Here is a 72,089-nt window from a genome sequence, read left to right as displayed (position 1 = left end):
GGTTTGCCAGGGGGGCATTGATACATATGGTAATCGTGGCATCCTTCTCAACTGAACCATTGTATATTATGAAAGTTAAATCTTATTTATATATATAAAATAATGATAATATAGATATACTCTCAAAATTGGCTTAATGCGAATATGATTGTTGTCTGAAACATATACAACAAATTAATCTTTAAAGAATTATTGTTAAGAAATAGTTTTTAAAGTGTATATATGTGTGTCTGTGCATGTATACTCACTCTATTATCAGTCTAGATATGTTACCATGCACATATACATTTATGTCAGTGCGTGCTTCATAGACTTGAATAATTTTTATTCATAAAAAATTAAGGTACAAAAGAAAATATACCTTCACTCAATTCTTTCTTGTACAGATATTCCTTGTACATCTGCATCATTATCTGCGTCTCTCCCAACTTATGAGGAGGAAAACAAAGAAAGTAAGTACATTTTCTTACATAATGTATTAAGAACCAGACACTAGCCTCTGAAGACTATTGAAGAATGATATATAGTAAAAAATAAATAAAAATCCATAAAATATATTTTATTAGCAACTGTATGTTATAATAGTTAAAACTTATTATTTCCAAAAGTTAAGTACATGTAATTCATATCATGGATAAGGGTAGGAACCATTATTAACTTAATGTACTATAGCTGTGTTAATTACGGGTATAAAACATTTTCGATCTTTTTGTCGAATACCTTATGAATAAGATTTCTTCATTAAAATCACATGCTTTGAATTCTCCATTAACCAGAACAATATCTTGTCTGGACGTAAATATGTAAATATTGCATATAAAACATACATTAGTACATACATTAAAGTAATGCATGGACTTGTAAATGAGATGGCTTGTGTTTGTATGTACATGTATATACTTATACATCACAGTATAGTTTTATAGGCAAGCCAGCTGCCAAATCCCGTATCATTGTTAAGAAATATATCTTATGTATGAATTGGCTCGGGAAAACACAACTGTGTGACTCAAAACATGAAAAAAATGTTTCACTTAGGTAATATACCGTACTTCTTTTTCAGCCAATTCAGAAAGATTATATGCACCTCAATGCCCTGACATAACAGAAGAACAGAAAACCACAAAAAGTATGTTGTAAAATAAGTGTATTTATTATACATGTACAGGATTTTAGTGGCAAATTGAATCTACGCAGAACAAAAGGGAAGGAGGCAGTGACAATTTTGCTCTTAGGGCTCACAGATGCACGGAGCTACTAGAGGATTTTTGTAAATGTACATGTTCTCATTAATATATATTTTTTGATGGCTGCTGAGATTATATACAACATACTGAAGGAAAGATGGGCAAATTATTCTCAATAAGAACATGCAATTGCAGTACATGTACAACTTTAAAGCTATAGACTTAATAAGAAAATAGTTGAGGAATATCACACAAGTCTTTTCAAACCATTGATTTTACAAAAAGACAGAATGAAAAACATAAAATCTTAAATTATACAATTTCACACAATTTTCTCTATTTAAGAAAATTAAGGGTTTTAAAATCCTTTTTCTGTTCATTTTAATGATTGAAATAATTGCTTTATATGAAACTGAATGAAAATATGTAAAAACAGTATTCAGTGAAAATATGAGTGTGATACATGGACTTTTTCCTTTGCTGTAATTTGAAATGAATGTAAAGGATAAGGTGGTATTGGACACTTCCGTTGTGTGAGGTACTTCTTGTAGTAATAAACAATGAAATCGGATATAATTTTTTACCTTTTTATTACGATTCTGAAAGTCTTGAGTACGAACCGTGCTGAAGCTTTTATAATTTAATTATTTCCTCTCCTAAATTTTTTTAAACAAATTTAAACAAATTGTTGATGAACTAATTTAAATTCTAACCATACGCATGTGAAAGTACATGCATTTTAATATGAATGTACTTTTATCTAGATTAATTCAAAAGGTGTCCCATATCACCTTAAATCATTTTGTATTTTGTTTACTGATAATATGCCGTTATCTAAGATTGATTACTTTGGAAGCAGCATAGAGTGAAAGCAACATTTCTGGATCTTTACAAAGACACCAATCGCAAATTGATGTAGACCAGGATGCTTACAACAGCCTAAGGTGCTCTTTCATCTCTCCTCTAAGAGTGATGTCAAAAAATAAAACACCAAGGTACCAAAAAATCAATTGCGTCAAATTCTGGCAGATATTGCCAAATACGATGAACAGCTAGGTGCAAATGAGTTTTATTTGAAAAGTGTATCTCCATAAGCTGAGGACATAATTGAGCAACTAGGAATTACACAAACAATCAATTGCATTGACTGTAAATACACAATATCAATACAGAATCACGTGTTAACTCATTTGCTCTGACAATTCCGAATGATGAGGTAGATGTATCTATTACATCATTATTGAGAAGTTATTTTGAGCACGAAGTTCGTGAAAAATGTCAACAATGCTCAGGACTGCTGTATTTACAACAAAACTTAACCAAACTTCCATCAGCTCATTACCGTTAATAGGTTTCAGTTCAATCACCTTACTTCACGCACATCAAAGCTGCATAGATGCATTAAAATTAATCGTGATATAGACCAATCCAATTTTGTCAATGATATTCCAAAATACCAACATGTTCAAGAGTGTTGTTTGTCACCATGGAAGGTCTGTGCTTGGCCATTACACGATAAATTTAATCAGAGATAACTCCGTTTTAACGGTAAGTTATGCAAATATTTCTGTAGGTACAAATGGAAAAAAAATGCCACGTCTTGTTTTATGACAGACAGGTTATTATGCCGCCTACAATAAAGCCAACGTTGGAATGCCTTAGTACAACATTAGCAAACACTGTTGCAGCATCATCTCTGAACCGGAGCACTGTCCCAGACGTGTATATTCCCACTCTTTTGAAAAATGGAGACATTGGCAAAGCATTGTCTTTGCTAGAAAAACATGTCGATCTCTATAATTCAAACAAATACATATCTGAAAAGTCATGCACACGGTTTCTTGTTTTCCAAAGTCCAGGTTAACATTTGCCAGATCTGTACAAATAAAGTGATTAAAATGGAAAACACATATTGTATCTTAAAACCTTTAAACCTATCGCTATCGGATATCCCATTGCTTCACTGCGTCTAGTATTGTGTGTAGAAATTGCCAAGGGCCAGACCTAATCTCAACTGACTATTTTTGTAGTCTACCAAAAACTATTATACTGTGTCCCAAGAAATCGTTAATAGAAAATACAATGCCCCCCTTCAGAAAATTTAATCTTGAAATTTGGGTACAGACTGCCTTTCCCCTGGTAAGTAAAGAGTACCGACTTGTAGTACTAATGGTTCAAGACAAAAAAGGGAATGTAAGAATAGTAAGAAAGGATTTCAGCAATGTTACGATCATGGCTGCAATTTACAACATCAAACAGAAATCCGCCTCAATTACAATAATGCAAAAAAGCAAACTTAACAGACTTCACTCAACACCTTTACGCATTCCACACAAGTCGTTCAAAGATTCTTTGCACAACAAAAAAATCTGGCCATGAAGGATCGATACCTTTGGAGATGGCCATGTCCATTGCAAAAGAATCATATTGGTTGTCCAATGACGGTATCAACAATTACACGAGAATGGTTTGTTTGATGGCGCCAGACGACGTCCATTATGTGGACGCCGGATGGTTCAGTCACCAGTTTTTAGTTTAAAAAACAGCAGGTATAGTTGGTTTACCAATTCAAAAGTGATCATACCAGTGACTCTAAGAAATACGCATTGGGTGTTAACTGTTACTGACATAAAAGGGAAAGTCTTATATTTCTGTGACTCAAAGGGAGGATCACCTGAATTGATATAATTGCAAATATCTCGATATCTTTCATTTGAGTACCTTATGAAGTACGGTATGAAACTAGATCTGTCAGTTTGGAAATATGTCGAATACTGTAAGGAACTTGATTTTCCTCTGCAGATTGACGACAGCAGTTGCGGGATTTACATATGCGAGATGCAATTATCTACAGGAAAAGGATATATTGTCGTTACAAATTATCGACACACATGAGAGCCAAAGTGGTCAGGGAAATGTTCACCGGTTCTGTAGAATTTTAGGAATTTTCAATCGTTAAGTAAAAGAAAGAGAAACAGAGATTAAAAAAACCTAACTGATGAATCAAAAGTGGGTGATTCACTTTTTGGTTTGATTGGTTGAGGTTGTAGTTTACTGCTCTATTTTGGAACTTTTTAAAGCTTACTGGCTAGGTTATTACGGATTAGAAAAAACATATTCATGTACCTCTTCACCTCACTTCAGAAGCAGAACATGAGTTTGAATTTGAGTGAGTCAAACTTGTTTTTGTTGTCTATTCATCACATAGTTCGTGGTACAAGATATCGTTATTTCCTATCCTCGCACCACCAACTTAAACTAGCAATGATACTACCAAAACCAAATGTAGAGATCTTCCCATATATTTGGTAAAAATACACAAAACACAGCTACAAAAGAAGCTAATAGCCAATAAGGGAAGAAGAAGTATTCCTTACTTTTTCAAGAATTAAACAAATCGGAAGGGGAAAACAGGAATACATATCTTTATTTACAAAATTTTTCGATTTTAAATTTTACAATGCTTTAGTACGGCATTTTTATTAGGCAACCAAAATTTGAGTGTCATTTGATGAGTTATAAGCGAGTTACAGAGCTTAAAATTCTTCGCTATGTAAACAATTCATTTCCACACTCATTCACATCTCCAATGCTGAAGAGTTCCAGTCAAGGTCACAAATAGCCTGTTTCAGAATATGTCGTACTCAACGGTTTCAACCTTATCAATTTATGAATATTACATTATAAAATTAAAAGGTTTAGTTATATATACCGGATATTTCCTTTTAATTTATTATAAATTCCATATTTTATTTTTTTGGCAAAAAACTTGACATCTAAATGCATTTATAAAGTTTCTGTTTGCCCATTATAGTTTTCTATGTAAAACTACGAATACGACATATTTTGAAACAGTCTATTTATGACCTTGACTGGAACTCTTCAGCATTGGAGATGTGAATGAGTGTGGAAATGAATTGAAAAATAAACAAGTTCATATTTTGTGGGATATAAATCTTTTAACGGTAGGAACCTAACATTTTATGTTGATAGGGAGTTAAAGGGATGTTCAAATTAAAAAGTTGAAGCGAGCAGAAGATTTCATTCAGCGTATTTCTAACATAACAACCGACCGAAGTTGGGGCAAATTTTCCCGAATCACTTTGTGTGGCACTGGTCTGAGATTCGGAAGAGACGTCCGTCAAAAAAATTTCAGTCTCGACGAATCTCGCTGAGATTAGTAAAGGAGTTGCACGTTTGCATTTTAATTTTCAAGTCAAAATCCTAATACATGTACATACACCTCTGACTGTTACCCCTGTTTTTTTATTTGATGTTTGCGTGCATCAGCATCAGCATCTCGGGGGAATTTTGGATTATCTGTATCCTATATTCCGTGTTAATCTTTGGTAAACAGAGACCCATGGGCCTTTAAGGCTCATTTCTCATCTAGTGTCTTTTTATTTCATTTATTCAACTTTTTTCAATTCTGAAAATATATCTGTTATCTAAGTAAGTTTCTAGTTAATATATTCACTGATTACGTAATCATTCAATATTATGTCATTGCAAGCATATATTGTAATACTAACTCCCACTGCCAAAAAATAAAAGGTTTTAATCAATATTACAAAAATTACTTATCAGGCAAAATTCAACTATAGCTAATGAACATCTAATTTAATACGTGATGAAATACAAAAGTTGTAAGCATTTACTCTGGCAAAAATCTTAAATTATAGGTTTAGATAACTCACCGTTTGACATGTAATTAAATCATATTGAGAAATGGTGTACAATAATTTGAATGTATATAGAAATGAACTTCAATATATATGATTAAAACAAAAATGATGGATACCACTCGCCACATCTTGGCCGATATGTATCTTATCTACCCTTGGTTGTTTAACAGGAAGCGGAATCGGGACTACTTTTCCCAGCCGTATAAACCAAATGCTTAACTTTTCTTCAGATATTCAAGCTTTTGTTTTGTGTGGAAAGAAATTGACTACAAATTTACACTGCTGTAGCAAAATTTAAATTAACAAAAAAAAAATTTTGTCAAAATTATTGAGCAATTCACAGGACTTGAACTTGATCGGTATTCATTATGTGAATTGTATATGTATGCGAAACAAATGTAGTAAGTGTCAAGTTTCATTGACCTTAAGCGAACGTGTGTTGACAGTAGCGATATATTCGAAAATGCAAACAAACGACTTAAGCGGTTACCCAAGACTCCGCGTTCGTCATTAAAACATTCAGTAGCTGAGCAGATCGAAAGCTCTGTCGAGAAATTGAAAAATAAGAGTTAGGTGGGACAAAAAAATCCCCAAAAACTGTTAATTGAATCATGCGGGGACACTTAAGAATCATTTTTAGACCCTAATATTACAACTGCATGCACAAGACCATTTGTCTTACTGCAAGTTCCAGCCAGTGCAGAATAAAGAAGACGATGCGGATAATGAAACGAACCTTCTTCTCGATTTGATGGAACACTTTAAAAGCCAGGCAATTTTGTCATCATATTTGTGCAGCATGGCATCAACAATTACAAAGTCTATCAAAAATGTGTTCAAAGAAAGAAAAAGTCTCCAACAGCCAGGCAACTTTGTCATCATATTTGTGAAGCATGGCTTCAACAACAACACTTATCTCTCGAAACAACACTTATCGAAATTGTGTTCAAGGGAAGAAAAAGCCTTAAAAAACCAGATATGCAACTTTGTCATCATATTTGTGCAGCATGGCATCAACCATTACAAAGTCCATCGAAAATGTGTTCAAGGGAAGAAATAGTCTTCTTTTCGTGAAGACCCATTTCAGTTCATGAACAAAAAACTGGATGAGAGAAGTTTCCACAAAGATGAGCGAGAAGTGTTCGGATCGTTTGCAGATATTTGGACGTTTTGTTTATTATAAAGTATATTAAATGTAAATGTTAAAATATCAAGCATACTGACTTTGTGGTACAAATTCAATTGGGGATTTAGTGGATTATTGGGTACACTTTAATGTATTCACAATTTATATACTAAAAAAAATAAAAATGAACTGTCTTCCTTTCTTATATTGTGAAATTTATATGTCCCCTATCAATTATGAACGTGTCAATTGAAAATATTAGCAGTCCATTATAATTGGACCTAAAAAAAATTTATAATTTGTAGGTCATATAAAGACGTGTTTAGAATTATATTTATAATCAATATTTCAGAAATAGATATACTCAGTAAAAATATATTTGTTTTGTAGGTGACGGAGTTTCTCCAGGATAAAAACAAGCAAAGTTATCCACAATTTATGGAATGATTCTACACTGCAAAAATGTTGAAGCCTTCGCCATACAGCGTATATTTATGCTTTATGCACGAGAAACCATGCATACGCTACTTTTTATAAAGTCTAGTGGGCTAACTGTATTCGGCGCGCTCGCGCAACAGATTTTGTTTGTAAATTAGATTATCGATTATACTATTTTATTTTCATCGGGCACGATGTTTTAATCTGCGAAAATGAGTAGTGAATAACGATCATGGTAATTGATGCACAAAGTAATAATTATAATTCTGATATCAATGAGTTTGATTTAAAGTAGGCACTTGGTGTCTTTTTCAATAGAAATCTACACATGTATTAGAAACATTGAGTATATGAGATTGCAGATATGATAAATGAATGAGAGAAAAATCTATAAATGTTTTAATACTGCCGGTGAATTCTGTTTGTTTGATGTGTTCGTTATAAGACAATTTTACGTTGTTAGTCATCAAACTTTATGTTGTTTTCATATAATGCTAAATACCACTAGAAATCAGCTTTATTTTTTCTCGAGAGCATTGGGGAAAGGGAAGCACAAGCAGCTGGATGATGTTAAAATACTACTTGCGATAATGAGAAAATTCTACGTACTGTAATAATTATTTCTAAAATAAATATTACAACGTCAGACATCTGTGCCCTGGACCACCATCCATGCGGTGAAATCGTACCCTGGATAAGTATATTCATTGTTCATGTAATGAGGTACGGGTTCAAGGCTGAGAGGAAAACATAATATATACCCTGTGCGCATATGTATAGTAGTGCCTTGTATTATTATTTAAATTGGAAAGAAGTTCTCACTTGATAAATAACAATGTATCGGTATAAGTGCGGGAGAAAATTTGAAGTTATAGAAAATGTCTGTACAAGCCATGGGCCTTCTTGTCATTCACCTTGCGATATTATTGCTCAGACGACGATTAGCCTTGTGTAAACATGTATTTGATATATCAATCACACTGAAGACAGTATGGACAAATCATGCGACTAAATCACTTAGCAAAACATGTAAATTTATATGACAGGACGGTCCCATACCCCGATTTATAATGTTTAGGCCAGTTGGGCTATTGACTCAACAAGTCCAATTTCTAGACGTTTATATATTCCAAGTTGGTATTAATAAATACGGATAGTATGTATTTGTAAAACACTGATCGATACCCTTTTGGAATCAGAGACATAAAAACATGAGTGTTAAATGTTATTTATGTCTCTGTTGGCATTAAATGCCAAGATTAGTCTTACAAAAGTAGACTGGACTCCAGGATCAATGTCGTATTAAAGATTGAAGAAAAATGTCAGGTGATTTCCAAAGAAAATAAAAGCAAAAGCTCTAACCCCTCAAAGTTATAGCAAAATAGACAATATCAATTGTTAAATCAAGAATTAAAAATGAAATGCAAAGAACTTTGGTTTGTGTCACTATAGAATAAAGGAGAGATTTATAAAAGCTCTACCGCCTACCGTTATAAAAGTGAATCAAAACTATATATTTGTCAAGGTAATTTCTATCGGGTTCGAAATTTCTTGACATGAATGTAAGCGGTAATGCTTTAAAATAAAGAAAAATCGACGTCATTTGAGTGTTTTACTGCAGGAAGATTTTACTTGGAATAAAAGAGATGAGATGGGCGCGCCGACGCGCTGAATTCAATTAGCCGTCTAGTGTATGTTCATCATGCTAGTACCCCTTACTTTATTCGCTCAATTGAGCCTATATATGGCCATCCCAACATGCTAGACCCATTCCTGCCATCTGGTTTTTAATACTAAAAACATTGAAGATTTTTGTCCAGTCAAGCTTTGACATTTCCACAACATTCATCATGTTAATTCTGTCTGATTTTATATTTATATTATGTTTTTATTTCAAAAGCTTGATGTAGGTTACGGAATTAGCCGAAGTTTGCCGAGTGTGGATACGTTTTAGGTTTTCTATCTATATCTATAACTTACATATTAGATTGGATAGACTTGGGGCTTTTTAAACAATAGACTGTCTTCATGTATATAAACTAATGTTTTTTAATTGCAAAACTAAAAGGGACTAGAGAATTATAATTGGTTTTTTGGATAATACTTCACTTTAAGTAGTATGGGACACCTTACTATTATGACGCACAGTTTCCTATTGAAATTAAGGTAAAAATTAATAAATTTGTTAACTTAAACCCCAACCGGCGGTGTTTGATTATGAAATTTGATTATGAATTTATGCAAAACAAGAGGCCAATTGGCCTTAACGGTCACCTGAGTAGCATACAACCCATACACAAACTTGTCGAGGAGTCTCATATATGCATTTAATTAATTAGGTTTCATTCTGGAGTAAAAAAAATTATAAATTTGTAATGACAACCACCTCCCTGCCTGTAATCTTTCAAAAAGAACTATGAAACCTATAATTTTTGCAAAAAACTTAAAGACCGGGGTTGGGGTATAAATAGCAGCCAATGAGTAAAATGGAGGAAATTTCAATTTTCTTGCCACCTTTCACTTCAGGGAAGAAATTTCTGAATTTAAAAATTTATCAACAAAAATTTTAAAATAATTTTTGTTCCGTAACTCAAGTCAACTGCAAGGCTTTTTCAGATAATAACAGATTAATTATAGATGCTTTATTTCTCTTGAAATTTTCATTTAAAGTTTTGAAGTGAACCAGAAATTCAAATTTCCTCTGATTTGATTGACAGTTGCTTATTGTTTACATTTCTACCGGAAATGCCTATTGCTATAGACGCACTCACAATAAATGGCGGGCAGCTTGTCTTACCTCAAAACTGAATAACACAAAGTAATCCTTGTAATTGTTTTATTACTTCGTTATCACTTTGCTAATCATATACAAATAGAAAGAACACACATGTTTACAGCCTAGTGTCCGTCCTGCTGCTTTACTCTCCGTATCAAGTTCCTTATCAATGAATGCATGGGGCCTTTAATTCGTGGATGGATTAATTACAGTCAGACTTCGAGATTATAAAATGTTATCAATGATATACAGCACATTGATTGAAAACATTACCAATTATCATTAAAAATGTATGAGGGGTTTACTCCCAGCGATGTCCCATATATGGCACATTTTTTAGATTTGGAAGCCACCTTCTCACTGTCTCTAAAACACATGAAGGTAAAACATCCCTACGATGACAAACTACGCCACGCAGCCTCGGATTTTGGTGCATAATCTCAAGTTTTCGGCTTTTGTATCTTGGGTCTTGAAATACACCTCTGTGGAACAGCATAGTCCAGAAAAATTTATATTTTTCTTTTCTTAGTGAACTATTCCGTCTGCTTGGTGGTTCACATTCCGATTTCCACCACATCTGATGGTTTCTTTCATTGGTTATACAGGGTCTGCATAAGCAATGGGGACATTCCTCAACATTGTTGTCCTGGGGAATGTGAAATGTCCGTTCAAAATTTCCCAGCACGTCACCATTCTCATCTGTCTCATCAGCATTGCTCTGAATTCCTTCACTTGTTGCTTCTTCCAAATCCCAATTATTAAAGTTAAAGAACTGTATAATTGCTTCTCTTTGCTCTGAATTTATCCTCAGTGAAATTACACTTGTGTCTTCTTTTTCCGCCATTATTTTGTTTCTGAGTATTTTGGAGGGAATTTTATTAGGGCAGATGTAAAACAAAAGGATATTTTAGTACTGGTATATTCTAAAATACTTCACATCACAGTTATATTGTAAAACAAAATTTGAATGTATTGGGAAAAATGCTTTTTTCTAATACAAAGATAGTTCAGAAGTAAGGTTACTGCTAATAATTTCATGGTAAATATCTCATTATTATGAAAACACCTCTGTGGAACCTCACACAAGTTTGCTGATTTGGAGGCTGATTTATTGACATTTGGCGGGAGGGATTCCCCACTGAGCCAGGCCTCAGTGCATTAGACTTTTCCAACAGAGCGCCCATGGGGGTGGATCATCTTTATTTTTATCACATTTTTAAAGTTTTACACGTATCATAAATTGAGACTTTTGGTCTTTATTCAAAACTACATTTAATAAATAAATTTCATAAGTATATTCAGAGTTACTGGATATACCATTAATTGTGGAAAGTACATTTTAACAGCAAGACTTTCACAACTCTAATAATGGCACAGCCCAGTGAAATATGATACTTAGGGTATATATGTATATACATATCTATTTTCATTTGTTGCCATCCATAGCAAAAAGTACATACATACTGTTATTATATATACTGAGTCTTTAATTTTAATCATGGAAGAAAGCAAACGAAAACGTCCCCCAACTTTTAAGTTGGAAATTCCAGCAAGTGGTGAAAAGAAGCAGGAAATGTTGCACAATCTCCAAAGTATAAGAGAAGTTCTTGTAAGAAAATTGGGAAGACCTGTCAACAATACAGATATAATGGATGCTTTGTTGAATTCTTGGAAGTTATCTGCTGAAGATGAAGAACAAAGTCCTAAAACACCAGAAACCTTTATCAATGTAAAGAGAGGACAGGTTAACCAAGACTTTTTTGTGATATCACTATCTTCTATCAAGAAGCTTATGGATATAACTGCTACTCATGGAAGGTATTGTCATGGAAAATTAGAAGTTAAAAAAGTGACAAAACGTGGGCATGTTGTCTTTTTGAAGTTATGCTGTACAAAACCAGGACATGCTCCACATAAGTACATTTGGGCATCATCTCCCTATCTGCCAAATGGAAAATATTTAATTAACCAAAGAATAAACCATGCTTTCCTGTGTAGTGGCATGCTTCCTTCCCATTACTCCCGATTTTCCACTTCTGCAGGACTTGGAGTGCTGTCGAAAGAAAAAAGAACTTCTTTTTTTAAAATGTACAAAACGTTTGTACAACAGGAGTATGAGGATTCCATAAGTACTGCGCTGTTGGAAGAAATCGGTATGTACGGAGATTTAGATGGAATTGATATCATCACAGATGCTCGGCACGGGTGGCGGAAAAATGCCAAGGACACCAGTGTAGTAGCAGTTGGCGAAAAAAGTCACAAGATTTTTAATTGCGTGCACATTACCACTGCTGATGATCCTGTAACACAGCGACATGAAAAAATCGGGACTGAAAAAATTTACCGTGAATTAGAAGCAGAACAAGTCACTGTTCAAATTCACACCCATGACCGCAACCTTTCCATCAATAAAATGGTGAAGGAAACAGTGAGTACAACAAACCAAAATGATATCTGGCATGGGATTAAAAGTGTATAAAAGGCAATGTCATTAGTTTCTAGCGGGCCTAGATACAAAGAGGGGAAAACCTGGTCCGAGGAGTTGTATGACAAACCTGAACCTGTAGCAACTCATTTTTATTGGGCGATAAAGAATTGCAATGGAGATTCCAGCACTTTAAGATCAATGTTAGAAAACTGTGTGGAACACTACAAAGGGAATCACAAGCAGTGTCATTTGGAATCAAGATGTAAAAAGGACCCTAACTATGAACCATCTAAAATTGTTATACAGAACCCAGTGGCTGAAAAATTATTGAGAAATGTCATTATCAATTCACTGATTTATAAATACCCTGAAGATTTTAAATTAGGACGTGACACTTACTATGTTGAAAGTTTTAAATACACTTTAAATATTTATGAAGACAAAAGGATTGCTTTTGGTAGTGACCAGTATAAAGTGCGGACATTTTTAGGTACATGTCACTGGAATGAAAATGTTGGGAGGGATTTCACTTCAGTTTCTTACAAAAGTGACCCTAAAGCCCCAAGAAGAAAAGTGGGTAAAAAGAACTACAAGAAACAAACATATCAGTTCAGAAATAACATTTGGAAAAGGTACATTAAATCTGTGTTTTCAAAACGAAGGAAATAATAAAAATTAATCAGGTTCCTTGTGATCTTTTAATTCTCTTATCAGCACGTGCTTGTGGTATGCAGCTATCTATAAATAACTTCACTCTGCAGTGTTATCAGTGCGGAGGTGTGGCCTGCCTCCTTATATGCTTAATTGCCGTCCGTGTGGATATTTTACTAGGTCAACCCCGGTCTTTAAAGATCTGGTCTACAAAATCATGAATTCAGTTTTCCTTTCAGGTGTGTGGGAGTAAAGAAGATAATTTTTTAACATTATATGCATTAACACCTATCCATTTTGGCCCTGCCCTAGAGTCAAAACCCATATTCCAAGGGAAATGAAAATTAAAATTGCAGTAGAGGACTTCCTGGTAAACATAATTATAACCCCCGCAAACAAAGTTTGGGGGGGGGGGGGGTATATAGGAATCACCTTGTCTGTCCGTCCGTCCGTCTGTCTGTGCAATCGTGTCCGGTCCATATCTTTCTTATGGAGAAACATTGGAAGTTATTAACACACACAAACATTGCTTATGACCTAAGGGTGTGTCATGACCTTGACCAAGGTCATTCGGTCAAGGTCATTGGCAGAAAATATGCAAAATTCGTGTCCGGTCCATATCTTTCTTATGGAGAAACATTGGAAGTTCTTTCTTCATACAAAGATTGATTATGACCTAAGGGTGTGCCATGACCTTGACCCAAGGTCCTTTGGGAAAGGTCAAGGTCACTGGCAGAAAAAATGCAAAATTCGTGTCCGGTCCATATCTTTCTTATGGGGAAACATTGGAAGTTTTTACTTCACACAATGATAGCTTATGACCGAATGGTGCGTCATGACCTTGACCCAAGGTCATTTGGACAAGGCCAAGGTCACTGGCAGAAAATATGCAAAATTCGTGTCCGGTCCATATCATTCTTATGGAGAAACATTGGAAGTTCTTTCTTCACACAAAGATTGATGATCACCTAAGGGTGTGTCATGACCTCGACTTAAGGTCATTTGGGAAAGGTCAAGGTCTATGGCAGAAAAACTGCAAAATTCGTTTCCGGTCCATATCTTTCTTTTGGGGAAACATTGAAAGTTTTTACTTCACACAATCATTGCTTATGACCGAAGGGTGTGTCATGACCTTGACCCAAAGTCATTCGGGCAAGGCCAAGGTCACTGACAGAAAAAGTGCAAAATTCGTGTCCGGTCCATATCTTCCTTATGGAAAAGCATTTAATGTTCTCACTTCACACAATGATTGCTTATGACCTAAGGGTGTGTCATGACCTTGACCAAAGATCATTTGGGAAAGGTCAAGGTCATTATCAGAAAAAAATGCAAAATTCGTTTCCGGTCCATATCTTTCTTATGGGGAAACATTGGAAGTTTTTACTTCACACAAAGATTGCTTATACCCTAAGGGTGTGCCATGACCTTGACCCAAGGTCAATTGAGGAAGTTCAAGGTCATTGTTTCAAAATTGCTAAATTCTGTCTGTGTTATGTCATGTATTAATGGAAGTATTAGAAGCTAAAATTTGACACAAAGCTTGCTTGTCTCAGGCCACATAAAACTTTTTTTAGATTCTCATCCCAGTCTCTCTGAAAATGGCCTGCCCCGTTGAATTTTTATTAGGATAAAAAAATGTGTGGAAAATTTCGAAAATAATCGGGCTCAGTATACCAATCATTCAAAATGTTTAAATATTAATTTTTTTTTAGCGGGGGTATCAATTGTGAGCTTGCTCACAGAACTTCTAGTTATAAGTCAGTTTTTAATACAGATGTGTGAGAATAGAGAGGAAAATTTTTAAAAATTATATGCATTAACACTATATTGCCCCCCCCCCCCCCACCTCATGTCCTGAACCCCTGACTCAGAGGCTATGAATTACAAGAACATTTTTTAAGATTTAAAACATTTCTACCATATGGCCATATTGGCCCCACCCTAGAGCCTAAACCCCTAACAAAGGGGTCCAGAATTTTACAATTTTGGTAGAGGGCTTCATGGACATTATAAACAGCATTTAGGTTTAACAAATATATATATGGAAGTAGAGAAGATTTTCTAAGATTTAATACACTTTTACTATATGGCCATATTGCCCCCACCCTAGAGCCTGATCCCCCTCAATTAGGAAAATTATCGACATTTTTTGTCAAATTGGGAAAATTTGAAATACTTTGATATATCATCAAACTGACTTTTGTATGAAATAGAACAATCTGTCGTTCACTTCTTAAAATTAAAGTTTTACAGCTCACATGTTCTCAGGAACTAACCAAGAGTAAAATGAAGACACAAAAAAATTTAAATTTTCAGAACTATGAAGAGTTTTTATTTATAATGTTGATTTACAAATTTAAATTTTGATTAGAATTTTACAGTGGTCAGAAAAATAAGACATTTTTTTGTCCACATGATAAAAGTTGATTTACAATTTTTTAAATCAAGGTAAATCACAAAGATTTTTAAAAAAAAACATTTTTTTTAAATAGTAACTAAAAAAGGTTAAAGTCAAATTTGGAAAAGGGAACCAAATCTATATAATGTGGAATTATTATATTTTATTTCATAGATTGAATATTTGCGATATTTTATAAGCAAAATATTGTGTAATATATGTTACTGACATCTTGTGTATTAACGGGTATTAGTAAAACCCTGTGACCAAATTACAGTCGTAATGCAGGAGGTCTGTCTACGAAGTCTACAAAGATTTCCTGATAATCTAAGCATTTACTTGGAAGGCTTATTTTCTAATTACAAAATATCAACCAATGCTACTGTCATCAAAATAATTATAACCATCATTAGTAAATTTCTGAGCACTTTAACATGCATCAATCATAATGCCCTGCCGTATAACCCTATAACCTAATTGGTATAACCAACCCGAAAGATGACCCTGCTAGTTGGGCTTGTTAGGTCACCACAGGGGTTAAGTCCAGTTGTGAGAACCTTTCAATTAATATAATCATCAGTGTAGCCACATTACTTGATCATTCAGAATATAATTAAGCCATCTTTAATCAATTACGGGAAATCTACTGACCAAAAAGCAAACTGCTCCTGCAAATCGCAAGTTGTAAATAATTAATGCTTTTGGGAATTTTTATTCTGAAATTGGGAAAATCTGTGGCTTTTTGGCATTGGGAATGGGTCCGATATTCGATTCAAATTTGAGGGGAGTGACGGCCCTGCATGAATTTCACAATTTTGGTAGAAGTCCTCATGGACATCATAATCATGCATTTAGTTTTTAACAAATATATATGGGAGTAGAGAAGAAGATTTTCTAAGATTTAATTCATTTTAACTATATGGCCATATTGGCCCCACCCTAGAGCCTGACCCAGGGGTCATGAATTTCACAATTTAGGTTGAGGGCCTCATGGACTTCATACTCATGCATTTAGTTTTTAACAAATTTAAATGGGAGTAGAGAAGAAGATTTTCTAAGATTTAATACATTTTTACTATATGGCCATATTGGCCCCACCTTAGAGCCTGACCCAGGGGTCATGAATTTCACAATTTTGGTAGAGGGCCTCATGACATCATAATTATGCATTTAGTTTTTAACAAATATGAATGGGAGTGAGAAGAAGATTTTCTAAGATTTAATACATTTTTACTATATGGCCATATTGGCCCCACCCCAGAGCCTGAACCCCTGAACCAGAGGCCACGAATTTCACAATTTTGGTAGAAGGCTTCATGGACATCATAACAATGCATTCAGTTTTTTCCTCACATGTGTGGAAGTAGAGAAGAAGATTTTTGAAATTTGGCTTTTTTTTGCATATTTGGCCCCGCCCGTGGCACTCCAGGGGTGGTAGAGCCATGAATTTCACAATTTAGATTCTTCTTACCATAGAGATACTTTACACTAAAAAAGGTTACGATTAGCCTGGTAGTTTTCAAGATGAAGTTAAAAATGTAAAATTGTTAACGCACGACGACGGACGAAGACCAATTGCAATAGGTCACTTAAGTGACTCAGGTGACCTAAAAATTAGATAATTCGGGCGACAGTCGGCTGTTTATATGCGCCGATATCGACTTTTATCCGTCGGCCGTCCAAATTTGTCTGTCGGGTCAAATTATAATTTGTTTTAGCGTCGGTGGCTGATTTCTTTAGTTTAAGCAGCCGTTAAGTAGTCCGTCGAGCAACTCTCCATCGGCGGACAGTTTATTATGTCCGTCGTCAGTCGATCAACATTTAGGCATTTAGAACTTAAACGACGGTCGGCAGACACCGATTGACGACCGAAAATCAACCGACCGACGGTCGGCTGGTCTATCGGGCTATTTTGAAACATCAACCGTCTATCGATCGAAAAGCGGCGGCTAGGCAGACAACGCAATGCTTAAGACTTTCTTCGTCATAACTGAAAGAAATGTCCATGATCGTAATCGGTCGACCGTTAATACCACTGTGGTTCAACGTCCAATGTTCCAGTGACAACTCACCGTCTTAAAGATATCGGTGTTCCTAGACTGCACTGCGTCATTCAATGGTCCGCAAAAAATATAATTGGTGTAAGAATAGTTCATTTATTATTCCCCCCGCAAAAAAAGTTTGGGGGGTAGATAGGAATCACCTTGTCTGTCCGTCCGTCTGTCTGTGCAATCGAGTCCGGTCCATATCTTTCTTATGGAGAAACATTGGAAGTTCTTACTTCACACAAAGATTGCTTATGACCTAAGGGTGTGTCATGACCTTGACCAAAGGTCATCCGGTCAAGGTCACTGGCAGAAAAAATGCAAAACTCATGTCCGGTCCATATCTTTTTTATGGAGAAACATTTGAAGTTTTTACTTCACACAAAGATTGCTTATGACCTTAGGGTGTGTCATGATCTTAACCCAAGGTCATACGGACAAGGTCAAGGTCAATGGCAAAAACAATGCAAAATTCGTGTCCGGCCCATATTTTTCTCATGAAGAAACATGGGAAGTTCTTACTTCACACAAAGATTGTTTATGACCTAAGGGTTATTAAAATATAAATAAGGTTAGTTGAAATTTTGAGGTCAATTCAAATTTTCAGTTCTTTCATATTTTAACGTAAATAATTGATATGGATGTCATCTCATAATATTTTTCTACTACATTTCACATGAAAATATAGAAAGTTACACACACAAAGTCGTTTTATTTGACACAGCGCATAGAAATTCAAATATATCATTTATATTAATAAACTTAATTTTACTCAGGTCTTTATAATTTCAGGTCTTAGTATGCCCCGTATACCGATCCGAAACATTGTTTGAAAAGAATTAAGAATTCCGAAATTTTTCGAATAGATTATAGTCTCGATAAAAACGCGCCAAAGAAGACAGTCTACTAAGTATGACTTACTTTACATTTACGAGCAAAACCAAAACTATGTAAAAATCTTTAAAAAGGCATAAAACATATTTCTACATGCAAATTTACTTTTAATTCACAAAAAGCGGCATAATATTAATATTTATTTTTTTTAAACTATCCTGCAGAAATGCAGTTACAATATTAAAATGTATATCAAATAACGTACCGCCTCCTGGCGGCCCGTACAAAATTGTTCGCCAGACCATCGGCTAAAATGTGACCTAGGCATATATGTTACAGTGTAGCGCGATACGTTAGCGTTGACGACGAATCTTTTAGTCGCTAGCTCGAATCTTTTTTATCACTGCGCTAATGTATGTTTCTGATGCCTACTACTCTAGAAAGTTGGCCACTTACAATTTCCCGGTTATGATATGATATTTAAATCCGTTGTCTGTAATATCTGGAACGAAACAAATGCCGAAAGAGGTAGCTGTGAAATTGCCATACAATAGTTTCTTTTTAATTAACCAGAGAGTGGGGCCAAAGGAGGTAGGGGTATACTTTTCTGACAGCTTTACCGGGCATCTACGAAGCTTACCATTCAGCGCTATTTGACTGTATTCTGTTGCTAATGTAATCTTCCTATAAAGGTCCTGACCAATTAGTATTTCAAACATGGCCACAGAACTCTAAATTGGAAGGAGACAACGTACATACCACAATAAAATGTTCAACGAAGAAATCAGCTATATCTGACTGGATGACTGCGATCAAAATGTATAGAGTTAGAGACCAATATATTAGGTAAAAGATTTAGGCAATAATATGCTGTTGGATTTTAAGGTGGCTCTATACACCCACAGTTTATTCCAATTTTCAATAGAAGACCACAAAACATATACTTATCAAATATTTAAATGACGATAGGGATACAATAGGTATTTTTTTTTTTAAAAATTAATGTTTTTTCGTGTTTTTGTAAAATATTTTTTAAAAAGACAGCTATCAACAAATTGAGAGAAATTATTTTGTCATATGATGGATATTTCCTTCGAAAAAATAAAAAAAAATATAACACTTCTTAACATTCAAAAATGTTATAATTGCAATTTTTTTTAGTATTTCCCCAAAACAACATTTTTCATATTTTCTTACTCTGTTGACAAATCATCTGAAAAAGTTGCTTGATGTTTAATAAGAAAATGTATTTTTATAAATGTGACATAAAAAATTGAATGAAAACCATTGCAAATAAACACAAAAAATATTTTAAATTTTATTTGGTATGAAAGTTCCTCATGTAAGGGTTATCGTTCCTAAGTCCCAAGGCCCAAACACCTTGGGGACTTTTCATTTCTGAGTTGAAGAAAATTTCTTAAATATAATGTTGGAATGAAAAATACATAATTATTTTATAATAGACTTTGCCCTGTATAAGTGAATATATTCGCTTTAATGCAAAACTAAGTCAAATAAATAAAGGGGAACATTGACTAGCTAATAGGATTTATGTATCCCAACCTGAGAGAAATTAAAAGCAACCCTCTCATCCCCGTTAGGTGTCGATATTAATGTGCATTAAAGTATATTATAATTGAAATATTTTCACCTGTTTAGAATTTTCTTTCACGGTATTCAACCAAAAAATACCTTTTAGAAATTTTTGGAAAGTTAAAAAATTTATTGTTCTCAACGGGAATCGAACTCATGACCTACTGGTTTGTAGTGAACCCACTAACCCACTGCGCTACGGTGTAACATATCTATGATGCTAAAGAAACTCTTTAAAAATTTATACTTGATTTTATTGTTTATTTCGATTGATAATACCACACAACGTGAAGGTGTCACATACCACATTACTTGTAAGTAATGAATTTTCCAATTATCAAATTAAATCTATTCATTTACAAAAAATTTCAAAAGAGCGGTTCCCATACAATTCGCCTCAGTTTAAATCAGCCAGTACCGGAAATGCATGTTTCCAGATATACTTTTTTGCGTACTGCGTCATCAAAAAGTGGTGTATAGAGCCACCTTAAAGAATGTGCACAGAAGGTAATCACCAATCATAGAAAGGATATCAATAGGGAAAAAGTGCAATAGAACAAAATTCACATTTTTCAAAAGAAAAAAGAAAACCCAGTCACCATTGCATTCAAGTAAGAGTTCGATGAAGTGTTCATAGCAATGCCCTTACAATTAACCGAGAAAAAGGAAAATTGCATGCTACATTAGTACCCAATGAAACCTCTTTATACCCACTAAATTTCTTTTTCTGAGGCAAAATATAATTACGATTTTCAAACACTGTGTCAATGAGGTCCACGTGCCCACTAAATTTTTCAAATTCTTACCACATGAAGGAGATGATGTTTTGCAAGAACCGCATGGTTCGGATGAATCAGATGTGAAAGTTGACATGGATAGTGTTAAAACTAAAATGGAACAGATCAAGATTTAATTTTCTCGTTAAACAGTATTTTTTTACTTAAAAGTTTAAAAAGCAAAAAAGTCCACATGGGACCTTTTATTACTACTTCGTCGAAGTAATTTATAAGTACATTAGCACAATAGGTACATGTACATGTACGCTATGAACAGAAATCTGACTTTCAGTGTTTTTAAAATCATCTAAGAATTTTTTGATACATGTACGTAATTCATATATTGAAATATTTGCTCCTGAAGCCGATTGTCACTTATTTCAAGCATCAAACTTTTAAAATTACAATATGAATATTTTGAATTTGCACCATCTTGTGTGACAACATACATGTAGGTGTCAATCGCCCTTATACTTATACTGTTGGTGTATTCCACAAACCACGGCTAATGCCGTAATCTCCATCACACCTCGTCTCTACCTTTATTTGTTATGCGGCTGCCTGTTTATCGCAGAAGAAAAAGGTTGAGCATCGATAAAAAATTCCTAAAATGGCGATTTTTAAGCAATGTATTGACTCTGCTGTTATTTATTCGGGAAATCTGAAATTGTTCTCATAGAAACGCAATAGACTTTAATTGTTTTGTATGAAGGACAGTACTGTGTATCAATATTCCATATATGAAACATTAAAGGCGTTATACTTACCTGCTGTCGTGGTTTGAACATCACAATCCCCATGGGGAAAAAAAGAAAAAGCCAATGACAGCCCTTAAAACTCACTAATACAAGACCAAATAATAAAACCTTAAAAGGAATTGAATCAATGCTTTTGTATTAATAATTTAGGTTGGTTCAATACTTTAATTGCTTTTACAAATGTCCGAGAGAAAAAACAGATTGTTTTATGTGCTTCTCTTGCTCATTGTTTAAGTAACGGTTACTGTAACCATTATAATTGAATGATTAAATGCACAGTGTTACAGATTATGACTATTTTCAGATCAAGCAATGCAAAAAGTGACTGATGTTGGAGAAGTAAACATCTATACTACCATATTAAAATAATAGACTCGAATTGTTGGGCTTTAATACCGATAAATCGGAGGAGTACTGTCTTTTGTTTTATAGATTTTAAACATCATTGGTACTAGGTTACAAATTTGTTTTTTATTTTTTATCAACCAAGCTTCACTAATTAATATTCAACGAAAATTCCTTTTCAAAATCCGGAAATCATATGGATATTTTGGATTTTACAATCATACGCATTACATTCACGCTAAATCACGGGAGGCTCATTTATGTTTCCACAATATCACATTTGCATGGATAAACTACAAATACGTGTCAATTTTCGTTAAAAAGCTGCTGTATATATACTGTTCATCAAAGAACTCTAACTCAGTGCATTTAATATGGAAAATCCCGAGAGTTTCGAATGTCAACATGGTGTGTAAATTTGAAGTGAGTAAAAACCGTTGGTGAAAAAGTGTCGAATTTTTCATTAAGATGAATAAAATTTAAAGATAAAAGGTATTTACAGCCTCAAAATGGTTTGTTATGAATAACTTTACTGTTATTTTCAATGCAATTTATTCCATAATCGTTTCAGAGCGATTCTGCAAGTTTTTGCTCAATACGGGTAGGTGGGAGGCTTTTTAACTCTGGTGAAGGCCTGTCCCAAGACACTGTTAGATTCTAACTACGCAGAGTGTAGTAAAATTTATAGCATTATTGTAGGCTTATAGCTTTGTTGTGTAAATGACAACAATACGGTGTGTCGATGTGTCTATTTCGTAAATTTCCGATATCATATGCAATGTCAACCCGTGCACGCACGGGTCTAAATCTAGTGATAACTAAACTTGAAAAGCAAGACGAAAAAGAGACCAGAGGCTCGTAACAGAAAGGGTACTTAAAGGGGCGTGGTCACAATTTTGGTCAAAAATTATTTTTCCGATTTTACCGAGTACGATGCTTCAGTAAGGCATTTTCAATAGGCAAACAAAATTTGAGTGTCATTTCATGAGTTATAAGCGAGTGACAAAGCTTACAATTCTTCGCTATTTAAACAAAGCTTTTGTTTACATTTTGAATGTTGAAGTGAAAATTGAAGTGTTAGACCTACAGTGAATGTGTTCATCGTTGGAAACCGTTTACTTATGCTTAAAATGAATAGGAAAATAGACAAATCAGCTTAAAAAAGAATTGTTACTGGTATATTGAACCCATGTAAACAAAAACAGGGCACGAGCCTTGTTTACGTGCCGAAGAATTGTGAGCCCTGTATCTTGCTTAAAACTCATCGACTGGCACCCAAATTTCATTTGATCATTAGGAATGCATTTCTAAAGCATTGTAAATAATAAAAACAGAAAAATAAAATTTGACCAAAATCGTGACCATGCCCCTTTAAGCTTAAGACATGTATAGTGCTAAACTTGGACTTAAGTAGTACATTCTTAGACTAAAGTACGTACTATAAGTAGAAGAGTGCTTAGCTAAGACAATATACCCAAAACGTAGCCGGCCGGTGTAGGTGACATATATGTCTTGAGTATTGTTTACACTTAATTTGATGTACACGGACTTGGACACTGTTTGACTTAAAATTTTTAAGTTTTATTTTTCCATTTTCAATGTTTATACTGATAAATATAGAAGTTTATAATGCCATGTCAAAATTTGAGAAACAAATATCAAGTAATAAGCAAGTTACAGAGTTCATAATTCTTTGTTTTGTAAACAAAGCTCGAATATTGTCAATTTTACATATGTGTTGTATTGGTGTAAGTTTCAGTCAAATATATCTTTCTTATGTTGATAATAGTATTTGTGAAGATATTGAATTAGTTTAAATTGTTTTTACACGTCATTTTGTCTAAGAAATGGTATTTCTCTACAATATATTTTTTGTAAACAACTATAAGACTCGAGCTTTGTTTACATTACAACCAATTCTTACCTTTGTATCTCGCTCGTAACCTGACTTTAACATTCAATATTTTGGTCAATCATTTAAAATGCACTAGTTAACCATTTTATCCATAAAAAATAAAAGTAAAATTTTTGATCTCAAATCGTGTCGAAGTCCCTTGAATTGTAATTCACTCACATACATATATGTTCATTTGCGGAATTTGAGAAAGAAAAGGACAATTAAAGAGAGGGAAATTGGACGACGATTACTTCATTTCAGGGTATATATAGACTTGATAGAGATCTAATACTCGGAGTATGTGAATTAGTGAGGTAAGATATTGGAGAAAGACATAGAGAAATCACATATTATGTGTATCCTCACATGTTCTCACAGCATTGGGGTATTACGCCAATGGTAGTTTTTTCAGTCTTTTAGGGAATTCTCAGGGCATGTCTAGAATTTCCCGAGCTGTTTCTGACATCTCAACAAGCAATGTAGATCATGCAGAAGACTTCGTCAAATTCCATGACTTTTATACAAAAAAAGTGTTATGCCATGTCAAAATTTCCGAGTGTTTTGGGTTGTATTGATGAAACTAACGTTCCTGTTAGAACACCATGCAAGCATGAACATTTATTCATCAATAGGAAGAACTTCCATTTAATCAGTGCACAGGGTGTATGCGATTCCTACCTTCGGTTTATTAATTTAGTAGCAAAGTGGCCAGGCAGTTTACATGATTTATTCATATGGACAGATTGCAATTTCAACGAAGTTTCGAATTGATTGTGGTATGTTTATTCTATTTTTTGATTACAAAAAAAGTTTTGAAAGCTTTTAGATTCTTGATTTGGTAAAGTTAACGTTTTGATAATAAAAGTTCTTTAACACCATCATAGCTATTATAAACTTCATAATTTAGTATTAATATTTTGAAAGGCAGAGTGTAAATATGAATTAATTTGACATTATTGATAATATACACGTACATGACTGTAAGTGAAGACCCTGGATGATGACACCGTACATGTATTTGCAACCATCCAGCCCAAGGGAAATTCGCTACAACGCATATCATGCAAAGGCAAGAAACACTATAGAACGCTGCTTTGGTATGTGGAAAGGTAGATTTAGGTGTTTGGATAAAACTGGTGGGCCTCTATTATTCGATCCAAAGAAGGCATGCACTTTATAGTCATCATCAACATGCAAAATACATTTTTGGGTCATTTTGTTTCAATATCTACCGGGTAGTGTAGGTCAGCAATATCTATGGTGTATGTACCTCTAATTTAGGTCTTCCGTTTCCAACGGAAGACCTTATTGTTATTGCTTTGTTTCTTTTTCCCTATTATTAAGGTCTTCCGTCTTCAGCGGAAGACCTTACTGTTTTTCTACGGGTTCTCATTCTTCTATATTATTATTAGGGTCTTCCGTTTCCAACGGAAGACCCTCTTGTTATTCTACGGATTCTTTCTATTATTATTATTCTTAACATTCTTTTTCTGCCTTCTTTAAAGCTTTATTTCTCGAAAACTATTCGCCCGATTTGAACAAAATTTTCCGGACTTATAGGACATCGGAGGGGATAAATGTTTTTAGCTAAATTTTTTTCTGACGTCACTTCCGGTTTCAGATATTGACGATTTTATAAATTTTTAAGGGTCATTTTGTCCATGCATCTCCTCCAAAACTAATCAAGATAGAAGCTTGAAATTTTCAGGGATTGTAGATGAATGTATGTAGATGTACCCCCATGCTTCCAATGATGAAAATTACTAAAGGTCTCAAAGCTCGCCTGGACCTGAAAATTGACACCAAATTTGTTCACGAAATTTTTGCACATTTTTTGTGAAATCTTTTGATGTACAAATATTTTTATAAAACATGTAATGCAAAAGTTGTTTCAAATTACACGGGCTTTCATTTGATATCAAGAAAAAGGGGCTGGCCCCTCAAATTAGGGGCCAAGAGGGCTGTAAAGTCTTCTTACAATAACTCTTTACTGAATAATAATTTGTTATTAATTATAGAAGCAAAAATGTTCATTGTACAGCTGTTTATCTATACAGTACCATACTTAAGTCATATGTTACGTAATTGGGGGTTTCAAGGGGCCAGAAATTCAAAATTTCGATCATTAATATATGAAAAAGGAGAAATATTTTGAAAAGCATTGAAGAACAAAAGTTGCTTAAAATAATATTCTGTACAATATGCCACCTTTAATTTTTTTTGTTCATGGCCCCATTAAGGAGATAAAGGGTCGGCCCTTAAAAACACATTTGTAAAGATATCCTAAGAACGGTTAACATTTCGTGAACACTTGTTTAACAAAATATGTTTATATTTGCAAGACCTTTCATTTGATATCAAGAAAAAGGGGCTGGTCCCGCCAATTAGGGGTCAAGAGGAGTCTTAAATCTTCTTACAAGAACTCTTTACTGAACAATTATTTGTTATTAATTATAGAAGCAAAAATGTTCATTGTACAGCTGTTTATCTATACAGTATCATACCTAAGTCATATATTACGTAATTATGGGTTTCAAGGGGCCAGAATTCAAAACTTTGATCATTAATATCTGTGACAAGAGGCCCATGGGCCACATCGCTCACCTGAGGAACAATAGGTATGATAAAATCAGCTTAATGGAGTCATAATACAAACTATCTGGACAATGTACAATAATACATGTTGATCCTGTATAAATAAAATCCATTTTCCCCTGGATATTCTTATGTTTATAATCATTAGTCTCTTTTCTAACAGGACGATTTTATAGTCATATCATATGTTGAGTATTGCAGTTCTCAAAAAGATCCTTAACAATTGTTTATATATGGGATATAAACGTACATAAACTCTGAACCTTCTTGTGAGGCCAAAGAATTGTCCTGGGGCCAAAGTCTTAACAATTATAAAGAATCATCTGGCTGATTAGTTTCTGAGAAGAAGATTTTTAAAGATTTACCATATATATTCCTTTGTTAAACTTTGAACCCCCATTGTGGCCCCACCCTACCCCTGGGGATCATGATTTTCACAACTTTGAATTTACACTACCTGAGGACGCTTCCACACAAGTTTAAGCTTTCCTAGCTGATTAGTTTCTGAGAAGAAGATTTTTAAAGATTTACTTTATATATTCCTATGTAAAACTTTGACCTTCCATTGTGGCCCCAACCTACCCCCGGGGGTCATGATTTTCACAACTATGAATCTACACTACCTGATAATGCTTCCACACAAGTGTCAGCTTTCCTGGCTGATTAGTTTCTGAGAAGAAGATTTTTAAAGATTTACTCTATATATTCCTATGTAAAACTTCGATCCCCCATTGTGGCCCCACCCTACCCCCGGGGATCATGATTTTCACAACTTTGAATCTACACTACCTGAGGATGCTTCCACACAAGTGTCAGCTTTCCTGGCTGATTAGTTTCTGAGAAGAAGATTTTTAAAGATTTACTCTATATATTCCTATGTAATAAAACTTCGACACACTCATTGTGGCCCCACCCTACCCCTGGGGATCATGAATTTCACAACTATGAATTTACACTACCTGAGGATGCTTCAACACAAGTTTCAGCTTTCCTGGCTGATTAGTTTCTGAAAGGAAGATTTTTAAAGATTTACTTTATATATTCCTATGTTTAACTTCGACACCCCATTGTGGCCCAACCCTACCCCCGGGGGTCATGATTTTCACAACTGTGAATGTACACTACCTGAGGATGCTTCCACACAAGTTTCAGCTTTCCTGGTCTTATGGTTCATGAGAAGAAGATTTTTAAAGATTTACCCTATATATTCCTATGTTAAATTTCGACCCCACATTGTGGCCCCACCCTACCCTCGGGGGTCATGATTTTCACAAATTAGAATTTACACTACCTGAGAATGCTTCCACACAAGTTTCAGCTTTCCTGGTCTTACGGTTCATGAGAAGAAGATTTTCAAAGATTTACTCTGTATTTTCCTATGTAAAACTTCGACCCCCCCATTGTGGCCCCACCCTACCCCCGGGGGTCATGATTTTCACAAATTAGAATTTACACTACCTGAGGATGCTTCCACACAAGTTTCAGCTTTCCTGGTCTTATGGTTCATGAGAAGAAGATTTTTAAAGATTTACCCTATATATTCCTATGTTAAATTTCGACCCCACATTGTGGCCCCACCCTACCCTCGGGGGTCATGATTTTCACAAAGTAGAATTTACACTACATGAGGATGCTTCCACACAAGTTTCAGCTTTCCTGGTCTTATGGTTCATGAGAAGAAGATTTTCAAAGATTTACTCTGTATTTTCCTATGTAAAACTTCGACCCCCCCATTATGGCCCCACCCTACCCCCGGGGGTCATGATTTTCACAAATTAGAATCTACACTACCAGATGATGCTTCCACACAAGTTTCAGCTTTCCTGGTCTTATGGTTCATGAGAAGAAGATTTTTGAAAATTTCTCGAAAATTTTCATAAATTCCTAATTATCTCCCTTTGCAAAAGGGCGTGATCCTTAATTTTCACAAATTTAAATCCCCTTAGGCTAAGGATGCTTTGTACCAAGTTTGGTTGAAATTGGCCCAGTGGTTCTTGAGAAGATGTTGAAAATGTGAAAAGTTTACAGACAGACGGACGGACGGACAGACAGACAGACAGACAGACGGACGACAGACAAAATGTGATCAGAATAGCTCACTTGAGCTTTCAGCTCGGTGAGCTAAAAAAGGAGAAATATTTTTTAAAGCAATGTAGAACAAAAGTTGTTCAAAATAATGTTCTGAACAATATGATACCATAAATTTTGTTGTTAGTGGCCCCGGTAAAGAGTTAAAGGCCCCTAAAATACAGTTGTTTAGATATCTCGATAACGGTTAACCATTAGTGAACATTTGTAGAACAAAATATGTTTATATTAGCGATACCTTTTATTTGATATCAAAAAAAAAGGGGCTGACCCCTCAAATTAGGGGCCAGAAGGGCTATTAAGTCTTTTTTTTGATAACTCTTTTCTGACTAATAATTTGATATAAATCATAAAGCAAAAAAGGAGCTTTTATTAAGCTTAATTTAAAACTGAAATCCGTTTTAAAATCGGACGATGCATTACAAAAATATTGGGATTTAAAAATTGATTTTCCGGAAATTTTGATTCCAGGTTCTTGGTTAAGAAAATAGTGTTATGTTAAAAGTTAAATTAACTCGTGCCTAAAATGATTCGGAAATTGTTAATTCGTACTTGAAGACATTCGGGACTTTGTTTTTATTAAGTCGTTCTAGAAATTGTTATGGTTTTTGTTAATTCGTTCTTGAAATCATTCAGACATTGTTAGGTCGTTCTAAGAAATTATTCGATTTTTAAAAAAATATTTTTTTTCATTTTCTTTGTAGTTGGTTTTAGAACTCTGCTTCATACAGGAACTTCTATCTTTACTCTCGACACCACCGGAAGACCCACTCGTTGCTTTGCAACGAGCTTTGCTCTAGTTATTTTTCTCCTTGGTAGACATCCTTAATTTCTCAGCCATTTCTCAATCTATTTTAATGATTTTAACAGGGATAATGTCTTTCGTGAATATCTCTTTGCATCTCACTTCCCGTCTGAAAATTCACTTCCGCTTCTGAATAATCTCCCTTTTTCCTGTATTTTGGAGCATGATGTTGTCCACGCATCTCCTCAGGAACCGTTAAAGTTAGAGACTTGAAATTTATATGCAAGACAGAGTGGTTATGGTAGATATGCTTGCTTGTTTTAGATTTGTCAAGAAGCCATTTTCCTTGAAGCTCGCCTAGACCCGAAAATTGGGATTTAAAAAAGTTGTAATTTATTGTGGTTTTCTTTAATTATCTAATATCTGAAAAATATTTTGTTAAGACATGTAACCTAAAAATAGTTTCTATTTACAAGACCTTTCTTTTAAAATCAAGAAAAAGGGGCTGGCCCCTCAACTAAGGGGACTAAACGGCTCTAAAGTCTTTAATCTGTAGCCCTTTACTTAACGATATTTTGTGAAATGTTATATAAGCAAATATGTTCATCTTACAGTTATGTATCCAGGCAATGTAATGATTTTTCCATTTGTTAGGTAATTAAGGGTTTTTAGGGGCCAAAAGTCCAAAATTTTGATCACCCATATCTCAGAAAGGAAAAATATTTTGAAATGCAGTACAGAAGAAAAGTTGTTCAAAATGATGTTTTTAACAATATGCAACCTTCAAAATTTCGTTAAACGGCCCTTATAAGGAGATAAGGGACCGGCCCCTAAAATCTTCTTTCTCATATATCTCCAGAACGGTAACGAATTTGTAAACACTTGTTGAACAAAATGTGTTTAGAATTAAGTGACCTTTTATTTGATATCAAGAAAAAGGGGCTGGCCCCTTATATTAGGGAACCAAAGGGCTCTAAAGTCTTTTATCTATAGCCCTTTACTGAGGGATATTTTGTAAAATGTTATAGAAGCAAATATGTTTATCTCACAGTTATGTATCAGAGCGACGTAATGATTTTATTATGTTTTATGTAATTAGGGGTTTTTAGGGGCCAAAATTCCAAAATTCTGATTACCCATATCTCAGAAAGGAAAAATATTTTGAAATGCAGTACAGAAGAAAAGTTGTTCAAAATGATGTTCTTAACAATATGCAACCTTCAAAATTTCGTCAAACGGCCCCTACATGGATATAAGGGATCGGCCCCTAAAACCTTCTTTCCCATATATCTCAAGAACGGTAACGAATTTCTAAACATTTGTTGACAAAATGTGTTCAAAATGAAATGGCCTTGCATTTGATTTCAAGAAAAAGGGACTGGCCCCTTAAATTAGGGGATCAAAGGGCTCTAAAGTCTTGAATCTATTTTTCGTTTTACTGAGAGCTTTTTTGTGAAAGGTTATTTAAGCTGAATTAGGTATAATACGTTTATATATCCTAACAATATAATGATTTTCTCTTTGGTTACCTAATAAGGGTTTTTTAGGAGCCAGAGGTAAACAAGTTTAATCTTTTCTATCTTAATTTGAAGAAATGCAAGTATTAAAAAAAAACAATATAAGAGAAGTTATAAAATGTGATACAAAAAAGCATTAGTTCTCCACTCTTTTTTCCATATCATGTTTTTTTGTCGAAAATCAAAGTCGATGATGTTAAAATTCCTTCTAAAAATCGGACGGAAGACCTCCTCGTTGCTCGCAACGAGATCGTGTCTAGTTATTCTTGGGTTTTTTTCTTACGCATTTTTGTGCAGGCGATTTCTCGCAGATGGCTGAATCGATTTTCATGAAACTTTCAGATCCGATAGATATTTATTTGAACTAAATACATATTTTTTATTTTGATGACGTCACTTCCGTTCTTGAGATAATGACGTTTTAGCGATTTTTAGAGGGTCGGCTTGTCCAGGGAACTCCTCCTAAACGGTAAAAGATATTGAGTTCAAACTTTCAGGGATTGTAGACAAGAGATTATAGATGTGCTATTTGGCATTCATATTTGTCATGCTCAAACGGCGTTAAAGCTCGCCTGGTCCCACAAATTGAGACTAAAAAAATGTCGTAATTTGTCATGGTTTTCTTAGTTTATCTCTTTTCTGAAAAATATTTTGTTAACACATGTAATGCAAAAAACGTTTATATTTACAAGACCTTTCATTTGATATCAAGAAAAAGGGACTGGCCCCTCAAATTAGGGGACCAAAGGGCTCTAAAGTCTTTCATCTTTAGCCCTTTACTGAGGGATATTTTGTGAACAATTATAGAAGCAAATATGTTCATTTTACAGTTATGTATCCAAGCGATGTGATGATTTTATCATGTGTTACGTAATTAGGGGTTTTTAGGGGCCAAAAGTCCAGAATTTTGATCACATTTATCTCCGAAAGGAAAAATATTTTGAAATGCAGTATAGAAGAAAAGATGCTCAGAATGATGTATTAAATCATAAGCAATTTTCAAAATTTCGTTTAACGGCCCCTATAAGGAGTTAAGGGATCGGCCCCTAAAATGTTCTTTCCCTTATATCTCAAGAACGGTAACGAATTTCTAAACAGTTTGGATTTTAATGACCTTTTATTTGATAACAAGAAAAAGGGGCTGGCCCCTCAAATTAGGGGACGAAAGGGCTCTAAAGTCTTTCATCTGTAGCCCTTTACTGAGGGATATTTTGTGAACGGTTATAGAAGCAAATATGTTTATCGTACAGTTATGTATCCAAGCAATATACTGATTTTATCATGTGTTACATAATAAGGGGTTTTTAGGGGCCAAAATGATAGAATTTTGATCACCAATATCTCCGAAAGGAAAAATATTTTGAAATGCAGTAAAGAAGAAAAGATGCTCTGACTGATGTACTAAATAATATGCAATTTTCAAAATTTCGTTTAACGGCCCCTATAAGGAGTGAAGGAATCAGCCCCTTAAACGTTCTTTCCCATATTTCTCAAGAACGGTAACGAATTTCTTAACAGTTGTTGAACAAAATGTGTTGAGATTAAAATGACCTTTTATTTGATATAAAAAACGGGGCTGGCCCCTAAAACTAGGGAACTAAAGGGCTCTAAAAATTTTCATCTGTAGCTCTTTACTGAGGGAAGTTTAATGAAAGGCTATAGCAGCAAATATGTTTATCTTACAGTTATGTATCCAAGTAATGTTATGATTTATTCATGTGTTATGGAATAAGGATTTTTTAGGGGTCAAGAGTCTATAAACTATGACCACCTATATCTAAAAAAGGAAAATATTTTGAAATGCAGTGTAGAAGAAAAGATGCTCAAAATTATGTACTTTACAAAATGCAACCTTCAAAATTTGGTTCAGCGGCTCCAATAAGGAGGTCAGGGACTGGCCCCTAAAACTTTTTTTTTTCAGATATCTCAAGAACGGTGACGAATTTAATTTCTAAACACTTGTTGAACAAAGCTCTTACCCCTGAAACAAAACAGTATCTGGCCCTGAGAATGTAGACCCCGTTTTTCTATTCTAAATCATGTTTAGCTGTTAAATAGCAAAATCAAGATCGAACATATATCTCAAATTATAAAATCAGACGGAAGAGCTCCTCGTTGCTCGCAACGAGATCGTGTCTAGTCTTTCTTTCTCTAGTTGTAGGAGAGTTTGCTCTTCATTTGGGATTGCGGATTTCTTTCGTTTCCTATTCCTGCATGGACCAGCAGATGTACATGTATGCGTAAATTCACTGAATTCATATCCAACTTGAGGGTGCACACCATTCTTAACGGAATTCAGTCATGTCTACGCAATTTGTCTTTACTGCAAGCGTATACCAGACAAATATTTTAATGATGTTAAATATAATAATTGTCTTCGAATATTGAATCAGCAAATGGTCACAAATCAAATGAACGGTTACTAGTAATCAAGTTTTTTTTAATTTTAAACCCCTTATGTAATTATACCCCTACGCAACAAAGTTGCGATTGATATACATGTAATAATTTTGAACCGTCAGTCCACAGGGACCAAGCCCGTTTTAACATTAATGCAACTCCTCTAAAACAGTTGCATGGAATTAAGGGAAACTTTCTAGGTATTTAGAACATACATGTAATGTGCATATTGCTAAGACATTTTAATTTCATTATTTTTTTTTAATTCTGCTCAGTCCGATTTTTAGCTATAACAGTATCTAATAATTAGTTTACCATCAAAACCGGTATCTGAAAAAGTTTAGCATTCACCTATTTACACCAGCAGAATCGGTCTCCTTTTAAAGATAGAAATCGTCAAAGTAAAACAAAAAATATCTCTAAATTGGAACACCAAAAAGCATCATGGGGATCTTAAGAAAGAGGAACAGATTTGTTGGGTTTATTCATCCAGAATTTTAAAGGGCCCCGCACTGCGGACGCCCTATAATGAGTCTGTCCGTCCGTCTGTCCTTTCATCCAGCTCTCACACCGAGATCGCTTGTCCGCTTGACCCAATCTGGCTCATACTTCTTCTAGAGAGTGCTTAGGGGTTAAGGGTGTGCAATAACTTTAAAGCATGTTTCTATTTTAAAGATAAGGTTATAACATAATTATACATACAATCCTTGTCCGGGGCATATCTTATTTCCCCTTGGTCCTATCTGTCAAAGGGTGTGCAGTGACTCTGAGTGAAGTGTTTTGGTCAAGGATCAATGTAACATCGTACCACACACAAAAAAATTTCAGAGCATTTGTACTTTTCACTAAGCTCTATTTGACCCACACTTCAAATAAACAGAACTTCTGAGCAATTGGTGTGTTATGACCAATTTTCAAAGTCAATTGTAAAGGTCTTAGTAGAACTATATGGCAAATCCTTGTCCAGATCATATCTTCTCTCCCTTACCTCCATTCTGGCTCATACATGTATTACACCCACAAGGGTGTGCAGTGACCCTGAATGCTGTTTGTAGGTCAAGGGCCAAGGTCATATTGGATCACACAAAAATCCTTTTTAAAAGCATAATAAATTTTCAACTTAGCCCTTTTGGGCGAATATTTTACTGAAACAGCTTTTCGATTAATGTTGTGCTGTGGCCTTGAACCAAGTCAATGTGAAGGTCAAAGTGGACCTCTTTATTATTAGTTTTAGACCGTAGATTATTTTCAATTTGCTTAAACTTGCTCAGATTTAACAAGGATACCTTTATGTAAGGGGTAATGAGATTGAATTTAAAGTTCTATGCCAGCTGGAAAAATTCTAAGTTATAGGTCAAGTTGAAGCAAAATTCTCAGAATTTTTTTTCATCTTTGTTTCCATTATTTAAGAGAGGCCCTTCAATTTGAGATGGTCACCATCTCAATTTTGTCTAGTTTTCGATTTTCAACAAAATAAACTTTTAGAAATATTTGTAAAAAAAAATGTTCACTCTTTTTTAGATGGGGGCGAGTCCCGAAACCAAAGCCCAGAGGTCATGATTTTCACAATTAAGGTAAATGTAGATAGTTTTAAAATAACCATAACCATGCATCGATTTCGATTTCCCCGCTTATTTCGCCAGATATCCATAGCGTGTAAGTTTTGGCGACAAAAAATTCATAATCAAAGATAGTTAGTAACCCTAACACACATGTACAAAACACAAGCCATAATTAACAGTATGAAATAAAAACATTGTATCAGAATATGCACAATGATTACATACCTGGTATCATCGAACAATTATGCTCTAAACTGGATTAATATAGAAACTTTTAAATTTGATTTCACCAGAGTCCAACTATTAATGTTTGTATTTTGTGAAACGGGAAATCTGTTTTTGATTTTTTATAGCCTAAAATTTGGCCTTATTTAAAATATGAACCGATCCACTTTAAAAAAAAAACTGATCCGTTCAGAATTACTAGTATCTTCAAATTAAATTTTACAAAGATATTGCAGTTTACTCTATAATTGATATGCATTATAAGATCGATCATTGAACCTACCGTTTTAAAGGTAAACAGCCTATAAGTTTTGCCTAATTGTGATAATATTCGGACCTAATAAAATTTTATTCGAGATCAATTTTAATAAAGCCAGGGTTGGTTAGAATTCAAGATTTTTTCTATTTTGCCTGAATTTCACAATATTTATCAACTGTCTTTATGATATCATTACGAATCAATTTTGAACCCGAAAACCTAATAACTTTATAAAGCATGAGTGACACAAAATGGGCGTCTTATTGCAAAACCGAAATACAGTGTTGGCTGCGCCACAAAATAATACATAGCATGTGCTACGTAAAAAATAGTGGTTTGAAAATAATGTTGGTTTAACGTGAAAAAATTTGAAATAATATAAATACAAGTAATAAGGAATTATTCTTTGAATATTTATGAGGTGATAATTTCGGTCGGAACGTGGTCAAATCTATCATAAAGCCCTTCGGTCTTTCAATGAATTTGACCACACCCCGACCGTAATTATCACCTCAAAAAACTCAAAGAATGGTTCCTTCTTCTTTAAATAAGGTTCCTTATTCCTTAAATAATTTCATTTCAATTTCTTGTGAAATTATGCTTGTCTAGCAATTGTTTAATGAGTGGCAGTTATAAAGCTTTTATCCATGTTTTATATTTTATTATGATGTTACTGGTTTTCATTTCTATAATTTTTTTTCATTAGAAAAATTTAAAAGCTTCGTTAGCAGTCTTTGACAGGTACTTGTGTTTAAAGGAAATTAGCTCTAATACTTTATAAGAAATAATTTTCGCTGCTGTTCTGATATTTATGAACAAAACGTAGAGATTAAGGTAGCATTAGGTCTTTTTGTTTGAATAAAGCATATATATAAAGATAGATGTATACATTTTTTGCAACTAAATAATTTACCACTTCCAATTTTAAAGGAAAGTATCAAGTATTTGTAAACTTGAATAAAGAAGAAAAATGAATCCTTTGAAATTTAACGTTAACACACTACTGTATACAGAATTGAGTATTTTCGACCCATGCATATTCACACGCACTTTATTTCAGGATGCAATACGTGTATTTTTAGGAGTTTTGAACAGCTTTTAAGATAATTGTATGAGAATATATGTGCCTTCTTACAATGCCATGTAAAATCAACCAATATCAAACCTTCTCTTGACTGAGAAAATTTTCTTTTAAGGACGGTCTCTACAATTGAGATATTTAAGAACATTTTAGAGTAAGAGTTATTAAGGAGACCCCTATTGTACGGATAACTCCTCCTATAGTTTTCAAGTTGTTAGTTTTTGTTTTGCAGATCAATTGTGCAAATAGATTACATAGATGTACATAATTACTTCCAGTTTTCATAATTAAGGCAAAATATACCAGACGTTGAGCTTAAGTCAATTTTTTCAAAATAATTTTATAGAGTAACGCACTTTTTGAATAGGTAATGTTTATAAGTTTAAGGTAGATAATTTTATTGTTTATACCATTCATACAAATATTGTCTTGTTTAATTCATTCCTTTACGTACAATAAATTATGGATCATTAACCGGGTTTTCCAACGGAAAAATCCGGTTATTAAAATGGTGAAAATGGCGGGAGGGCGGCCGGCTGCCAAAAGGGTACCCTCATTGTACGGATGACTCCTCCTACAGTTTTCAAGATAGGAAGTTGTTCTTTTGCAGATCAATTGTACATATGTCAGAGATGTGCATATTACTAGGATTTTGATTTCCGATAATTTATTTTTTTAAAAAAAACAGCTTTAGAACTTCGTCATTTTTCGGCAAAATTTTGCATATAGGGTACCCTCATTGTACGGATAACTCCTCCTACAGTTTTCAAGATAAGGTTGTTCTTTTGCAGATAAATTGTACATATGTCAGAGGTGTGCATATTGCTAGGATTTTGATTTCCGATAATTTATTTTTTTTTTTTAAAAACCAGCTTTTGAACTTAGTCATTTTTCGGCAAAATATTGCATATAGGTTACCCTCATTGTACGGATAACTCCTCCTACAGTTTTCAAGATAGGAAGTTATTCTTTTGCAGATCAATTGTACATATGTCAGAGTTGTGCATATTGCTAGAATTTTGATTTCCGATAATTTATTTTTTTTTTTTTAAAACCAGCTTTTGAACTTAGTCATTTTCGGCAAAATATTGCATATAGGGTACCCTCATTGTACGGATAACTCCTCCTACAGTTTTCAAGATAGGAAGTTGTTCTTTTGCAGATAAATTGTACATATGTCAGAGGTGTGCATTTTGCTAGGATTTTGATTTCCGATAATTTATTTTTAAAAAAAACAGCTTTTGAACGTCATTTTTCGGCAAAATATTGCATATAGGTTACCCTCATTGTACGGATAACTCCTCCTACAGTTTTCAAGATAGGAAGTTGTTCTTTTGCAGATAAATTGTACTTATGTCAGAGGTGTGCATTTTGCTAGGATTTTGATTTCCGATAATTTATCTAAAAAAAAAACAGCTTTTGAACGTCATTTTTCGGCAAAATATTGCATATAGGGTACCCTCATTGTACGGATAACTCCTCCTACAGTTTTCAAGATAGGAAGTTGTTCTTTTGCAGATAAATTGTACATATATCAGAGATGTGCATATTGCTAGGATTTTGATTTCCGATAATTAATCAAAAAATACCAGCTTTTGAACTTTAGTCATTTTTTGGCAAAATGTTGCATATACATTTGTAAGGTACTCCATTTCACTGGATACGGGTTGACATGGATTATGGATACAGTTCACATAAAAGAAAACCCGGTTTGCTGCCACATTGACAGCTTTTCACTTGTTTTATATTTGACATTTTAATGACATAGAATAAATGCATGCATTAGAAAATGTTGTTGCAACCGATTACGTCCACACAGGTGAGATCACTACAGTACAGTACTGCCGACTGTAAATATTGCCTGACTTCACTGCGTCAGACATATTTACAGTTTAAAAGTTTCATGCGGAGAAGCAGATTTTGCATATAATTTTACATTATATACACACAGTTGTGAGTAAAATTTCGTTATAATTTCAGTACAACATGCAAATGCCGAAATATTGTTAACGCCATAGCTGTTACATGGTCGAATTCCCATAATAAGGGATGGTTTACCCCTAATGATATATGATAAGAATATTTTTACAAATTAGACATACTATTACACAGGTCTAAGATCACAGGTAAAAGAATGCATCAGGCAGGCTTTATTAATGTTTGTCAATGAACCAATTTGTTTATCTGCTATGAAATATCAAAAGGTTTTATGATTTGCACGATATGAATACAAATGCATGTACAAAAATCACAATGTACCAAAGACAAATCTTGTTTAAAATTAATAACGAGAACAATTGAAGAGTGCGATTTGAAATGAGTGTGCATTTTGATCTTTGTCATTGTAATCAAACCATTGAAAAAAGTTACTAGAAAATACCTGAATAAGCGTTAATTAGAGGAATTTATTGAAAATGTAAATTTCACATCAGTTAGTTTATTAATAAAATCAGGTTTATTACTGAACAGTTACGAATAATATTTGATTTGTTTCATAAACAATTTAAAAAAGAATTGAATCATTTTTTACGGTTTTAACAAATAAATTTCATTCTTTTATCATTCCGAGTAATAGAATTGCTCCTCCTGCGAATGCCATTATCATCGCAAGGATGCTGAAGGCAAACGCGAAATGAAAAGTGAATGTTAAATTAGACAGCAGGTCGTTCAAATCCGCGGCGTAAACTGTTATTGCTATGAAAATTAAGAAACCTACAAAAAAATAGGGAAATGGATATTAGACAGTAATATCTTGGTTTACTATCACAACTATTTCAACTCTGTTTTTTGGCTGATAGAATGGCTAGTTAAATCTGATTTGTAAACATGTATAATATTTCTTTGTTTAGAATTTCAATTAACTATACTTCCGATGATTGAAATTTCAATCCATTCTTACCGCCGGCAAATGATGTTCCTATACCGACAAACAGGACTGGTTTCTTGTCTTTCATGACAAACAGTTTAAGAACGGTCATGACAACAGCAACAATCAACAAAAGAAGACCCAGAATGCTAAAAGCTCGCACAAGTTCAAACCAACCTGTAATAAAAGTATTTCTGATTATATTTCTTGGAGTTGAAAAATTTCAACATCGACATTGAAACAAACTTGTTTATATGGTTTAAACGAAACATATTATTTCAAAGTAGATCTGAGGCTACAAGGAAATTTTGGTTTTTTTGTGAGCCCTTTGGCTAGTTTATATATAATGATGATTTTTTTTATTTATCATGTGACTGAATTGCTTCATTTTCAGTTATATTGTATGCGCTCTAAATGAAATTTGTCTTGAACTATGATTTTTTTTTTCCAATTTGCTTATGTACTTCAATTCATTTATGGTGATTTTTGTTTTGAATTAAAAGTCCTTGTTTGTTTGGTTATGGTAAGCACGAGTCTTTTAGCATTATGTGTACCCATCTGACAACAATGATAAGCTATTAACAGTGGGACGGACAACTTCGGAATGGACATTTTTCCGGCGTTGCGCACCTCTTTCCATACACACTATTGACCAAAGTTTAGTACCAAATGGTGGGGTTTTTTATTCTAAATAAATTTATGGAAAAAAAATTGAAACATTTTTAGATAGTTTTTTAGATATTTGAACTTAAAAGTTCCCCATGGGATTTTAGTTTGGAAAAAATACCCCACAGAAAACCCCATGCAAACCCCATGGGGTTTTGCAATAAACCCCATGGGGCAGAAAACCCCATGAAAATAATGTGGGGTTTAAAAACCCACTTTTTTCTTAAATAACAGTTTAGGGTTTTTAATCCCATAAAATAGATGTCATGGGATTTATTATCCCACATATGCATGGGGTATTTTATCCCATTTGTTCATAATATAAAATTACTAAAATATTTTACCAATCTATTAAAATACCAGTACTCACAGTGCAGACAGTATGGGGTGATGTTAACTAAACCAATCCAAGCAAATAAATCAGATTCTCAATAATAAGTTACTCGAGACTGATTTATTCATGTTTGCATTAGTTTAATGACTCTAGATTTTCTCTTGCATTGAATTATAATCCACAGATGTTGGTAATGTCTTCCAAAAATGCCTTTTTTTCAAATGACAAGTGTCAGCATCAGAGGTATGCTCTGTCATCCTTTAATTTGCCTAAAAATATGTCATGAAAACTATGTAAATTATGTTTAAAAGATATAACTAATTCAAAATAAGTATTGCCCTGCTTATTATAAAATTCTTTAAAATCTGACAGGTTGTAAATATTTATCAATACTGAACTGTATTGTATGTACCAATGTTATATGATCCACTAATAAAGGCATAAATTTACGGTTTATGCAATCACAAAGATTACATATAATATTTAAACTTCTGTTAAATATCATAGCATATTAAAACAGTCTTAAATCTATGGTCTCACTATTTCGAGAAAATTCGGTCCAAGAATAAATGTTGGTTTTTTTTTCATTACCTAGCTTTTCACTTGGAAGTTATTAAAGAATATATAGACGTATAAATTTAAAATGAAACTGATTTGCAGTCAATGGAATTACCTTTGGAAATGGACAGAAGAAACACAAACTTAGCAACACTAGCCCTACCAACTTATCAAGTACCAAGCGATGGAGTTGAAAACCGGATGTCGAAATAGTTAGACAAATCGGGACACAGATATTTCGATTAGAGCAGTCGAAATTTCATGAATTTCAAGTATAATGCCGTTTAATGAACTCGAAAATCCTATTAGTTATTTAACATCCTGAACACCGTATTATTATATAGATTATTCATCTAACTATAAACATGATGAATTTAGTGTCAATGGTGGGGGTTGGGGGTTGGGGGGGGTTATAACAACTAATAAATAAAGTGTGCAAAATGGTTTATATCATTATACTATTAGTAAAACCAATAATTATTATAAAATTCTTAATTTAACAGGAGATAGTAAGGTGGTTATCAAGGTATATATGTACAATAATACTTTTCGACGGATAATTTCAGCTTGTGTACATGTTTTCTCATGGGGGGGGGGGGGGGGGGGTACTTGATGAAAAGTCCCGTTTATTTTTTCTTTTCCGTAGAATGTTTTAGTGAAAGAGTATAAATTTTGTGATAATGTCCAGGAGCTATTTTGGATAATAAAAAATAGATACCATGGCTATAGTACATCAGAGGCATGTGACAACAGGCACGTAGCATCGTTTTTGAAAGTGGGGGGGGGGGGGGGGGGGGGCCAGACCCATCCAAAAAATCTTGACAAGCAAAAAAAGGGAAATTTAAAGTTTTCCAAAAATCTTCAAAACCCTAATCCGTGGAGGGGGGGGGGGGTAGACTCAACTATACTTCCAAAAAAAAAATTTATTCCCTACCAAAATTTTTTTCCCTCCAAATCATGAAATTCCTAATCCGTGGGGGGGGGGGGGGGGGGGGGGTAATTTGACAATTTGACTACTCATTTCCTAATTTTCATACCAATTTTTTACTAACTTCTAAAAAAAGTGGGGGGGGGGGCCAACTCCATTATAATTCATTTTTTTATATGTAAATTTTAAACAATTTCTTGCTGCGAGAAAAAGTGGGGGGGGGGGGGGCCAGGCCCCCCCTGGCCCCCCCTGATGCTACGTGCCTGGACAAAATCAGTGCGTTTAAATATACGGTAGAAGCCTCTCACAATAATTATTTTGTTTTTAAATTAATTCTTACATGTATACCGGTAAGTACCTCTTATCTATTTCTTTCCCACTCTTCCCATTGTATAGGACTTATCTCAAGCGAGCAAAAGCTGGAGCAAAAGCTGGAATTTTATTTAAAATCGAATTTCCCATTGCAATTAATTTGGCAAGTATATATAAAGGATAACCTTTATACAAAATAAACCAGTGCTTGAAATACATAGTCATGGAGAACAAATCATGCAGTCTTTGTAATGATTTTAAAGCTTAATCATGAGAATACTTGGAGTGATTTCCACACAGGCAATAATAACAGAGTCTAAGGCCGACAAAAAGGCATCACAATCTAAGTCAAAGGATGAGGCCCATTGCACATTTGTATCGTTTAATATATTCCCACGATTTCATAATAAACTGAACAAGACCAATCCCTGTGTATACATGTACTTTGTATTCACTGTCTATATTTCAACACATGTGTATACATATCATCGGAACGCTGTGTATACTAAATATATCAATGCATGCTTGATTTTATGTTGTCAAATTTGTATCGAGCCGAGAAGGAGCTGTTACAGGATTGATATTATCTTAATTTTTGTGGCATTTTACAGAAAGAAAATTTGGAGAAAAATCATTGCCGGCCGTGAGATCCGAACCCACGACCCTTGGGTCTGTAGGCCAATGCGCTACCATATGCGCCACGGCGCTCATTAGTTTCTTCTGATGTAATTTAATATTTAAACGATATCAAAAAGGGTCATTAACTGATTACGGAAAAATGAGAAATAAATGGTGTTTTTTTTAACTAAGATATTTTAAAATCTCATTACCTATTTTTATACTCATCAGATATGATTTAGTATTCAATAATCGTTTATTTAATTACCCTGGGCGTCGGAAGGTATTCATACCCGTGCGGCAAATTTTATCGATAACAGCGGGGGGGGGGGGGGGGGGGGTCGAGATTAAACCTAATTTGACTCGAAATAATGATATATTCTACAACGTGTCCAATGATTTTTACATTTAATGTTATATCATTGTTACATATTTACTACTATCAGAACCAATGCAAAATCATTGTACTTGATCTTTGTTTCCAATTTACGACATTTAATTTAATTAGTTTATATTAATGTATGATCATTTACTTATGAGTCTCTGTTGCACATCCAGAACGTCTAATTCTTGCCGAAAAAACTTTGAAATATACTGATTGTTATATTTATCCTTCCAGTATTGATATTAGAATGCAGAAATAATTCATTACTGATAATTGTATTAAGTTGTTTAAGATGTATAAAGATATTTTTACTACAGTAACTTTCAGTACAATGCACAATGTTTGATATGCTTATTCATTGTTACAGTAATATTCTCCGATAATTGGAAATGGCTTGCATCTTGTTATAAATCATAAAAGCTAGTGAACGTATTTTCTTTACTTTTATCTAATTAATGCCCTGTTAATTGTGATCACACGCCAGAAACACTTCACCAGTGTTCACTGCTCAATTGAACACAGATCGCTGCAATCATTGCCGCTGCAATAAACTGGTCAACAGTGATACATCTTTGCAGAAAAAATCCGACGGAGGTCATTAAATAGATGATTAACATAACATATCGTTTAACCATTCAATTATTGCTCTGATAAAAGTCCCTAGAAAATAAGGGCGACCAAAAGGAGTTCAACTAAATAAATACCCAGGGATTAATTTCAAGCGCATACATGTACCCTGTACACTTTTATTTTAAAATTTAAATCTACGTCCCAACCCATTGCCTTTAATCCCAACCCCCCGATCCGGTAGCGATATACATCCTGATCAGAGCCGTTTAAGTGTGTTCAAAATGCACTGTTTTATGAAAAGGTCCAAGTTGCATATATTTTAATATCGATTATAAATTGCGTGGGGGGGGGGTGATAGCGTGTAATCTACCTTTAACTTCATTTTCCTCTCTTAACATCTTGTTTTCCAATTTTTTAATATTCTCCCCCAAAAGAGTGTGTGTGGGAGGGGGGGGGGTGGGGGTGGGTGGGCTCTATGATAACTCAATCATAATAAAAATCTTTGCTGCAGAAATAGACCCCCCCCCACCCCCAACACCCGGCCCCCAAGTTGACATCCAGATTAATTGCAGCCCCCTGTCCATTACTTTGTTCCTGCTTACACGTACACAGCTCGATCGGACACCTGCTCTCACGTGTCGTGTGTATGTACCTTTGCTCCGTTGAACAATAGGGTGGTTAATTGGTATACACAGAACGTACCCGTTACAAAGACACGTAAAAATTCTTAGTTAATTGCAAGGTCTGTGAAAGAACAATAGGTGCTAACAAGTTGTTGTCCTTTAAAAAAGGACTACAATACGTGGACCATTTGCATGTGTTTCTAACGAAACGTGAAAGCCTTAAGATTATCAGAGATTCCACCGACTCTAGCCCTCTGCTTTTAACCACTAAATTTGTACGTTGGATTACGTATATGTATAGCCCTGACTTTTTATCTCAGAATTTAAAGGGTTCATACTTTTAAAATAATTATGATCTATCTATTAATGAAGTCTGCATGTATAGTATCAGGCATTCGGCGAATTCTACTATTTGTGCACACATTACGATTCGCACTACTTTGTTAACTATGCAGTGACAGCTTTGTTTAGATTAATTTCATATTTTGATGCATTTTTCTTGAGATTTAAACTTTTATACAGTGACATAATTATTCAATCACTCTTAAATGCTTAAAAAATTTTAATCGGGAAGTACTCTAGCCTCGCCTACTATAAAAGTAAAGTTAAGTTACATGTGTATACGGAAAACAACAAAACATTGCATTTATATGCCATTTGATGCATGTTGTAGTTTCGGCATAACATTAACTTATTTCATAATACTGACAGTTCATATCACATGCCGGTTATTTCTTTAAAAGGAATACTTTGTTTCTGTACTGACTACTGTTTACCGACAACTTTACAATTACAATTACAGCGCCTTTGAACTTTATGTGTGCATATGGTATGGAATCCCGATCCCGATTCAGATAAACTTGTACTAGCCTGGTTCCCTGAGCTACCCAATACGCACAGGAACCAGGCTAGCTCATGCGCAGGCTGAATTTTCCCCATAGCATCCGGTTTAACCTCGCTTATATATTTTCTGCGTGGACCTCAGGGTCCACGCAATGAGGTATACACAGTGTGTCTCCTTGGTTCATCTCAGGCCAGCCCACTCTCATATAAGTTAGAAAAACACCCAGAGCTACATTCTAATTAAATTATTCATTCAAACAATATTAGAAGACAAATGTAAAATTATTAAAACACACATGCTGCATTTTCCTTAATTTGGGAAGGGTTTATGGATTTTTTTTTAACTCTTATATTCTTATTTAGCCGTAACGTACAAACACCAAATTTTGCAGATTAATTTCACCTAGGTCCACTTTTCAGTGATAGAAAATTTTACATTATTAAACTATTTTTTCTTTTTTTTTTAATCTAAAGTTGAACAATCCAATACATTTGTATAAAATAAAGTGATCACAACAGCTTTTAAGTATGTTTACTTCAAATCCAAATTGTTCCTTGATAGAGAGAGAGAGAGAGAGAGAGAGAGAGAGTAGTTGTTTAACATGAGTTAGTAGTTGATTGACAGCTTTATATAATCTCTATTATACAGTCAAATTTGAGTAAGTCTATTAAAAAGAAAGAAGAAAAAGCCAAGTTTCCCATCTCTTATAGAAATCATCTAATCTGCAATTTTTTGTAGCAATATATTTTAGAGTCGATATATGTCTTTCAATATCTATTATTAATTCATGAATTGATAGTATTTCCTTAAGACACCTTTTCCAATAGATATGGGATTTCATAATCAAGAAGATAGAATAAATGTCTATAGAAATAGCCCGAATATAAAAGTTATTTTAATCTTATATGCCAAAATATCTGCACACAGTAGGAATGAATAGGGGGAGATTGGGTCGCCTTGGTGAAATCCTCTGCTATGTTTGAAAAATTTTGAAAGGTTTCCAGCTTGTGTGACTGATGATTCTTTATTACATTGACAAGTAGATATCTAAGATTCAATGGATGCTCCAAAGTTGAAAAAATCTTTGTGAATAAATTTCCATGTGAAGTATCAAATGCTTTTTTTTTTAAAAATCAATTATGAATAATACACCAGAAATGTCTCCCCCCCCCCCCCCCCACCCATATGTTGCATAAGATCATATATCAGCTTAGTATTTTCACCAATATATCTTCCTGGAATGAAACCTGTTTGATCGGGACTACTAATTATATCAAGCATATTTTTAATTCTCTGAGCATTACACTCATAACTTATTTTATAAGCAATGTTTAGAAGTGTTATTGGTTTCCAATTGTTTAAATACCATCTTTTGGGATAGGGGTAATTATTCCTTTTTTTTGTTTGACATAGTTCCCGAACTTTGCATGTACCCATATAAAAAATATGGCAAATAATAAGAGTCCAGGCAGTGATGGATTTACAACAGAATTCTATAAAGTTTTTTGGAATAAGATAGGACATTTTGTGGTTCGATCATTAAATTTAATTTAATGATCGAACCACAAAGGAAATTTCACCTTCTAAGGAGTCTCTTTGTTTATTATTATTAAGTGTTTTATTTCAATGTAGGTTAAAATTTTATTTCGATTATAGATAATGTTTTCATTTTTATTTTATAAATTCTTATAAAAACTTTTTAATTTCATTCATTCAGAATTTCCCTTTGGTTTGTAATTTCTTACAAATTCTCAAGTTCTCATGTGTCGTGTGTATATAGTGCTTTGCTCTGTTGATTGTAGCATTAGGAGAACAATAGGGTGGTCAATAGGTATACACAGAATGTGCCCATTACAAAGACACGTAAGATTTCTAAGTTAATTGCAAGGTCTGTGAAAGAACAATAGGTGCTAATGAGGTATACACAGTGTGTCTCCTTGGTTCATCTCAGGCCAGCCCAGCACTCTCATCTTCTAAGTTACAAAAACACACCAGGCTACATTCTAGAAATTAAATTATTCATTCAAACACAATATTAGAAGACAAATGTAAAATTGTTGAAACATACATGCTGCATTTTCCTTAATTTGGGAAGGGTTTCTGAATTTTTTTTTTAACTTTCATACTCTTATTTAGACATAATATATGTACAAACACCAAATTTTGCAGAATAATTTCACCTAGGTTCACTTTTCAATGATAGAAAATCTTACAGTATTAGAATATTAGACTATTTAATCTCTAATTGAATGTACAATGTATCTATACATGTACATATTCTGGGTACATACATGTATTTACATGGATGTCAAGTTTCATTTATATCAATATCATCCTGGCCTCAATCAATTTAATTCAATTTTATACATCCTGAAAAAATTATCCCGATATGCAAACAAATTACATTGTTTCTTCAATGAAGTGTTTCTAAAAATACGCAAACCCATTGTGCATTTCTTGAATCTCCTAGAATAATGTCCAGTTCAGTCTTTGATATATGCTATCATACAATGCATTATTTTGTAGTAATGAGGTTATTTCTTAAAATTATTGCTATTTTCATAATCTCATCATTAATCAAGCTCTGTAACTTGATACATTAATATGTTATCCTATTGGGAATGCATAACTTAAACTAAACAAGTTAAAATTTCAAAAGTCTATAAACTCGGTCAGCTATAAATAACTACATGTAATTTGCATGTATCTCTGGTATTCTTTGAGTGCTCAGATGATAAGTCTTATTTGGGTCACACAAAATTGTTGGTCATAATTAACACATAATTTTTGCAATAAAACAAACACTGCCATATGCTACTATATGCCAGATAATCAGTAACCTAATGGCGAATTTGGATTGTACATGTAGATGTACGTACATGTAATATCAAAATACAATTTTATATTCAACTGAATAGCGCGTACTTGTCACTCAGATTTATAAAATTGATATTATGGAATCATACCAGCAGGATTTTTTGATAATGAAATTCAAATTATGACTGCATTGTTTTATCCATTAAGTAAACATACATGTAAATGTCAAGGAGGAGAAAAATACATTCAATGACTAAGTGGCTAATTTTCTTATCAATCTTTTTGTATTAGTGAAGATCAATTTAAGGTTCTAATATTTTTTTAAACATGAAGATTGAGATAACAATTATTTGCTCTAATTAATATTTATATTGACAATCAGGGAAAATGAGCTGCCAATGCACTACCGGTATTAGAGGTTCTTGATCAGTTATCAGTTGTATTCGATACCTTATTACACCTCATAATATATATTCAAGAATGAGGGTTGTCTGCCGCAATCTACATGTAACTATATATGTAGAACTAGTTAAACTTTTTAAATACATGTATAATTTTATCACATACATGCATTCTGAGATACAATCTATGTTACTTTTCTAAATACAACTGAGACAAGATTTTTGGCGATTAAAGAAATATGTCAATTAGATATATACATGTAGTGGATATAGTGTATTTCTTACATGTGGGTCGAGGCGGGGTTGTTAAAATTGTTCTGCATGCAAAGGTAAACATTAACTAGAGGAGCCCAATCTCAATTTGTACGTTTTCTAAAAATTTTACCTTTCTTACTGGCCAGCATGCACAAGCCCCAAGTAACTGCTGGAAGCAACTGTACTTGGGATATTGTCTACCCATGCAAAAAAATTATCAATTATTGGGGGGACCCATACATCCTCTTTTTCAAGCATAAATCAAAAAGTGAAAATTTTGGCAACATTGTTACAGTAGCATTTTCTTAATCTATTCGATAAAATAAACAACCATACAATATTAAAGTGTCATTATATGAACAATGGACATGTGCTCCACTCCCAAACAAATGTTTGCAATAATTATTCTGACTGTACTCCTAAAATAACCATTCAAATGTCTGGTTTCCCCCCTCCTTTTTCATAAATTAGACAGGTCTTTCAGACAAAACTATAAATATATCCACTGCCATCTTTGACATTAAGTCTAAGAGTTTATTTCTCACAAAAACACTTTATAATCAGAACGCTTAGGTTGTGCAATTTTAAGTCGAAATTTTCAAATTTAATCTTATTTCATTTAAAAATAAAAAAGTTAATTCTGTTTTAGTAACATCCCCATTCCCGGCTGAACCAATCACCTTATACCGTGTAATAACAGTTTCTGTAAATTGCTTTTAAAATTAATTATGACCACTTTTAATTCAAAAGCCATTTTTATTACAATCAGTTACATCAAGAATTCTGTAAATTTAAACGATGTAAACACATTGACTATTCCCCTTCGAATAAAATGTTTCATGTTATATTTTACCCCTTGTCTAAAGTCAACACAACAGTCATAGCTGCAAGATGATCAATTAAAAGTTTACCAGTACTTTGGATCATAATGAACCTAATATAAGTCATTAAGGACCTACATATCGCATACCAATTTCAACAGGAGACATCTCTCTAACTAATGCTAATCACTAAAAACTATTTTATGACTTTTTGCAACACAACATAAGCCTGAAAGTAGAGCAATTCTCCATTTCACCAAATAATTGACAGTATTAATAATCTAAAACAGTCCCTTGCTACCTTTCACTTACACTAACTTTCTATAAAAAAGAGTTTTGTATTATAATAAGAAAGAATATGCAGTTCTAAAAAAAAAGTAAACCCCATAATGCCACTTCCATTGAGGTTTAAGAAAAAATATAACCATTTAAGTGATCCCACTATCCCCACTTCACTTAATCATCTTTCTATAAGTATAAACATGCACAGATTCATGGGGTTTAAATTTCCTGCAGTAAAACATTTTTACTAAATAATCATTGAGAAGTCAATTGCTCTTCAGTCTCCTCTAATAAGAAACCTTAATTATTCAATTATACTACAAGTACCTGGTATCTTCATGATATTATCATGATAAAAGCATAACATCACATAGAAATACCCTTACATGTATACCCTCCCCCTATCTTTTGATTTTCATGAAGTGCAGCTAGATGTTAAAAATCTTTCACATATAGGATCATAAAACCTATGGCAATTTCCTCGAGTCAATTCTCACACACATTTGAAAACAATTGTCATAGAAACTAAAAATTGACCTTTAGATTTGTAGCATTTTACATGTATATATTTATACATAGCCACAGACAAAGAGACATTCCATCCGGCATATGATATTTCTTGATTCCATGAAAAAGTGAGCTTAATTAAACACTCATTTTTAGTGAATATCTAATATATACTTATAGCTATATGGTGTTTCTACTCTCTTGTCAACCATGCTAAAGCAATAAGACCTACATGTATAGCTACCAGTGTGATGTACGTATGCTTTTAAGTAAAATAAGATTAATATACAGCTGGATAGCTGCATGGTGATAATAGAATTTCATGGAAAAATGTTCAAATTTTACCTATGTTTTTCTACATGTATATTAAATAAATATTCCAAATATACCAGTATATATTTTTTGTTCATTTTGAAAATAATTTTTAAAGTAGATGTTATTTTTACAGTCAAAGATACATTTACATATTCTACATGTTAACTGAAGGATGAGGTGATTTACCACATGTACTAGATGTATTTAATATTATTCAAATATAACTTTTGGGCAGAAGAAGCAACAGAGCAGACATGGGTTTTTTCTCATTTTGTTTTCTATGATAACTTTGTTTGTCTACATGTCAACTTAATTTCAAAAATTTTTTTTTTACTGTTACAGTAACAGAAACAAACACTTGTGCTAGGGTCATAGACCCCTTCACAGTAACTGTGATGACTGCTCTTTTGCAGGGCAAAATGACTTTATTGGGTGAAACATGACGTACCATTAAACCAGGCCCCCTGAATCTCTAGGCAGGTGCTCTACCAACTGAGCTATCTGGCACTGGTATTCGAACAGGTCTGACCATCACATTCCTCCCCCCTTAAATGATCTTCGCCCTTGAAGATCAACCCAGACTCTTCCCCTGGCAGGAGTTAACCTGTCAGTTCCAGGGGTTGGTCACGGCACCAAATGTAACAGGATGGGAGAAATAATGATGGTCGTGATTCGAACACGGGCCCCCTGATTCTCTAGTCAGGTGCTCTACCAACTGAGCTATCTCGCCCCGGTATTCGAACTGGTCTGCATGAACATCACAAGTACTTAAACTTCACCATAATTGATCATATTTCCCTGCAAGAGAGCAGAACCACTCTTACAGTAAAGGGGTCTATGAGGTTTATTGAAACCCTATTCCAAGTTAAATGCATTTCATAAATTGTAATTACTTAAAATAACAGTTTTATGATCATTCCTGCTGTTAATCAACTGCACTTATTATAACTTAATGAAAGTTTATAACTGATCCATTTTTATTTAGTATTATTTTCATAAAAATATGGATTCATGGCAGTTATGATTTGTATTCATATCAAACTGAAACTTTTTTTTAAAAAATTGCAGCCATAATAAAAAAAATATAACATGTATATTTCATATTAGTTTAATTATTAAATTTATCCTCATATAAAAACCAAGACAATTAATAAAATCAGTAAATCATATAATAAATCCAAAAATGGAAAGGGATAAACCTTATTTACTTATGTAATATATATACCATTTGCTATATTAATTCCAGGTTATATGACATGTTGCAATCATAAAGTTTTGGTTTTTCAATGTTGCAAAAAAATCAGTCTAATATGTCTATAAAATATGTTCAATATTCAGGGATGTATTCATCATTAGGGATCAAACCCTGGATCATGCATGCAGACCAGTAGAAGTAATAGGGGGGGGGGGGGGGCAGGGGTGAATTCCTAGGGAGGGAGGATGAAAACCAATTTTAAGGGGTAATTAGCACATTAAGGGGAAGGTGTGTGGGGTGTCTTTAGGTATCTTAATTGGGGTTTGTTCTTTCTTTTAACTTGGAAATGCATGCACTTACACTGGGAAGTATATGAAATAGGGTTTGCCAGAAATAAGCAATGTTAAGTTGCTAGCTAGCTCTCAGAGAAGTTCAAACAGTTTGCAGTTACTTCTTTAAGATATACCCAATTTAAAATGCCATGTTAAATGTCAACATACACTTGCCTCGGAAGTAAATATGTTTACCACGCTTCGCGCTTGTGTATACAATAGAGTTTATGACCACTGTTCGCTGATGCAGCCGTTGTACAATATATTCACCATTACACTGCAGTACTGTACTCCAATATATATGTGGTCGAGGATACACCTGTACACTAATGTAAAAAAAAAACACGATCTTTTTTCTGAGACAACAACCGTCACCGCAGTTCCGCCGGCCTTATACAATGTTCTGATCTATTTCTAGAATATTTTAAAATATATTTTTTTAAATGAAATAACTTCAAAACAGACAGTTTCGTGTATTAGCTTCCCCAATTGCATGTTCTGATTTTAGTCAACACCTGTCATAGTCTTAAAAGCGCTTACTGTTACGTTATTATCAGTCTGGAAAGAACAATCTGAAACAAACACGATGCAACATTTGAACAAGAGTCACACTCACACTCACAGTGTTTGGACTGAATCATGCATTTGTAAATTGTTTCTCGTGTAAATAATTTTCCGAGAATCTAATTTTCGATGGCGTGAATCAGTTCACTAAACAACACTTCAAAGAATTCATTTGCTGTAAGTACAAAATAAGGGATTGTAGATTTTTGCGTGTGAAACCACAGGGGCTCGTCACGAAGTTTTTTCAACCTTTTATATATACCACCTCTATACTATAAAATACACAAGTGTGTATTTTATAGTATAGAGGTGGTATATATAAAAGGTTGAAAAAACTTCGTGACGAGCTCCTGTGGTGAAACTTGCTCTCGTAGTTCATTATATACTCATAATATCACGAGTTCTTCTTCTTGACGAACACAGAACCCCAGACAGTATATATATGTTGTAGATTGATATTGAATAGCCTAACTGGTCCAGTTTTATTTTGCTGTTTGTGATTTTTACCTAATCGTTTTGCTGTTGAAATATTTTTACTTTTAAAACTTCATTGCCAGCAAAATTTTTGATTGCAACATTACAGACTACACGTAATACGTCCTAGCTGACCAAAATTTTGATAAATACCACATCTTGCCATTGCAATGTGAAAGTCACAATTAATTTAGGATAACTTAGGAAATTAATTAATAAGTAGACTTTGTAAGAATACATGAACAGGTACTTTCCAACAATTGACATTAGGTTAGTTAAGTTTTCACCTGGGCTGCTATATATTTTCCTTGATTTTTAAATGCTAATTTTAAGCATAAACTAGCTAATATAGAAATATTTAACAGATTTATTCAAACAACCAAAAATTAAATCACTTGCAACCTGTTCTGTCACAAAGAGATCCATCATACATTTGATGAGTTAATTCAACTTTATTTGAAAATTGCCTAGTAAAAATTTGTAAGGTATATCAACTATGCAATCGGCCTAATATCAGACATTAAGCAGATTCTATTACTTCACTTCAGATTAATATTTTGTGGGTTTTTTTACCCCATTATCATTACTTTAGTAAATATGGGGGAAAAAACCCAACATAAGCATTAAATATGGGGATAAAAACCCCATCTGATTTTTTTCGGGAATGGTGGGGTTTTTTTCCCCATAAATAATTTCATGGGGTTTCTTGCCCCATGGGGTTTATTGCAAAACCCCATGGGGTTTGCATGGGGTTTTCTGTGGGGTATTTTTTCCAAACTAAAATCCCATGGGGTTGGAACTTTTAAGTTCAAATATCTAAAAAACTATCTAAAAATGTTTCAATTTTTTTTCCATAAATTTATTTAGAATAAAAAACCCCACCATTTGGTACTAAACTTTGGTCAATATTTTGAATGGAAAGGGGTGCGCAACGCCGGAAAAATGTCCATTCCGAAGTTGTCCGTCCCACTGTTTATTAACAAGCAATAAAACTATATCTTTACTCATACATGTATGATCTCCGTCGTATATTAATATTTTCGTTTTAAGTTCCTCGCCGTATATCGCCAACTTGTGTGCTTAAAAATTACTGATATTTATTTTATAATCGATTTCCACCTATCTCGGCTTTCCCTGGATCTAATGTAAATAAACTGGACTGTTAAATATACCTAGTTATGATGGCGGTCACTTGATCATTCATCATTATTAGCGTAGGCGATTTCATTTAAAGCACTTTAAGTTGTTTCTCAAAGGAATGACGCTTTACATGATTTCTCATATCAAATAAGATACTTTTTTAGATATATGTCCAATATTTAATTCAATTCATTAATTAGAATTCAATTTCATAAACGTTCAAAATTACATCTGACAAATGACATGACATGGGTATTTTATACAAATAACTAAATTACTGCAGTCAAAATTGCCATCAAGCAAAACTTAACGTTTTTATAATTTACATAGATAATGTTTGGATGACCTGCTTTTATCAATTGAAAAGAAATTTCAAACAACTGGGTAAAAAATAGCTTTGAAGTACTATTTCTAGTTTATTAATATTTACAGATTAAGAAATACAATCTTGACATGTATCATATTCATACCTTCACTATACGCTACGTCGGAGCATGATGTTGTTCCCAGGACTTCCGTACATTGCGTCCACAAACCGGAATACACCTTGGAAGTACCGAATTCAATGTAAGCCCAATATGGTGGCGCTACGCCAATAATTTGGAAGACCAGTGCACATATATTTAGGACTAGTGCAATCATAAACAACTTAGAGGAATCCATGTCTTTTGTTGCTATTCAAATCTATTTAAAACAATAAAAAGATTTTGGTTTTTTAAAGAGACCTAACGGTATATACATTAACAATGCTACACTATGAATATATTTATCATATTTCATGCACATTGTACTAAAATGTTGGACTCGATTTATTGCGCTTTAATACATATAAAGTATTTCGAATATATATATATATATATATATATATATATATATATATATATATATATATATATATATATATATATATATATATATATATATATATATATATATATATATATATATATATAAGAAAATGCACATTTCCAAAGTTTCTATTCACTCGCGCTTTTTTTATCTTAGCATCCGTCTTCAGGTAAACATACATAAGAAGTTATGTATCTTATATCTTATGTATGTTAACCTGAATACAGATGTTAAAATCCAGAAAGCGCGAGTGAATAGAAACTTTGGAAAATAATGTCCATTTTCTTTTCTTCTTTTATTTTCGATACTGTGTGGTATCACCTCTTACTCTTCTTGGATTATATATACTAGACTTTGGCCCGTGGGTGCATGGGTTGACATTGCATATCGGACATTTACGAAATAGATACATCGACACACTATATTATTGGCATTTAAATAACAAAGCTATAAGCCTACACTAATGCTATTAGTTTCACTACACTTTCCTTAGTTTGAATAATCTAACCGTGTCTCGGGAAAGGCCATTACCACAGTTAGAATGTCTCACATATACTCGAAATGTAGCAGAAAATTGCAGAATCGCTCCGGAACGATTTTGGAGAAAATTAATGAAGCTGCCTTGAAAACAGTCAAAGTCATTAAAATAAACCTTTTTGAGACTGTAAATACCTTCATCTAAAAGTTTTAATCCATATAATGGAAAAATTCAACACTTTTTTTTTACCAACGTACACGTATTATCTTTGCTAGAGACAATACAAGGAACGCATTCTATCGTAAAACTGGGTCTAAAAGACATTATTCATTTTTACGATAAATCATATTCTATCTCTATTCTCCAAAGAAATATAATGTGAATTTTTTGGCATATTTTGTCATCACGAAGACAAAAGTAAGTACTTAGTTAAAATGTATATTAATTGTTATTTTATACTTTCTCTCATAAGAAATCATTATATATCATTATATAATATATATGAACAGAATATAAAGCAAATTTCAAATGAAAATTTACCCGCATTTGTATTATCATTTCTGAGTTTATTCATGCAAACATGATAGTGGAAACATAAACTAAAGATCCCGTTAGCGAGGATCTATTGCGCAAGCGCAAGATTGTAAAACCCACACCAGTTGATTTCCGGGTTTTTGAGGAATTTTCGTTGATTATTAATAAGCAAAGCTTAACTGAGAAAAATAAAAACAAATTGGTAATCTTCAAGTACCAATGACGTTTAGAATATATAAAACAATTCGAGTCTATTTTTAAATATAGTAGTAGTAGTTTTATGTGTGTATATATATATACATGTATATATATATATCTTGTTTATTAAATAACATCCGAAAAAGAAAGCTCACAGTTTCTTCTTAAATAAACAAAAATCCTTTCATAAGTTTGTCGACTATTCATAAGCTACTTTTAGATTATATTTCTTTCTATTTGTAAGTTGATAACAGTGTATTAGATTCTAATTTTATAACGTTTTTATATATTTTATTTAGCAATATATGTTTAAAGAAATCCACACATTAACTTTATTTGTCAATTGAATAAAGGAGAGTCATTTCAATTTCAAATCGGTTACATGACTTTAAAACACATGCTATCTTGAGGATGAAACCCTGATTGTAAAAATAATCGCCAAAAATCACAAAAATAATATAGCATACATATTGTTAAATTTACCTTCCTCCGAGTCCGTTATCACAATAACGTATGTTTATTGTCAAGACAGGTGATCATCAGAATACATTGTATATATTGCTATCGTTATAGAAACGTTCAAAATATTTGAAGAATACTCGGTGTATTTAACTAAATATTTAGTCTAATAATTTTTGAAATGCCTTTCATTTAACACTACGATTAGAATACTAGGTTTAAACTGATTAAAATACAAAAACAAATATTTTATTGGCACAAACACAATTGCAAAGACCCAATTAATGTACAGGAACATCATTGTATGTTTACAATAACTGCATGTGTGTGTGTGTATATATCTATCTATCTATCTATCTATCTATCTATCTATCTATCTATCTATCTATCTATATTGAAACACAATAAAATCCACAGTGGTCGGCGAGTTAAAGATAAAAAGTAAAAAAGAAAACACGAAAAACGTTCAATATAGCTTAAGCGCTTTCATTTTAAAATCTATAGAAGCATATAGCTTATAGTTATATATATATATATATATATATATATATATATATATATATATATATATATATATATATATATATATATATATATATATATATATATAACATTTCCTTAGAATAATTGACATTTGTGCTCAAAGCAGTCATTAATGAAATTCACAGTAATTTTTAAAATAGTACATGTATGCATAGCACCTATCCATTTAAACATATGTAAAACATATCTTTTCTTTGTCCAAGTTATTGGCAATATTCATTTTAATTATATTATAAAAATTACTAAAATAGTTGTTCCTAAGTTAAGAATAGGCCTTACATTGAAAAGGAAAATGATTTTCATCTTCAATTGCACCAGTTTTACAAGCATTACAATATCTTTCATTCTTAAATGTGGCATTATATCTACCACTTTCTATTGCACGTTTATGGGCACTTAATCGTATTCTACTAATAGAGGATCTCTCTAAATTATCTAGAGTGCTTATTAAAAGACAGAAATAGTACGAAATGCACAAATTATTAGTCAGATGAGATTTAATTTTTCCCCATTACAGACTAATTGCAAAGTCTGACAAGCACAACTAATGCTCAGTTTAAAGACCAATATTCTAAGTACATGTACATCAATCAAATGACCCGCATTGCATTTACACTGTGATGAATTACATTATAAAAAGTTAAAGGTTTATATCTAAACTGATTCAACTGTGTTCATAAATAATACATGTACTATCATCAAAAAGCACAATTTCATTGAAACTCATAACAATACAACGTATATGTAATCAATAACCGTTTGGTTTCGTCCCCCGAATGCTTGGATTTATTCAACCCGCATGTTATGGATCGACTGTAAACAAAACAGACATTTAGAAATATTAGTGAACAAAATGTACACAGGTGTATCTTTTATTTGCCAAATTATTAAACCTTGATATATAGCGATGTCTAAGTCGTATTACAATCACAGCCGCCTGGACATCGGGGGCGAATTTTGATATGAGGCGAAATAATGCGGTACCTCTTAATGTCGTTGGTTTTCTTAAAAAAAAATTCATCATTTTTTTTCTCATTAAAATATGACTTAGTTGATAAGGAAAACTACTGCAAATATTTTATTTTGCACATACTTAGCATAACCATCGTTTGAAAGCGTTCACAAAATTTAGTAAAAAATCGGAAAAGCAGTAAAAATATCCATATTTACCATTCTACACTAAAGAAAGATACTAAAAACAGGAACACTAAATTTGACTTTTTTTAACTGAATTCGTATTTAAGTTCCTTTAACATATATTTGTAAGTAAAATTCGCTTCATCCTATTAACTATTTATGCGGGGCCCTTTGAGAGGGTAACCATCTCAATGTTGTCTAGTTTGGCCTATGATAATAACACATTTTCATTACAGTGTATAGAGAACTATGCAGAACTATTAGTGATGACATCACCCTAGTAAGCACTAAGGACCCTTCTTAGGTATTTTAAATATCTCTGTAAAACCAATGGCGTAGCTGCCGTTAGGCACTTAAAGCACGTGCCTACACATGATTTCAAGACCAAAAATTAAAAGTGTTAAAATGTAACATTTAAATTTAATTTAAAAAATATATATAATACCACACAGCAAATATCTGTCTTTTCTCTATTTCAAGACTGATTGTTTGGCGTCACAAATATGTGATGTCATATTGGTATAGGTATTGCGTAGCATCAATCGCTTAGTGAATGCACATGTGAGTGACGTCAATAATGCTAGTTATTGCGTAGTCAGTCAATGAAAAACAATGTCGGGCAATGACCCAAAAGTAAGAACCTTGGATGAAATGTTTAAATTCATGAGGCAAAGCGCAGATACTCACGGTAATTCTAGCAATGAAAAAAACATCAGAAGAGTTGCCTGCTAAAAATTCTGATGAACAGGACAATATATCTACTTCTACAAGCTTTTGTTCTGAGACTTGCAATAATCTGCCTAATCCTTCTTATCCTGATATTGCCAAATAACTACAGCAATGGATGATTCAGTGCAACAAGTGATTTTGAGTAAAAATTGGGGCGATGCAAATTTGTTTACATTTCCCAAGAGATAAGTCAAATTAAACAAAATCAGTCTTGTTCATAGAAAATAACCCCTCCCCCCGTTTTAGTAAATTTAAAAACAAAATAAGTAGAATGATCTTCTTGGAATTGTTTAGTTGAAATAAGGAAGTTTTATAGCTATTCGTTTTTAATAAATAAACTACGGATAAAGGCTACTGGTACTGTACCAGCTATCGGCTAAGACCAGGTATCGGCTAAACTGTGGGTTCGGGTTTATCACACGCAAATATCCGAGATTTTTTAATTCAGTCGTCTGTTTCGAATAAAGAAAAGTAAGTTTGCTTGAAAACTTTCTTCAATATGTTTTAAATATGTGCTTTAACGATCATTGTTTACCGCTGATTTACATCTTTGCACTTTCAGCTGTGGGGGAAGTGACGTAATAAGTTAAAAATAGAATATAACCTCTTTGTGATAGGTAATTATATCCCTTCTTTGATTTGGCATATAATATCAATACATATAACATTTATAAACAAAAGGAACTCACTATATTCCGAGAGATTCATGGCGCAGTTGAACGCCTGATTGTATAAATATGTACTGATTAGCGTAAGATTTTGTGTATTACCGTATGATAATAAACGAACAATTTTATGAGTTTTGTTTACGTATAATAACCCCTACGACCTATAGGCTGACCCCGCAAGGGACATAATTCAATTTACACTTTGCAGAATATAAAATCAACATGTACAAGGATTATACTATGTTATTATCACGAAGCCGATAACTGGTACAGTAAATCATAAAACCTCGGCAAATTCGGGGCGTGCTAAAAAGCACAGAAACAATATGTTTTGGGTTCTAAATGATGATGTAATCTAACCGATGGATAAATAAAGAGTTCACAATTTAAAGTATGAAAAGTTTTATTCCAATATATCAAGAAATAAGGAAACACGAAAAGGAAACGTAAAATTATAGCCGATAACTTGTACAGGTCCAGTATAATAAACAAAAAATTTCAATAACCCAGTGAATGGCTCATGAATGCAATAAACTAAGAATTTTTAAAATTCATCACTCATTCCGCCATTCCTCATAATTGCATTAAGGTTATTATCCATACGTCACAAAACAACGTCTGACGTAATTCACGCGTTATTACGTATTTTCCGTGCCCGAACAAATCGAGACCTAACGCTAAAAGGTGTACATGTGTTTCAAACCAAAAAAATCAAGCTGGCCTAAAACTTAATTCAAAACAAATATATATAAAATCCTGAAAACTGCAATCAATTAGCCTATTACTCAGCGAAATGAAAAATTGACTGGGTTGTGTCGTTTGAGTACTCGTTTTGAAAATATACTGTAGACCGCTTACTTTTGTCCTGCATAAACATCAATTCAATACAAGGTTGAACTTAATCCGATTCTTTGAACATTAATCCATGAAAGTCCATAAACATTCAAAATGAAATCCTGACAGAGATCTATATTCCAGTGCATAAGGGAGATAAATACACAAGGGGAAATGATTTGACTTATTTCATCTTTATCCTATATTTGCTTAGCAACGAGCATAGATATATTTTCCACACAAAAAATGTTTTTAGAATTAAAATCATGCGCTGAAGAAAAGTTATTTCATTTTAGGAACAGTCTTTAAAACCAGTAAAAAAAAAGGTTGAATATAGATTTTGTCTTAAAGGCATATCAGGTAGTTAGTATTATCCACGCGTGTGACTGCAATTTCTAAATACCGATCTCGATCCATAATAGTTACCGATATCCAAAGATACAACTTTTGCTATTTGAATAATAAAGATTAATCAACAGTTTGTTTAATTCATGTTTTCTATTTAACAATTATCTTAACATATTTTTTAGAGTTATGAAATAATAAACCTATGCACAATTAAATTTTTACGGATCTTTTTTGAAAATATATGTTTTAATGATTTTTACCCAAAATACGCCCATTGTGATCCGGAAAACGCCGGTCCCTTGGGTAATTTTATTTCAAATTGATTAAAGGCTTAAAAGGGGCATGGTCACGATTTCGGTCAAATTTTATTTTTCTGTTTTTATTATTTACAATTGCAATGCTTTAGGAATGTATTTCTAATGATCAAATGAAATTTGAGTGCCAGTCGATGAGTTTTAGGCAAGATACAGGGCTCGCAATTCTTAGTCATGTAAACAAGGTTTCTTTTTCAGGCTGATTTGTCTATCTTTTTATTCATTTTAAGCATAAATAAACAGTTCCTAATGATTAACACATTCATTTGAGGTTTAAAACTGGAATTTTCACGTCAACATTCAAAATATAAACAAAAGCTCTGTTTACATCGCAAAGAATTGTAAGCTCTGCAACTCGCTTATATCTCAACAAATGACACTCAAATTTTGTTTGCCTATTAAAAATGCCTTACTGAAGCATTGTAAACAATAAAATCGAAAAAATAATTTTTGACCAAAATCGTGACCATGCCCCTTTAAGGTTTAAATAATATCAAAATTTTAGAGAATTCTGTACGTAAATAAAATTATAAGAGCTTGAATTCTCTTTGAAAATTTATTTCATTTTATCTCATTTGTATACAGATTTATCTATTTTTGATAAATAATCAAGTGTAACATAACATTTTTGTTTTGAAATAATAATTCTTTTTTTACATAGGATATCAGTCAAAAAATGATTTTGTGAAATTCAAATTTCAGGCTTAGGCTTATATTCTTTATGTATGAAAAAGCGCAATTTTCCGCAATCGGTTCTATTTTTAGCAACGACCCTAGCTTTTATAATATCGAGGGACCACGCAACAGGATAAATTTGATAAGAACATATCCTCAGATATATATTTGAAAAATATGAAAATTCTGTACGCATTTTATTTATCTAGTGGGGTATCTTAAGTAGGATTTTTTAAATACTTTTTCCCTTTAGAAAGTTTTGTAAAAAGCATATGAAATTGCAAAGTTCTTCGATCCTAACTTATCCGTGGATGAGATATTCCTTTTCAACGGATACGCTGCATTGTGCGCATTGCGTTCCTTTTTCTTGCAAAGAAAAATCCTTTCTAAAAACTCCAATTTGCAATTTGAAGAACCTTCCCTCATTCGCCAAACGACACGAAAATTCGGCCTAACATCAAGGGTGTTTTTTGAGCAGAAACAAATTTATTCGCATTAAGGAGGAAAAAATTGTTCTTTAATCGCAAGTTTTATATCTTCCGGACACAAAAAAAAAGTGTCAACAAATCGACATGTCTTGAAAAAATAAGACATTTTGTTGTGTGGGCGCCTAGAATATACCATTACGTGGTCATAATGTAGAAAGAAGCAATTCCATTGCTATATTACATGAAAAAGCTAAAACTGAAATATTTAAGCCGACCATCTTGCTTTTAGGGTTAATTCTAGGACCAAATATACATCGTCTGATATTCAGAATGAGCTGACTGAATTATGCGGAAAAGAGATCTTGCAGCAAGTAATTGATGCATGAAAAAATGCTATGTGTTTTGCTATTATTGCTGACGAATGCACAGATAAAGCAACAAAGGAACAAATGTCTTTGTGCTTGAGGTTTTTGGACTATGATTAGTAACAACACAATTATAATTAGAGAATAATTTGTAGGATTCAAACATGCCGAATTCGTAAAGGGGCTGCTGTAACCAATATTATTGTAAATCTTTTGGCTAAGCTTGGACATCATATTGGCAAAATCAGAGCCCAGTGCTATGATAGGGCTGCAAATATGACAGGCAACTACAGTGGTGTACAAGCCAGAATTCTCCAGCCGAACCTAGAAGCACACTATATTTACTGCAAATTAAATCACATGCTCTGAATCTGGCTTTTATATATATCAGTAAAGATGTTTCTGTTCGAAATGTGATTTCAACTGTGCCAGAAATTGCATTTTTAACCGGGTTTTCCAACAGTTTTCAAGATAGAAAGTCGTTCTTTTGCAGATCAATTGTACATATATCAGAGGTGTGCATATTGCTAAGATTTTGATTTCCGATAATTTATGAAAAAAATACCAGCTTTTGAACTCGTCATTTTTTGGCAAAATATTGCATATAGGGTACCCTCATTGTACGAATAACTCCTCCTACAGTTCTCAAGGTAGGAAATTGTTATTTTACAGATCTATTGTATATATATCAGAGGTGTGCATATTGCTAGGATTTTGATTCTGATAATTTATGAAAAAAAATACCAGCTTTTAAACTTAGTCATTTTTGGCAAAATATTGCATATAGGGTACCCTCATTGTACGGATAACTCCTCCTACAGTTTTCAAGATAAGAAGTTGTTCTTTTACAAATCAATTGTACTTATATTAGAGGTGTGCATATTGCTAGGAATTTTATATCCAATAATTAATGAAAAAAAACCTCAGCTTTTGAACTTATATAGGGTACTCCATTTCATGGATACGGCTTGACATGGATTATGGATACAGTTTACATAAATGAAAACCCAGTTTGCTGTCACATTGACAGCTTTTCACTTGTCATTTGATTACTCTGCAAAGAGACTTCTTTCTTTCTTTGAAAAGTTATCTCAAAATGAAACGGCAAAAGAAATCAAAGTACTGACGGGAGTTGATTTTATCGATTATCATCTATCTTAAAATCAACGATATAATGTTATTTAGCTTGGCAAGTAGTTTATAATTTCTATTTGAATTACGCACATTTTTATAATATGGATCCTCGGACTTTTCCGACAAGAATTTCGAGAAAACCTCTTATGAATCATGTTGTGTAATATTTAAAAATAGAATTGATTTCATCAAACTTTGTATCGGTATTAGAAATATTTAAAAAAGTGTATGGATCCAACCAATATTGAACTCTAGTCTCGTTCAACCAGATGCTCAACTGTCTCCGTTAATCTCCGACAAATAAGAGATACCAGGTCATGTGATAGCTTGATGATGCGACCTTTAAATATAGAGTGACTCTCTGCTTGTCAGAGATGTACGGAGTCAGCCGATGGTTGAACGAGACTATATTGAATACATAAGACTGCAAAAAACTTCTAAATTGTTCGTACTTAGGTATTTAAAAGTAAGTTTCCTTTTTAAAAAAATGCTTCAGCGTACATTACATCGAATTTATCGATTATTTTCAAGAAGTAACTCTTGTCAGCGGTGATGATTTGTGCTTTATACTTTTCTCAATGCTTTTCCAGTAGTTGGAGGCTTTAAAGGAAGACAATGACGACAAAGTTGCTAAATATTTGGATGCAATTCTCAAATTTGATATCATCATTGCTATGGTGGTGGCTGAGCACCCCATCAGTACCACGGTAGCACTTTCTAATTATTTCCAAAATCCCAAATTAGATTTGTTGGAAGCTGTACAAGAAGCCAAAATTGTTGTGAAAAGATAAAACAATGAATGCAGTGACCAATATGTATGGGCAGCACTTTTTGAAAAGGCGGAAAAGATTGGCGAGGAATTTGAGATAATTCCGAGAATTCCCCGATTAGCTGGGCGACAAAGGCATCGATCACCCAGTTCGTGACTCATCTGAATACTCGAGTGTCTCTTTAACGGATGTTTCTAGATCATTTAGTCACAGACATTTCAACCAGGGTAATTAAGAATGAAGGAAGGTTCACCGCAGAGAATCTGATTCCTTCAAATCTTCAAACATTAGATGAGCAAAAAGCAAACGCTGTATTTGATGTTTTAGCAAGATATTGGAGACAGACAAGTGTTCTTAGATGAGGTTGCCCATTGAAAAGTAAAGTGGTCAATGGCTGTAGGTCAGCGACCACAACATCTACTAGACACCTTATACGCAACAAAGAAAGATTCGTATCCAAATATATTTACAATTCTAGCAGTGTTGCTGACAATGCCCCTTTCGTCTGCTTCCAGTTAACGCTCATTCAGCGCAAGACCGTATCAAAAATTATTTAAGGGTAACGATGGTGGATGAAAGATTGTCAAACCTTTCCCTGGTGCATATTCATAGATCGAGGCATGTTGCGATCTCAACTATCATTGACAAATTTGCAGCTAATAAAAATAGACGCCTTTACTTTGTGTAACATCATGTGTGTAACATCGTGTACGACTATGTTATTACAAAAAAACAAGCAATATTTCTGTTTTCTTATTTAAAATTTAACATTACCATTGCAACTGTTTTTGAATTGTGACAATTTTAATTACAATGTCTTAAATATTTTTCCTTTAATAGTTTTAAAGTAAACTACGGAGACAGATAATAGCTTGAGTATGATTTTTCCGTCATTTACTTTGATTTCGCTAAAAAAAAAAAAGGACTGCTGGTGAAAACAAATGGGATTATATTAATAATGTTTTTGCCTTTTTACCATGTAAAAAAAGGCAAAATTCAACCTACGAAGGTACCTTAAAATTGTTTCTGGCTGATATTTAAAACATGAAACCCGATGAGCGGCCCCAGACCCCTCGCTGTTGTTGGTGCCTATACTTCATTTTAGTTCTATACTCTGTCCCGAGTTTTTGCTTCCACCTCTTTTTGCTTGATATTTCAAAAATAGTAAATACCTTTGTGCTCAAACTACGTTCATCCCCTAATATGAAAAATGTCCAGATTATCTGTTTTGAAACGCCTCCTCTACCGCTTCAGGTTTCAATACACATCCAAAAATTGAAAGTCTACGGAGATTTTGCATTGCATCAGCCATAAATAAGCCCGGATGATAATGTAAAAAAAAGTGCGCGATGTATTTCGAGTGTATTCCGAATGGAGAAAAGATTTAAACATCTCCTATTACAAATCTCTATAAGAAAATTGTTTTCGTTCCTGTGAAATTTTATGAGTGAAAAAGGATAATTGTTCAATGAAGATATCTTGGATATATTCCCTTTCATCGATTTCAATTGTATTTCTTTCACAGGTATATCAAAAATTGATGGAAGCAATAGCTTGGGACAGACTATAGCTGCGCCACTGAACACAATTCCTCGATATAATCTTTTAAGTTGGAAAAGAAAGCAATCATATTTTTTTCAATGTTAACAGGATGTAATTGCATAGCCTTTATAAGTATATTATTATAACTTTTGATCACATTTCATTATTTATAAATTAACATACACGTTTCAATTTATTTCAAATTCGATCTCTCCTCTACCTGAATCCGATTACATTTAAAGAGTACATTCATTTCGTCATTTATCTTGATCATTGACTAGGAGTGTTTGTCAAATAGATAAAAATATATAAGTATTAGAATTTTATATATATATTATAAATCTGCAAACATAAATATCTTACATCCTGCTACATTGTATATTATAAGGAAATCAAATGCTACAACATTTACGTGGAGACCATATATATTCCATCAACTCTTGGTACGAAATATACCTTTCCTTGAGCATTATGACGTCATTGTTAGAGCATTATGACGTCCGGTTTTGCAACCAAATTGAAACTTGTAAAACTGTTATAAAACGCTTACTTTTCATTGTTTTATTGGCTTTTTGTCAATAACCTGAGGGCATTCGGTTAGAGATATATAAGAGTTGACCTATTTCAGTAATATGGTTTTAACGTTTATACGTGATCAGTAAATCTCGCTCTTGCCCCAAATTTACTGAGCATGTATACACCATATAAAGTCAACTTTGACATATGTAACTGATGAAAGAAAAAATGAGCAAGCTAACATACTCCACGCTCCCTATATGTCATATAATTATACTTACGAAGTTTTACTATATTCCATGCAGCGGCCGAAGTGGAGTTGTTCATTACTCTATATTTCATCATTACCGGTATAGCTTGATTTCAAGTTAACCATTTATGTGCCACAATGCCGATTTCGGCCGATTTTGATATCTGCGTGCAGTGCCATAGTGCTGATTTAAGCCGATTGAAAAAAGTATATGATTTGGATTTAAAATCCATTTGCTGTACTTGTGCTGTTTAGAAAGCATAACACGTTAGCTGTTCATTTGTTAATTTGAAATTATGATAAATATCAAAGTGATTAAAAACTAAAACTTTATAAGGTTGCTAAAATGACATCACAATTCACGTCATTACTTCACAAGGCGCCACTTAGGTGTACCAATAAACCCGGGGAATCTATTACGTTGTTTTTTGAACCTGCAAATCATAATTAACGAGGTCAGGTCGAATTTGTTCTGCCCTAGATTTTTGAATGAAATTTTTACATGAAATTTTACTGATATAATTATTATTTTAGGATAAAAAAAATAAGACATTTACCAAACTGTTTGTTTAAGGGTTCATCTCAAAATTTGTTAATCTTTAATATAGGACCCTATGGGATTTTGCTAATATGTATCAATTTTGCACATTTCTTTTTTAAACTTCTTTTTTCTTCTTTTTCTGTTCTACATATTAAAGTTATTACTAAAAGGCATCAAACGGTAAAAAAAAACCGTTTACCTCCTGGTTTGTTTCAGGAGTCTTATCAAAGTTATTTTTTGTATGCACAATTTCCCAGTTTGTCAGATAATAGCTATTTTTTATCTGACAAAGGCGGAAATTGTGATCTTTATATTATTATTAAAACATTCAGACATATTTAAATAACAAATAAATATATAACATCACATATTAAGGGTCATTGATATAAAATACATGGTCATTGTCTTGAAAAAATATAAATTAAGCTATATTTAGGCGGGCTAAGAAAACGTGACAGAGGGCTAGGCTTGCTGAACCCTCTTCACGTTTTCGATCCTAATATACATTGTAGCTTATACTTCGAGACATTTATGTTTATTCCTCAATTTTACGCATCAAACAAGTTATTTTCAACAAATTTCGCTGAATATCTGCAGTTAAAACAATCACGCCGTTGCGTCAAATAAGCAAAAAGATGGCGTCACAATACAAATGAAACGCTGCGGGAAAGCGTGCGTACTCGATCTGTACTCGGACTCGTTAAACAGAAAATCCATTCAATTTCCAGTGCCTCAGCGACCTGAGGGTCAGTCCACAATGTTGTAAGATATATCTTAAGCAATGTCTAAAGTTATTTTAGGATTTGACATATGAATGACAACTATAAGATATGCCATTACTTTTATTTTAATGTTAGTGGGGAGAGAAAGAGAGAGAGAGATAAAATGAATCTACATTGCTATTCTATGCAGTCGATTAAAAATGCATGTACTACTTGTGATAAAATAGAATTTTGTGTAAAGGTAACATACCAATACAAATTCAAGAGTTAAATCTATTTGTTTTAATGTAAGGTGGCATTTAAATGGCGAGCCAATTGAGGTTGTCGATAGCTCTAAATACCTGGGTCTGTTGTTACAATATAATGGAAAGTTTAACAATACACAGAAACAGTTGACGAGCCAAGGGAGACAAGACATGTTTTCTTTAAAGTCAAAAACAAGTCAATTGTATCTGAACATAGAACACAGAAACAATGCTGTCAATTTTTGATACTTATATTGCTAGTATGTTAAACTATGGCTGTGAGATATGGGGCATGCATGCTGCAAATGATATAAAAAAAGTGCATTTAGAATATATTAAATTTGTGTTAAGTGTGAAGAAGAATACAAACACTGCAATTGTATATTTTGAAACTGGGAGGCTACCTATGAAAACTTTACGAATGTTTAGAATATTCAAATTTTGGTTCAAATTGTTACGAAGTCAGAATTGTTTTTTGCAGTCCTGTTAAAATGCTGTATAATGAATGTGAATCGTCTTTGGCACCTGCTGAAAATTGGGTTAGTGTAATTAAAAATAATCTTTTTGAAGTAGGTCTAGGACACATATGGTGTGAGCAGGAATATATACATTGTGCAACCTATTTTTCTTTAATTAAGCAAAGAATCATTGATCACTTTACTCAACAACTTGTAGGACAGATTAATTCATCATCTCGATGCTATTTTTACAAGCATATTATTGATCAGTCATTTCAATATTATTTGACAAAATCAATACCTTCTACATATAAAAAACAAATTGTAAGAATTAGATTGTCATCTCATAGACTTGCAATTGAAAATGGACGACACACTAATGTACCAAAGGAAAGACGCTTGTGTAAATTTTTTTCAGATATTGAAGATGAATTCCATTTTGTTTAGAAATGTTGACAGTATAGAGAAATCTGAGTAAATTATATTAAGAAATATTATTGGAAAAAACCTTCTGTATACAAATTTATACAATGATTAAGTGTTCAAAATTTTAAAGAACTGTGTATTTAAGGGAGGTATCTCCATCTAGCTTTCAATATTCATGATAATTAAGAAAAAACCTCTGGGGTTTTTTTTGCCTGTTATTAAAATTTCATTTTATATACATTGTCAATGTTCTTTACATGTACATGTACCATACCATTATTTCCTTATTGCTATTAATTATATATAATAACCTATACCATAAGATGTATGTCTTGTGCAAATAAAGAATGTAATTCAAAATAGCTTCTTAGCATTTTCTTGTAGGAGATTTTAATCTGTAGCTAAGTTACGGGAATATTCATCTCTTAATTAAACCTACGTAAATGCTAACATTCGTCTTCAAAAACGTATTATATTCATTTCGAAACAAAAAAAGACAACTTTTGCAGCATAAAATTAAAAGGATTGAGATCTGTGCTTTTTGAGAATTTGTGAATTTTGTTGATAATGTTTGTGCTTTAGTTCACAAACTCCACAAACCGGAATAAATCTTTGTAGAACCAGCATCTATGAAGATCCAATATGTTGGTGCCATGCCAGTAATCTGAAAGACCACTGCACATATCGTTATTGCGAGAGCTACTCGCAAAAGTACAGAAGTTCCTATGTCTTCATCAGCTGTTTTAAAAAAATACCATGGATGATCAAATCTATGATTTGTCATCTGGGAATAGCAGAGTGGTTAATAAAAACAAATTGATCAATAACACACAAAAAAGGGGAAAGTACAGCAAGGTCGAAAATGCATCATACATTTTATTCATTCATATGACCAAACAATTTTACATTTTATGAAAATCACTTATTCATTTATCTTGTAAAAAGTGGCAATATATTTTTGCATTTATGTTTTCGTTTATTTACCTGAAAAACATTACTTAAAATGGGCAGTTTTTATTTTTACATAATATAAAAAACCATAATATATCATCGATGAAGGAATCTATTTAAGTAAAACTAATCATAAAATGTAGAGGAATGACAAACTTTGAAAAGATTCAAAATCTTTGATTCTATTTATTATAAGATTTAAAGTATACGTAGGGGAATCAGGATGAAGCTAAATTACGCTTTTGTCATTACTCTTTGATAAGATGTGCAAGTATATATTCGTGGAGAAGGCTTAAATAGGCTTTGCCTGCTGCCCAATCCTATTATGTAAATATTATTTTGCATAATAAAATATGTTCAAATCAAATCAAGTATATTATTACTGTATATAGGAAAATATTCGCCCCGTTTTATTTTCGCCCTCGTTGTGAGCGGACGAATTTAAAACTGGCCGAATTTCAATGTCTCAAATTATCTCTCTTATTACACAACTGTGTCTGGGCAAATTCAAGACGGGGCGAAACTGTTTGCAAGTGTAACGGGGGCGAAAATTGCGAGGGACGAAAATAACCATGTATACTGTAGTATCTGTACAACAAGCAACAATAATGCTGCACTTCTATTACTATCGATATATTCATCGATAAATAAACTCGTTAAATCAAAGTACTGAGAGTACTGAAAGACGGGGTCTTGAAAGTTTGAATTTGTAAATGTCCACATTTTCAAAACATTATGAGTTTGAATTAGTTGTTTCAATTTAGTATGCTAAAATTCGGCTTTTTGCCCGATACTTTGTCTAAATTTACTAAATCCCGGCTGGGGCTGTTCTTCATAATTGTAGAAAATTGACACAACGGTATTACATGTAAAATAAGACCCCAAGGATAAATTTTAAAACCTACAACTAACCGAGAAAATCAAAAGAACTATATTTAGGTAGATAATTTAAATCATTAAATTTATTCAATTTTGTGATCCAAGGGAAATTCCACAAGTCGGACACTATCTGTTATACAAGGTTTATGAAAACTCCGAAAACTCTCAAACTGATGAATTACCGAACAAAGTTAACATTTGTATACCGATAACAAACACAGGCACCTGACGTTAGAAATATTTCTTTTTTACAATAAGATTATTCCAAGTACTATAACAATAAAAAAGTTCGTCACGGTAGCCATTTTGATTTTTTAGACCGACTTATCCGTCACGATTTTCTTGCAGCGATTCATATAAAATTAATAGGTAAAAATAAATTAGTTCGCCACTTACTACTTTTTTGTGTAAACTCGTGCATCATCTACACGAATTACAATACAACCGTTCCTTTCATTAAAAATCATGCTCCGAATTCAGTCAACTGCTTTTCAAATCGATAAAACTAGAAAATGGAGACCAAAAGTGAATGAAACACGTCATATTTTGGGGTAGACCTTTCCTGATTGGCTGTTATATTTGTCGTTAAAAATAAAACAACAGAATAATAAAGACATTAACTGATAAATGTATAGAGATAAGTCAGTTAAAGGACTGGTTAGAAAAAAAAAATAAGAAAAATGTCCAGATCAGTTACTTAGTGTTAATGAAGGAGAGTTGGTTTCATGTCTAGGAAAAAATATCCATATGGCAGTAATATGTTTTACTGACAACTGATAAAGCAATAATTATTGTATGATAATTGTGAATTGTTAATTTTAGCTATTAGTTCAGAATTATTTGATTTTAAAATTTCTAATATATGCAAAGTTAACGCTTT

At 33.2% G+C, this 72,089-nt stretch overlaps 1 protein-coding gene and 1 long non-coding RNA gene across 3 annotated transcripts; both read right to left on the bottom strand.

Moving 5' to 3' along the window:
• Positions 1–38,536: 38,536 nt before the first annotated feature.
• Positions 38,537–56,838, bottom strand: LOC128179137 (uncharacterized). Of its 2 annotated transcripts, none has more exons than XM_052846609.1 (4): positions 56,759–56,838; positions 54,687–54,900; positions 39,309–39,452; positions 38,537–39,121 (listed from the first exon to the last, which is right to left on the bottom strand). In XM_052846609.1, the coding sequence occupies exons 2-4, from the start codon at positions 54,877–54,879 to the stop codon at positions 38,958–38,960; spliced, it is 501 nt and encodes a 166-aa protein (XP_052702569.1). In that variant the 5' UTR covers positions 54,880–54,900; positions 56,759–56,838; the 3' UTR covers positions 38,537–38,957. The 2 variants fall into 2 exon arrangements, with proteins under 2 accessions (XP_052702569.1, XP_052702570.1); XM_052846610.1 differs by having other exon boundaries at positions 56,743–56,763.
• On the bottom strand, positions 39,862–41,212 carry LOC128179238 (uncharacterized). Its single transcript, XR_008243045.1, has 3 exons — positions 40,949–41,212; positions 40,312–40,544; positions 39,862–39,962 (listed from the first exon to the last, which is right to left on the bottom strand). It is a non-coding gene; the product is annotated as an uncharacterized LOC128179238 (long non-coding RNA).
• Positions 56,839–72,089: the final 15,251 nt, after the last annotated feature.

The sequence above is a fragment of the Crassostrea angulata genome, chromosome 1, assembly GCF_025612915.1.
Source record: "Crassostrea angulata isolate pt1a10 chromosome 1, ASM2561291v2, whole genome shotgun sequence".
Lineage (NCBI taxonomy): Eukaryota > Metazoa > Mollusca > Bivalvia > Ostreida > Ostreidae > Magallana > Magallana angulata.
This window is presented reverse-complemented; position numbering and strand designations above follow the sequence as displayed.

Excerpts from the sequence above, each read along its gene's own strand:
- LOC128179137 (XM_052846609.1), bottom strand. The coding sequence starts at position 54,879 with ATGGATTCCTCTAAGTTGTTTATGATTGCACTAGTCCTAAATATATGT. Across the intron at positions 39,453-54,686 it reads CGACGTAGCGTATAGTGAAG|GTTGGTTTGAACTTGTGCGA; the intron begins GTATGAATATGA and ends CTTTTATTACAG. Across the intron at positions 39,122-39,308 it reads AGGAACATCATTTGCCGGCG|GTTTCTTAATTTTCATAGCA; the intron begins GTAAGAATGGAT and ends ATTTTTTTGTAG.